General features: G+C 33.3%; 5 protein-coding genes across 6 annotated transcripts; 2 read left to right on the top strand and 3 right to left on the bottom strand.

Moving 5' to 3' along the window:
* The first annotated feature begins 740 nt into the window (after nucleotides 1-740).
* Nucleotides 741-4,541, top strand: LOC131621372 (uncharacterized). The gene is made up of 10 exons (XM_058892412.1): nucleotides 741-957; nucleotides 1,077-1,229; nucleotides 1,321-1,491; nucleotides 1,575-1,976; nucleotides 2,074-2,321; nucleotides 2,408-2,611; nucleotides 2,711-2,803; nucleotides 2,912-3,013; nucleotides 3,107-3,487; nucleotides 4,083-4,541. The coding sequence occupies exons 1-10, from the start codon at nucleotides 741-743 to the stop codon at nucleotides 4,335-4,337; spliced, it is 2,226 nt and encodes a 741-aa protein (XP_058748395.1). The 3' UTR covers nucleotides 4,338-4,541.
* A 12,254-nt stretch (nucleotides 4,542-16,795) lies between these two features.
* On the bottom strand, nucleotides 16,796-20,944 carry LOC131621415 (UDP-glucuronic acid decarboxylase 6). Of its 2 annotated transcripts, none has more exons than XM_058892457.1 (13): nucleotides 20,760-20,944; nucleotides 20,248-20,346; nucleotides 19,834-19,920; nucleotides 19,645-19,732; nucleotides 19,406-19,497; nucleotides 19,108-19,172; nucleotides 18,924-19,012; nucleotides 18,400-18,477; nucleotides 18,199-18,292; nucleotides 17,840-17,906; nucleotides 17,682-17,745; nucleotides 17,551-17,591; nucleotides 16,796-17,353 (listed from the first exon to the last, which is right to left on the bottom strand). In XM_058892457.1, exons 2-13 carry the CDS (start codon nucleotides 20,335-20,337, stop codon nucleotides 17,168-17,170), a joined length of 1,041 nt encoding a protein of 346 aa, XP_058748440.1. In that variant the 5' UTR covers nucleotides 20,338-20,346; nucleotides 20,760-20,944; the 3' UTR covers nucleotides 16,796-17,167. The 2 variants fall into 2 exon arrangements, with proteins under 2 accessions (XP_058748440.1, XP_058748441.1); XM_058892458.1 differs by lacking the exon at nucleotides 20,760-20,944 and adding an exon at nucleotides 20,486-20,678.
* A 6,566-nt stretch (nucleotides 20,945-27,510) lies between these two features.
* On the bottom strand, nucleotides 27,511-32,920 carry LOC131621414 (uncharacterized). The gene is made up of 3 exons (XM_058892456.1): nucleotides 32,222-32,920; nucleotides 29,651-29,818; nucleotides 27,511-29,445 (listed from the first exon to the last, which is right to left on the bottom strand). The coding sequence occupies exons 1-3, from the start codon at nucleotides 32,870-32,872 to the stop codon at nucleotides 27,784-27,786; spliced, it is 2,481 nt and encodes an 826-aa protein (XP_058748439.1). The 5' UTR covers nucleotides 32,873-32,920; the 3' UTR covers nucleotides 27,511-27,783.
* A 30,075-nt stretch (nucleotides 32,921-62,995) lies between these two features.
* On the top strand, nucleotides 62,996-63,963 carry LOC131621371 (uncharacterized). The gene is made up of 2 exons (XM_058892411.1): nucleotides 62,996-63,685; nucleotides 63,802-63,963. The coding sequence occupies exons 1-2, from the start codon at nucleotides 62,996-62,998 to the stop codon at nucleotides 63,961-63,963; spliced, it is 852 nt and encodes a 283-aa protein (XP_058748394.1).
* Nucleotides 63,964-66,861: 2,898 nt separating this feature from the next.
* On the bottom strand, nucleotides 66,862-71,693 carry LOC131621413 (ubiquitin-conjugating enzyme E2 7). Its single transcript, XM_058892455.1, has 6 exons — nucleotides 71,535-71,693; nucleotides 71,325-71,427; nucleotides 70,929-71,026; nucleotides 69,977-70,077; nucleotides 69,063-69,140; nucleotides 66,862-67,206 (listed from the first exon to the last, which is right to left on the bottom strand). Exons 1-6 carry the CDS (start codon nucleotides 71,575-71,577, stop codon nucleotides 67,129-67,131), a joined length of 501 nt encoding a protein of 166 aa, XP_058748438.1. The 5' UTR covers nucleotides 71,578-71,693; the 3' UTR covers nucleotides 66,862-67,128.
* Nucleotides 71,694-72,089: the final 396 nt, after the last annotated feature.

Here is a 72,089-nt window from a genome sequence, read left to right as displayed (position 1 = left end):
AGTTTATGCTAAAACTTCTCATCATTTAATCCTAAGGAATCATACCTTATCAATTTCCATCTATTTGATGTTTGTGAAGCCTTCACAATTTCACTTGATAAGATCAAATGCTTGTAGATATTATTAATTCAAAGTCTCAGCTGGTTAGACTTATTGGTAATTAAGGGCAAAACACATGAATCCAAGGAAAGTAATGAGTCAGCACAAAGTATGGGTGTAATTAAGTCAGCTAAGTACATTTGCAGTTTAAAATGATACTACAATACTTCGCTTCCTCTCATTTTTTTTCTTAGTGGCTGCATTATATTTAAGCAAACTATAAAATCAACATTAATTTTTCAACAAAGTAAACACACCATGGAATGGATATAGACAAAGACAACCTTAAACATTAATTGTGAAGTGGATTTGGTTAGGAAAGATGTGCCAGATGATATCTTTGAAATTCCTTTGTCAGAACTTCACAACCAAAAAGCAATAGAGAGTGATCATAGTGACACGAGTTATGAAAGTGACGATGAAACTGATTATGATTCTAATACTGATTAGGTAGTGTTCACAATGTGTTTTACCAATTTGTTAATGAATACTGATCAATGTGTCTTTCTATTAGTTTATATCATAGTTTACAAATATTTGTATTGAAATCTGCCCTTTTGTTAATATATTGTGTTTGAACATTAATTGTGTTGTATAACTATGTAATTTCCCCCCTTTGTAGTTCATAGTTGTTGGCCATAATGGACAATGTAAGAAGTGTAAAAGATGGTGGATTGCATAGGAAGAGTGGTCGAAGTCCTACTAAACGATTTGATTTCCCTCTTCAAGCAAGATCAAGTGCAGAATTGACAAAGAAAGTACTACAACAAGTTAAGAAGGAAAAAATTGACAAGTTGCATGAGATGCTGCAGGGAAACAATAGAGAAAGGGTTCAGGAAATTATTGAAGTTGTGGACGGTAAATTATTTTCTTGTTTCATATGATTTTATAAAATTACATATGTAAAATTTATGTTTTGGATTTCCTTTAGATATATTATTCATAATGTTTTTTTAATGAATTTTAACAAAAATTAGAAACACCAAAAAAAGGAACTCAACAAGAAAGAGTTCAAAAGGTTGATCAAAATTTGGACAAAGAGACTGCTACAAAGAAAATGGAGAAAGACAAACTCTCGCAACCAAAATTAATGAAAGATCATGCACATGGAGACAAAGAAGTTGTACACGGTAAGTAAGGAAAATTTTAAAGTTTTTTTATGGTGCATATATTACTTTAAATTACTCCTAATATCTTTTGATGAATTTTGACTAAAATTAGAAATACCAAAGAAAACAACTCATGGGAAAGCTACAATAAATAGAGAAAGAATTCAAAAGATTGATGGAAAATTGGACAACCACGTTGCTACGAAGAAAACCGAGAGACCTAAGCTTTTGAAACCACAAGCTAAGGAAGTTTTTGCACATGGAAACAAAGAAGTTTCACAAGGTAATTAATATCTTTGCATATACTTTAAATTTATATATTCTTTTTATGAAATTATTTTGATGAGGAAATTACATTGAAAACAGGAGTAATGAAAAAAAGAACTCATGAGAATCTCCTAGAGAACAATAGAGACAAAATTCAGAAGGTGGAAAAAACAGTTCAAAGGAAATTACTTATTCCTTCCAAAAATAAGAAACCAGAGAAATCTAATCAATCTTTGGACACAATGATGTCAAAAACTAAATGCTCTAAAAAGGAAAAGAGGGTGCCAAAATGCCCATCAATGTTGATTGATGATTATGTAGAACTTCACAAGTCAAAGGAAATGGATGCAACCAAGTCAAACAATGGAGAAAAACCGGGCAGCTACGTTATCCCTAGCTCTAGTCAAAATCAGCCAAAAAAAGGAGCTCAACAAGAAAGTGTTCAAAACCGGGCAGAAGTCAGTGAAGAAGAGGCAAACACAAATACAGGAAAAGAAAAAGGTAATTAGTTTCGTATTTCATAATAATTATTTCATGTATTATTTACATATTGGTAGAAAACATGTGATATCATGTTGTTGTTTTGATTACTTTATAGGAACATCCCAAAGAAAAACTCGTGGGAAAACTTTGTGCAAAAAGATTCATGCAAGAACTTTGGAAGAGCGAGTAGAAGTGACCTTTAATGAGGATGGTCAGCCAATTGGTCCTTGTGATAAAGTAGTAACTGACTTGAGCCTCTTCTTGGGAACATTGGCTAGGAACTCGACATTTTGTCCTCTACGTTACACCAATTGGTCAGGAATGCCAGATGATAATAAAACCCGTTTCTGGAGATATACTAATGTATGTGTGTATCTATGAATTTGAATGTCTAATTATTTAGAAAAAATATTTATTTCTTGATCTTGTCTTATCTTATAATTTTTTAGCGGAAGTTTATCTTGCCGGGTGAAGCACGAGATTGGGTTGAGACCACTGTTAGAGATGCATGGAGAAGATATAAGCACACTATTAAGAAGAATCATTTTTTGAAGTACTCCAACATGACTGAAAGACTCAAAAACCGTCCGCCAAAGGTGCCCATAGCTCAGTTTAAGAGTCTTTGTGATTATTGGAGTAAGGAAGCTATACAAGTAAGATTAATAAGTTATTTATGTATGTGTTTGATTTTGCACTTTTCTATGTATGTCATAATCAAGTTATTAGAATAATTCTGTCAAATTTAAATGTAGGCAATCAGTGACAATAACACTAGAAATAGAGCTCAGCTAAAGTGGATGCATCGAATGGGTCCCAAAAACTTTGCTTTGACTCGTGAAAAAGTGGTAACTTTCTTTCCATCTAGATAAAATATTCCTTGTATGAGTGGTTCTCTGGAATAGGCATTTTAATTCACAGGCTGTTTTGTTATGGAATTATTTTGATTTGTGCAGCGTGAAAAGGAAAAAAGAGAGCCCACTCAATCAGAAATGTTTGTTGAAACTCGAAAAGGAAATAAAGGAAAGGAACTGGATGTAGAAACTGGAAAAGTAATTGTATGTAACATTATTTATATAATATATTTACTTAATATAGTCGACTAACATTGTCTATACTAGTAGTTAATATTTTCTTGTAATTTATGCTAGGCCCAACTTCAAGAAATGGTTGAAAAGGAGGAAAGTGATACAGAAGCTTTTAAGGCTGTTTTTGGAAAGGAGTGTCCCGGCAGGGTACGCTGTTATGGGAGAAATGTAACTAAAAGTTCCTTAAAGCGAAAGGCGGAGATTAATGCTTTGAAACAAGCACACAGTGAAGAGGTCTCTACATTAAGGAACGAGTTTCAAGATCAGATTGATAGATTGCAAAATGCTTTTAAGACCGTAATACAACAATGCAATCCTCAAATTAATATGGAGTCAATCGAAGATTTGTTAGGATTATCTCATGGAGATGCTAACAGTTCCCCAAAGGATATGAGACAACAATTGCATTCCTCTACGTCAACTCATGCTCCATGTCATGGAAAGGTAACCATATATACCAATATTATTGATTTATATTATTCTAATTGAGTTATATTATCTAAATTTTGGTGGTTAACGTATGCAAATAGTGACAACACCTAGATTAATATAGGCAAGTAGCTGAAATTGTGTTATACTAGTATAAAATTACAAATATGGAACGGTATATATATATACTATCTACTACTGTTACAATTTTGTTAATATATATATATATACTTATACTGTATACAATTTTGTTAATATATATAACTTCTAAACTATATATACTATATACTGTTACAATTTTGTTAATATATATATATATATATATATATATATATATATATATATATATATATATATATATATATATAACTTCTATATATACTATCTACTACTGTTACAATTTTGTTAATATATATAAATTCTAAATTATATATACTAGCTGTTACAATTTTGTTAATATATATAAATTCTAAATTATATATACTAGCTACTGTTACAATTTTGCCACCATGTTTTTATAAACAGTTGAGTCACATACAAAAATAATTGATAAGGCTAGTATTAGTAGTAGTATTATGGTTGATGTATTTTCTTTTATTTTCTTATGCAGCATGGTATCAATGAAGATGTTGAAAAGGATGATATAAATGATGAAATTCAAGAGGACGACGTAAATGATGGATTTCAAGAGGAAGTCGTAGGTGACGAATTTCAAGAGGAAGACATAAATCTTGATGATGAATTTCAAGAGGACGATATAGATGGTGAATTTCAAGAGGACGATGTAGATGACGAATTTTTGGAGGACGATATATTTGATGAATTTCAAGAGGACGATTTGGATGATGAACTCCAAGAAGACTAACTTGGATGATGTCTTTTTTTTGTCTTGGAGTGGAAAGCATTAAACTTGAACTATGTTTTTTGTTCTTTTGTTGAACTATGTTTTTTGTTAGTTTACTAGGGTCATACTTCAAATTAAGGTATTATAAATAATGTTACGTTAGGCATTTTGTTTACTAGATACTATCTTGAATTAATGTTTGAAATTGATTTTATTATAATATTACAACTTTTGTGGATGTACGATTAAATTTGATATTGTTTAAGTTATAATCGACATTTTTTTGAAGCCAAACATCATAACCATATTATTTAAAAAATAATTGCAAAATTGTATATTTTATGGGGACATTGCGAAATAACAGACTATAAGCTATGGCTACATTTAAAATCGTTGCCTAAATGAATAGGGGACGTTTTCTGGGCATCTCCGGTGCGAGAGTTGCATATAGTCTACGGCAACGATTAACAATTGTAGCTACACACAACAACGCTTAAAAAACGTCGCCTTAGTTACCACAAATAATCGTCCCCTATTCCTTTTGTTTAGGCGACGTTTTTAGAAAGCGTGCCCAAAGAACACCAAAAAACGTCCCCTTAGACTATAGGCAACGCTCGAACAAGAGACGCTCAGAAAACGTCCCCTATTCTTTTAGGCAACGATTTTCAGAGTTATGACAACGTTTTTCAAGTGTTGCCAGAGACAACAAATGTTGTAGTGTATCTTTTTGAAAACTATTGGCTCGTCCATTAGTCATTTTAAAAACTCCAATATTATTTGGTTGATATCAATTGGATTCGAGCAGTAAATGAGTTCCTTTTAAAGAACGGAAATTCCGAAAATACAAAGTTTCAAAGAATTTATACTTTTAAAATTGTTCATAATTTTTTTCTCATATTTTATTTTAAGATACCCAAGCATTGTTATTTTTATATTTTAATTCAAAATTTAAAATTTAATAATAAATTTATTTAAATATGTGGTCTCATATGGTTAAATTAATTAATATGTAACTTGTTATTTTAAACTAAATAAATTTATAAAAAGTTTTTATATTTTTTATTTTATAAAAAAGTCCGACCAATATTGAGTTTATATAGTCTATTTGCATGTTTGGATTTACTTCTATAAGCTTCAAAAGCATTTCAAGTCTATTTCAATTTGAAAATTAATTCTTTTTCTTCTTGTTTGAACACTTTCTTAAAATCAATTCTCCTCTTACAAAAGCTATTCTAATAGAAGCTATAATTTCTAGCTTTTGAGTTTAGTAGAATCAATTATATATTATTTATTACAACTATTTAAAATTTTTGTTTTTTATCCTCTCTAATTTTCATCAATTATTTTTTTTTATTAGAATTTATGACCATTTTAGTAACTATACAATACAAAATTAATTTTGTTAAAACTATCCAAAGAACATTAATTGATAACAATCACTTTTATATCATTGTATTCAAACATAAATCAATTATTCTACACTTAATTCTATTAAAATCAATTCTACTAAACTCAATTCTTTCATATCAATTCTGTTCACAGTCATTTTTGTTATATTCAATTATGGTTAGTTACTTTTGTTATAAATTAGTTAATTTTGTTATATATTGTTATGATCAATTGTTTTACCTTCTCCTAGTCTTCATTGAACTGAGTTAAATTTGATTTAATCCCATAAACAATGAGATTTAAATAATACCCATAATGTTGTACACATTAACTTAGAATTGAATTCACATGCACATGGGATTGTGGCAACTACGTAACCAGAGCCTAGAGCAGTCGTTAAAATAGTAAACAATAGTATTATATAAATCAGTTTTTTTTTTTCTATTTTAAATTAAATCCGGCAGTTTTGTCTGAATTTAATATTTTGAACAGAACGGTTCTGCTGAACTTATCATGTGAAAGAATTGATTTATGTTTTTCTCTCTTCTTTTTATAATAATATAATATTAATATACTCTTAAATTTTAATTGAATTCACCCATAGTGTGTACTACTTGGGAATTAAAATATATAATATTAATATCATAGTATAAAACTTTTAAATCAATGTTAAGAGATATGAAATGCACATCGAGAAGGAATCTAATGATTTGAAAACAAACTTTTGTTTTTGAAGATTATTTGACTGGTCAAAATTAAACTTTGCAATCACATGCTTCTAACTAACATTATCATTGGTAAACAAAATTAGTGTAAATAGTACATTTGTGTTCACCAAGTTTTTTTGCTTGGTTGGGGACATTTATAGGATATTAATATGAGTCAATGTGAAAATGCATTCAAATGTGAAAATGTTCTATAGAGCTGTTGTAAGATTTTGAGGTGCCCAAAAATACAGTTAATTTAATAAAAGCTACTATGATAATATTCAGTCAAAGAAAAACATGATGTGCAATCAAAGTAGGTTTAGTCAAAAGATGACGTGGATGGTCATTGTCATGTCATGTGGTCTACTGTGGTTGATGTAAATCCCTATTTGTTTGTTTAAAAAGAGAAAAGTTATTTGATCTATATTTGAAAATTTGAATACCAGTTATATTGTGTCTTTTATGTACAATTAAATGTGCAATACACTAAACCGACATAACATTCAAAGTTTCACCATATTTAGGTAACATCTGAGGTTTTTTTTTTTTTTTTAAGGAATTAGAATTGTTTAAAATATAATTAACTGAATTGTATATTTAAATTGAACTGATTTGTATTATAAAAAATTAAATTATTTAAATAACTAATAAATTAAATTGTTTAATTTAAATTCAATTTTAAATGTATAAATTAGTTTCTCATAAAAAGAATAAAAAATTGAAAATAAAAAATAATGATTTTTTTTTTGAAATTTTAAAATATAATTGAAAAAAAACAATTTTTTTTAAAAAAAGTCTCAATTTTTTTTTATTTCCCTGAAAATAGAAATAAAATTTTTGAGAAAAAAATCTGTAAGTTAATTTTTTTTTATTTTTGAAAATAAAAATTGAAAATATTTTTTTTCCTGAAAAATAAAAAATATTTATTTTCTGAAAATAAATATTCTAAAAATATAGTTTTTTGATATAAAATTTTTTATAGAGAATATAACTTTGCCAATTCAAACAATTTGATCTCATGATCTTAGCAACCCATATCATCCACCTCAAAGACTCTTTATATCAATCTCTTTACCTTAATGTAGTATCAAGTGTATAAAATCAGGTCCCAAGTGTGGAGAATGAGAGCTTGAGCTGATCATAATTCTCATTGAAAGTCATGCACTTGAGCATGAAAACTTTGTACTCAGAAAGTTTCAATTTGGCTATTTTGGTACTTTTCATGATTTCTCTTGATCAATCTCAATCAAACCCCATATTATGATGGACAATGACTTGAAATGTTCATATTTGACCAACACGTCCAAAAGTCATACTTTGACCTTGAGTTCCAATTGACTTTTTACTAATTGGATCGATTATCTTCCTCCCATCTTTGGAAATCACTTGAGATGCTTTAAGAAGCTTAATGAGGCACACATGGAGGACCTGAATCATATATTGAACCATAGAACCAAGTTTTGCTCAAAAAGTCAACCTCAAGTTGCCTTTGATCAAAACCTTAATCTTGAGCCAGATGAATTGAAGCTTGTGATCAATCTTGCAACAATGAAACTCTAGCTCTCTTGATGAGCTTGAGAAGTCTTTTGAATGGGTGAGGATCTCAAGACTTGAGGATATGATCATGATGATGAGATCCACTTTGGCCTTATCTTGACTATGACACATTTCTCTTGGAGCGGGGAGAACCTCAAGTCACAAGACCTTTGATCTCTTGGCATTTAGAAGTCCAATGATATGTATGAATGCATTTGATCATGACCTATTGGGATAGCGTAATTGAGTTGTTTGTTAACTATGTGGTTAAAATGCATAAAAATAAACTTAAAAGTGTAGAAAATTCTAATGAGAAAAATGATTAGGTGCCCCCCTCTGAATCTTTTTCCCATCTCTATATGTTTAGTGTCTACATGAACCCATAATGATTCCCCAAATATCACGACTATTGTTTAAAAAATAGTGGTGCATAATTCTTACTACGAAACCCTCCTTGTTAGATTACAATCCTTCAATGTATTGGGAGAAGTCGTAACTCACGGAGGTTTCAAGGACTGCTAAAATACCTATATTGCAACTGAGTACAAAATATTTCTAACAATATAAACAGGATCCCAATAATATTATACATACTCATGTTATCTCACGTTATCTATAGTTAGTTATAAAAAAATTATCTATATAGATTCACTCATTTGTAAATGAAAAAAATCATTAAGAACAAATAATAAAATCAAATCATAAAAGATGTTTATCATTATAGTGAACACAACAAAGTGGATCACATGGTTCACATGAATATAAGTAAAAATCATTTAAAGGGCGGGGGGAAGGGGGATGACTAATATAATAAAACTAGTCATTCTTCATAAGAGGACTAATGGCCAAAAAGAAGAAAAGAAAGAAAAATAACATTACAATTGAAAGGAGATGAATCCCTTGATGATTTCTCCTCTTATCCCTTCTTCAAGATCTCAAAATATGCCTCTTATGTGATGAAATTTTGAACCCACACAACTGAACTCATTTGGGTATTTAAAAAATATTTTTAGATCTCACAAAAATTCATTGCACTGTCCTATGTGCATGCTACATTTTTGCAATTAAATCAACGTGGCTTTATGATGATTGTACAATGCGCTGTGTAGGCCTATCTTGTTGTTGCACACTGTAAAAAGCAAGTACAGTTGAAATGTAAAGCACCACAAAACAAAATTGAACTTTTAGTATTTTAACAGTGATAAAACTTTGATGGAGTTAGACTTCATTGACATGTACATATGTAGCATCTTTGAACAACAATATTCAACTCTAATCAGTTATTAATATTACTACCTGGGGCTCTCATTGCAGCTCATGTCTGAATCAACAACATGAGGTCAGCCATATTACATAAAAGACAATCTATCAACCTATTAACCAATACGATAACATTAAGTTTCAACGGTAAATGCAGATATTAATATTCACTTTCATCAATATCATCATTAAATGTGGATATTAAACCTAAATATATGTCTAGACTTTAGCATCCAATAGATGATAAATTTTATGCAGATATTAAACCTTTCGAATATCAAGTGAAAACATGTTTTAGGTAGCTAATATAAAACAAGCATTAAGAATGAAGAATCCATCAATATTAAAACTTAAGAAGAATTACATAGAACACCATGGTTAGGATCAAAACATAAGTAACTTGGCAAGTACAACTAACCCCAACAAAAGAGAAAATTAGCTACACTTACTCATTATAACTTTATAATTAAGCCTTTAAAGAAAGAAGTTAAAAAACACCTGTTGATGATTCCTCGGACAACACTTTGGCCCTCGATATTCCTCTCATATTCTCTCTTGGTTTGATCTATGGTGATAAACTAGTTTCTATGAGGAACCACCTTCAGTTCACTGACTTCTGATGTCCCCAAATGACTATTTGGCACCCCTATTTATATGGTTAGAAAAGGTAGGGTTGCTAAGCGCACTGCCCACTTTTGTTTAGCGCACATACTTTCTTCTATGTTAAGTAATGCCAGCTACCCTAGAACTAGCCTTACCGCCCATGCTTACTAAGCGCACCGCTCACGATTTCTTAGCCAACAAACCCTTCCTTCATCTCGGAGTAACTTAAATATGAATTTATTGAACCGCCTTTTCGTGCTAAGCGCGCATGTGTTTCTTAGCTTAGCGAGGATGCACCTTTGCTCGCTAATTGTACATGTATTTTTAGCTTAGCGAGCTTTGATTTGTTGAAAACGTTCTTGGCTTGGTTTCTTGTACTATTGTGATGATTTCTTGACCCTTTTTACTAGTTTTTAATAAATGCATAGTTAAAATGTCCAGACATGCGTTTGATCATTTTTCAATGATAAATTATGGGGTTTTTCACTTGATTTCTTGTAAAATAAGTTAATAAATGTCTACATATTTAGCAATTTTTTGGCATTTATCACCTGTGGAACAAATTTTTGCCAAGGAGTTACCCAAATTTTCAATTTCATGGAATTCACCAAATTGTTCTTTTTTTATTTCAATTCTTGTGTCCAGGTCTTATCCATTATTTTGTCATTGTAACTTCTGCAGTGAAAATAATACAAAATTTATTTGATTAAAGTAATTTTGATACGAATCGATCTTTTCCACAAGTTTTCAAAATCTTCATTAAAATCTTTAAAACTTAAATGATTAATAATAAAAACATTCAAAACTAATGTAAAATATACTTAAAAATAAGTGATAGTTAACTCTCATCAGTATAAATCAATAAAATTTATTGTTTAGAAGAATAACTTAGTTTTTCCCTCCCAACACATCAAATTTGAGATACAACTAAGAAATAGCACACAAGGTGTAGTGCTACAAGATTTACGTGACAAACGATACAATGTTGTGAGTGACGATACCTTATATAAATATAAAGAGCGTGAAGTAGCCTTTTAGAAATAGTACAAAGTTCACAACGACTATCAAAAGTATAACAAAGTGATGATGTATCATCAATGAACAAAACAAATCATGATCGAAAGACGACTTTGTTGATGAGTTTCATGTATGAACTTATATTTCTTAACTCTATTTCTATTTCTAGACTTTAAAGATGTCCTGTGTAACAATGATCTATTGCGATTAGGGGTGGCAAAGCGGGCGGTCCGTCCCGCCCCGTCCCGCTCTGTCATATGCCCGCAAGAAAAAGAGCGGAGTGGGCAAGCCCGCAAATTGAAATGGGCATAAAATCCTAGTCCGCCCCGCCAAGGTGGCGGGTTGGCGGGCGGCGGGCTTGCCCGCCTATTTATTTATTATTTTTAATAGTTTTTTTATTTATTATTTTTTAATAGATTTTTTTACATTTTAATTAGATTTTTCACATAGTTTTTAGAATATTTTTTATAAAGCATTTTTTAACAAATTTTACTTAAAAATATTACATATATTCACAAATAAATGTATAAAATAAAACCATCAAGAATTAGAATTAGCAGAATTAACTTTAAAAATAGCGGATTTTGACGGAGCGATGGGTTTTGGCGGGCGGCGGGCTTTGGCAGGGCAAGCTATGGCGGGCGGCGGGTTTTGGCGGGACGGGCTATGGCGGACAGCAAACCTAAAATGTCAACTCAACCCACCATTTTATGGCGGGTGCGTGGGCCGGCCTGACGGGTAGGGGTGGGAATAGGCCAGACCGACTAACAGGGGCCTACGGCCCAGCCTAAATAGGCCTAGGTCAGGCCAGGCTTTTTAGATAAATAGAAAAGGCCTAGGCTTTTTTATAAGCCTATTTAGCTAAAAAGGCTAGGCCACAGGCCACATAAAAAGCCTTTTAAGCCTAAGAGGCCGACCTATTTAAATAAATATGAATAATTTTATTATTATTATATTATATTTTTTACTTTGAATTCAAAATATAAAAATAAATGTTAGTTATCTTGAAGAAATTATGAAAATAAGATGAAAAGAATCTTATGAACAATGTCATAAGTTGTTTCGATAAGTTCTCTCAAACAAATAATATCACAAATTTTATGCTACTAGGTAAACTCAAATAAACTAATGCAAACAAACATTTAATCTCACTGATCTTTTAATTTGTTAGTTTATATAAAGACGAGTTGAATGACTTATTTACAAATGTTCAAATGAAATAGGCTTTTAAGTAGGCTAATAGGCCAATCAGGCTTTCAAAAAGGCCAGGCCCAGGCCAAAAAAATAAGCCTATGATAGGCTACAGGCCAGGCTTAGGCTTTGAATATTATAGCAGGCCAGGCTCAGGCTTGGCAAAGCCTAACTCGGCCCAGCCTATTCCCACCCCTACTGACGGGTCAGTACCCGTTTTGCCACTCTAATTGCGATTTTTATGACTATAATTAGAATATCAAGAGTGGAAGTCTAAGTAAATACATCAAAATTAAATAATTAGCCATAAAAAACATTTTCAAGAAAATGAAGTGGTAGTTACACACGTTAGTACAAGACGAATAATTTTGACCCTTTAGAATTTTAAGAATCATGTAGTACACATGAAATTTTCTTTTCTCCACCCATCGGTCAACTAATTAAGATAGAACACAGAGTTTATAAATAGCTAAACACTTCAGAATTAAGTTAGATCACTTGCCAAAAGGAGAAAAACAATAAGATCTAGTAGACCTTATTAGCATGTTATCACATTTTTAATGTTTGTCACACACTTAATTTATTTCCTAATATGAAACATAATCACATTACTATTGTCTTAGCTTGATGGTGGCAATGGGTTAGTTTGAATTAACTTTAGCTCATGAGTGGTTTTCAATTGAGGTAAGCATTTAATACTTAACAGGACATAAAGAAAACTTTAATTAACATAAAGTTAGATGAGAGGGCTTCTAAATATGTTGAGGTACATTACTTATTTTGAATAGAAATAAAAAATATTAGCCAAATATTTATTGAATTAGTTTATATAGTTAAGATTGTGATGTTTCCACAAGTTACAAAGTTTATTAAATAAGGTTGTCTCAAATGCAAAACTGTCGACATTTGGCATGTTGCATGATAGAAGAAGACGTGGAAAGAGAAAAGAGATAAATAATAAAACAGTCCAAAAATTATTAGAATGCTTAAAACTTAAAGGTGGGGGCTTAGTCCTTAAATAGCCCAAATAGACAAAAGGTTAGATGATGATAATGGTCTAACAAATTCTATTAAACTCTAACTAACTTATGTTTAATTCTATTATTATCTAATAGATTAATTAAATGTATAAAAGAAAAAATAAAAGGAAAATTACCTCCCTCAAATTAAAATGGAAGTTGATAGTCTTAATTTGGTAACAAGAGTGGTGAAATGTCACAGATTCAAAGACTTAGTAAAAATGTTAGCAATTTGGTTGAGATAGTCAATTGGCATAAAATGAATGGTATCGCCTTGCAATTTGTCAAACATATAAGTCGATTTTTAAGTGTTTTGTGCGCTCATGAAAGATTGGGTTATTGGCAATGTAGATGGCGATGTTGGGTCATAAGTAGAGTATTGACATCAGGTCAAGAGCAACACATAAGTAAGAGAGACATTACATATTCACCCAAAACCTTAAGGTAGTGGATGTATGAGTTCTCTCACTTATAAAGTACTCAACTTTAATTTTTCAAGCAATATGGAACTTCCTACTCACACTAGTGCACAATAACCTTAAGTGTGAGTACATCCACTATGCTCCCCTCAAGTCGAAAGTTTTTTCATCTACTTACACTTGTACCGTTGTTGCAGGCAAAACAGGACACGCCACCTGACCACCAACTTGTATGGAAGACTTTTGATACAAGGAGAGACGATCCCTTAATTGAATCAGACTTTGATACCACTATTGGATCATGAGGGCAACATCCACATCGGATCATGAGCAACACACAAGAGAGAGTGATTACCCAACACGCGCTTTAGTTATCACAAAAGATGGTGATTGGTTTGTGATAAGGGATGGCAAAATTCTTGAGAAGAAATAGTAGCCATTATGCCTCACACGAAGAGTTGTCCAAGGCTATATATTCATCCTCCGATGAAGAGCGGGAAACTGCAACTTGTTTCTTAATTTTCCAATAGATGAGTGATTATCCAAGGTAGAAACAAAATTTTGAGGTGGAATATCTTATGATGGCGCAAGCACCCTAATCAGAGTATACAAAACCATGTGAGTGTCATGTCTGAGTTTTTCTTGAAGAATAGTCCAAGGGCTAGTTTATTTTTGATGCAACATATAATTCTGGTTGCAGCTTGCATATGGATCTATGTGGGGTTGGAAAGGTATTGATTGAGCTTGCATACAAAAAATATAATGTCAGGGCGGGAATGTGTTAAGTAAATTAGCTTACCAATGAGACTTTTGTATTGTGTTGGGTCAACAAGAGGTATGGTATTGTCAGAAGCTAGGTTGTAACCTAGATCCATGGTTGTCGAGGTTAACTTTGTTGCAAGGAGGCCTGATTCTTGTAAAAGTTCCAAATTGTACTTGTGTTTGCACAAGGGGATTCCATGATAAGATCTAGCAACCTCAAAATCTAAGAAAATTTTGAAAATTTCACGGTATTGAAGTTCCTTGAAAATTGGTGATTTGGATTGGCTTCACTTTACAAAACAACAACATGAAGAAGTGTTCAAGTGTTCGAGTTTATCTAGCTTGCTTAAGCTATATGGAACTCTAGAAGGAACACATATTGGACACAATGTCTCAGCATGTGGTACGACATCTGGGCCTTTGCTCAACAGGCCAGACTGATGCGTTTAGGAGTATTTTCTGCAGAAAATTTGTTAAAGATTTTTTTTTTTGCTTTTATTGAGCAATACGAGTATATGATTTGTTGGACCATTATACCGATCAAATCATATTTAAATGGAAATTTGAATTTGAAACAAACCAAATCATATCTTTTTGTTTGAGATATTTGTGGACTATATTATATCCAACAAAATATACATAATTTCTGGATGAAATCCAAGCTGAAATTCATAAAGAAAAGTCCAAAATAATTATGTTATATAAGTAGTTTTTTCTTATCTTTGAAATCACAGATCATGAAAATCAATAGAGTTTAGGGTTCAAAAGAGTCCTTGTTTTATATACACCACACTATGTTTCAGTAACTTGACATAGTTATAAGTTTGTCTAGTTGAATTGTAAGATTCAACATCAATCATTTAAAGTGTGTTTGGATGAAGCATTTTAATGAAGTAATGTAATGTTTTGAGGGAATTTAAAATGATTTGCACAAAATTTATGGTTTTGATACATAAATGAAGAATTATTAAAATGATGGAAATTTACGGAGTATTTTATCTAAGTTAAATTTAATCATTTTGAAATGACACAAAAAACCAAAAAATTTGAAATATCTCTCATACTCCATAGAATGTATTTGTTATTATTATTTCTTCAAATTTTACAAATTGGTCCTCATATTTTTCAAAATTACAAATTTGACCCCAAAAATTTCCAAAAAATTACAAATTAGCCCTTAATAATTTTTAAATTTTACAATTTGGTCCTTCAAATTTTTAAAAATTGCATATTAGATCCTACTTTTCAATTTTTTATTTGGTCAAAAAAATTTAAATTTTATAAAAAAATATTTCCAAAATTCTAACAATAAATTATCTTAATACTTCATCCAAACAAAATAATTTAAAAATGAATGAATTTCAATTGAATCATTTAAATTGCTTTGAATTTTAAATTCCTTTAAAATTTCCAATTACCTCATCCAAACACTCTTAGATTAAATAGATCACCAGGACTTAGTGGTTAGAGTCTAATCACTTAAGTTAGTGTTTGAGAGAAAGTGAGAGGGTGCAATGAATTGGTATATATATATATATATATATATATATATATATATATATATATATATATATATATATATATATATATATATATATATATATATATATATATATATATATATATATATATATATATGATAATGCTAACGAGTGCCTCCAAGGCACTCGTTAAGAGATTAAAAAGGTAAGTTAAGCTTTATTTAATAAAGTAAAAAGACATGTTTTAACCCAAAATATATGTATTCAATGCATTATAAACATAAATACTTAGCTTTTTAAAGCATATTGTGTGTGTTCAAATGCAATAAATTTATGATATTTTTTTTATTTGGAATGCTTAACCAGTGCTCCGGGGACACTCGTTAACATGATCCATATATATATATATATATATATATATATATATATATATATATATATATATATATATATATATATATATATATATATATATATATATATATATATATATATATATATATATATATATATTCAATATTTTTCACTTTATATTATAATAAAGATGAATGCGGTAAAAAAAAATCTTTTTTTTTATATACAATTCTTTAATGAATTGGTCTACCAACTAGTAGGGATGGCAACGGGTGCCCGCGGGTGCGGGTTTTATACTACCCAAACCCGCACCCGAAGTTATCACCCGAACCCAAAAGCTATTCGGGTGACAAAATAACACCCACGCCCAAACCCGTTGGGTTCGGGTTTTTTCATCCAAACCCAAACCCGCAATAAAATACATAAAATATATTTTTCCTACAATTTTATTAGAACTTTCCATAATATATATATATATATATATATATATATATATATATATATATATATATATATATATATATATATATATATATATATATATATATATATATATATATATATATATTCAGGTGTGATTTCGGGTTTCGGGCGCAGGTTTCACACTACCCAAACCCGCACCCGAACCCAAACCCAGTCAACTCGGGTTTTTACCCGTTGACTCGGATTTGGGTGCGGGTGGGCCCCGCGGGTTTGGGTCTGTTTGCCATCCCTACCAACTAGTACTTATTTTGGAACAGATTAAATAATAAGTTTGACTCAATAGTACATTTCCTGCTAGAGAAATTTTCTTGAACTGTAAGAAAATTTTCCAATTATACATTTCCAACAAGAGAAATTTGGATTAAAGAAAAAAAAGAGCAATCATACTGTCTCAATTACAGAATATAACAAATTGGCCCTTCCTGGTCCTACACATTTTCTATCCTTTGCTCTCAGCCAATACATGATCAATAACAAAACAAAAGGAAAGAGAAAAGGGACAGAGTAAAAATAATACAACAAAAATTTCAAGCAACCTCCAACATTCCTCACCATAATGCTCAATTTAACGGCAACAAACTCATTCCAAGTATTATCAAAATATTCATCAAAGGGCAACACCAAGTTCATTTAGGTCTTTTTGGTAACCCCGAGTCTCAGACGGAAATCCTCTTCCATAAGAGGAAGGCCATCGCGCAACTTGACCTTTGGTTCCCATCCAAGCAATTCCGTTGCTTTTGTTATGTCTGGTTTTCTTTGTCGAGGATCGTCCGGAGTGTTCTCCACCATCTTTATCTCCACATCTGGATTAATAAGCTGCAAAACCATGTATCCATTAACTAACTTCAATTGTTTCCTCAAAGTCTAGAGACATCCGACTGCAGGGGCTCGGGTTCAAATCCGTGACACCCCACTTATTTACTTTTAAAGGGTGAAATTTCAACCCTTAGGCTATTAGACCAAAAAAAGAGTAATGTGACGATCCAAAAGAATTGAAACGGTTCGTAACTAACCTCCTTCACATTCTCAGCAAGCTCAGTCATAGTAAATTCACCTGAAAGAATAAGGTATAATCAAATCAAATTAGAGCAAAAGAAGAACCAGTGCAAAGTGTACATAGGCGTTACTGGTATTGTGAAGTAACCTGGGTTCCCAATGTTGATTGGACCAGTGTTTTCTCCTTCCATGAGACGAATAAGGCCATCAACCTAATAGATATCAAACATATAATAGCCACAGATTGGTATTTTTGATACGAAAAACCAAGAAAACAAGGCACGGTGAGTAACAGTTCATATATACCATGTCAGAGACATAGCAGAAACTGCGAGTTTGTGTTCCTGGAAGTTGGACAGTTAGGGGTTCGCCGCTGCAACATACGAGATTACATGAGATACAACATATAAGAATTCAGTTTCAAAAAGAACTTGTTACTATACGAGAAATCAAGATAATCAAATAAATGATTCATAAATTTAACTACAAAACAAACAGGTAGCTATTCGAGCACGAAAATTGTGCTTTTTATAAAGACTGGTTTGCAATATAACTAATAGGTAGTTTTCTCATGGAAGCCCGTTTGTTTGTCGTTGAATATAAACAAGCCATGAGAAATTATTATAGTCAACTAGATCATAACACAACATTATTTAAGAACTCACCGAATTGCTTGAGCAATAAAGTTGCTGACAACACGTCCATCGTCGATATTCATGCGTGGACCATATGTGTTGAAGATTCTGGCAATGCGAATTTCTGTAAAAATATGGAAATATTTAGTTAACAGAAGATGAAAAAATGAATTGTTAAATATACTCCATCAATGATGGGTTACTAGTTTGGTGAAGAAAACATGACATTACCTATTCCATGCTGCCTATGATAATCAAACATCAAAGTTTCTGCCACACGCTTTCCCTCATCATAGCAACTCCGAACTCCTGTTATGAAAAATTCTTCATATTACGCGAAATCTTCAAGGCCGTAAGGTATCAGCGAAACATATTCTTTTGCTTTAAGGAATTTGTTAATATAAAATAACCCAAAGCAAAGCAAGTGACTGACGAGTCAATCTCACTCGTTAAGAATCAAGATGCTAAAACTTGAAAAGAAATGATATTTTAAAGAATGAATGTTCTCAGCTACAGTTTGGAAAAATATGGATGCCGTGGCCGATATTGAAACATGATTCAAAGATAACGCATATTCAAATGTTTAGCTTTGTATTAGTTGAAAAAATGGCTTGTTCATTATAAATGTTTTTGAAAATGACATATTGCTTTAAAGTATAAAAACTAAAAGAAATGTAAATCCATTTAATCAGTTAATAGAAAAAACCGTCAAATTAGATTATCCAATTTGGAATGCCATATGAATAAGTATGTACCAATAGGATTGACATTTCCCCAATAGCTTTCTGGCTGTGGATGCACTAGAGGGTCTCCATATACTTCAGAAGTAGATGTAAGCAAAATCCTGAGAAAATTACAATTTCGTAATATCAGCTGACACTAGCAGTTTGATTAACAACAAAAGATTCAAAAAAAGAACAGAAAAAAAAACTTCCTAACCTTGCTCCAACTCGCTTTGCAAGGCCAAGCATGTTCAGTGTTCCGATTACATTTGTCTTTATTGTCTGTAAAGTTATTCCATTAAATGTTAGATCATTTTTAAGGTTCACTAGATCGATATATCAATTTACAAATGTACACAATCTGAATTACTGGACGTGATAATGACGATGATAAAATTCGTACATATATTTAACGAGGGAGACAAAGAAGGGGTTTCGTAGTAGGATGCAAGCAATAAGCATTTTAGATAGTTCACATGATCATGTATAGTATATACAGACTATATTAACCCTACCTTTACAGGATTGTATTTGTAGAAAATCGGAGAAGCAGGGCATGCAAGATGGTAGATCCGATCAACCTCAACCAACAGTTGTTCTGTCACGTCTACTCAGGACAAAAAATGTAATGAATGTTAAGGTCTATAGTTTACTAAAAAACTAAGGAAATTGAAAAACACAGATTTTAGTGCTCGTGTAGATGCGTCATTCATGTTGTGAAGATGATTGAGATAGGAAAAAGATGAAAATATACCATGACGAATTAGCTCAAATCGAGGATGACCAATCCATTTTCTAAGGTTTTCTTTAGATCCAGTGAAGTAGTTATCAGCTACAATTACCTGAGCAGAAAAACATAGAGTTAATGATGTACCAAAACATTGTCACACTAGTAAACTGTAATACTATATACTGGAAGTAAAGAGCCGTTTAAAGTGCAAACCTCGTTTTTTTCATTTTCCATCAGTTTGTCAACTAGGTGAGAACCAATAAAACCAGCGCCTCCAGTGACCAAAATTCTCATATTGGACTGATAAGAATGACATAAGAAAAGCCACGGTTAAGAATCCATGAATAAAAAAAAGAACTAATATATTGAATGATCATGGCCACAGCATCGGTCTGGCAATCACAAACTTCTCGATTTGTGAGATAATGTGATGTTATAACATATGCATGGGAATGGATCCGCTCACTAAATTATATTTCTCACAAGTCACAAGCACAAATAAATAATCTGCTAATGAGCAATTTAACCTTTACATATCAAATCAAGTTCAACATTATCAGTGTCAAAATAAAACAATGCACAAAGAAACAACAACAAAATAACATGAATTTGCATAAAATGATTCACCTGAAAGAATTTGGAAAAACGCAGCGGTGATGGCGGGGGAGGTTGCTTTGTAGTCAATTGGTGATCTCCATTAGAAGAGTTCGTCGCCATTGTCAAAACCTCCGAAATTCAACACCAGAACAAATTTTCAAAATTAATCAAATTTCACACTAACATGCATACACTAACTAAACTAGTTACCAAAATGTCATAAAACAAAATCACAGAACTTCAAATCTAATGCATAAAGAACAAAGACCTGAAAATAAAAACCTAACCAAAGACCAATTCCAAACCCTTAATCCCAATTATGATACAAATGATCTGTGATCAACACTGATCAGAGAATCATTATATATAGAAGAAAAAAAAACTTTAAAAATTGAAACTTTTCCTACCAAACACTAACTAATTTGATAGAAAACGTAAATTGATTAAGTCTTAAAACTCACGGAAAGTGAAATTGAACAAACATCATGATGGGTCCGAAAATGAAATCATAACAAACATTTTAAAAATTGAAGCTTGATTACCTAGAGTGTAATGGGTGAGAAGGGTTTAGTGAAAAGGGGATTTGAGGGTGAAGATTATTGTGGATCTGATCTGAGAGTTGGTGGTAATGTGAATGGAGAATGCAAAAAATGGAAAGATTGTTTTGTAATTGAGTTTGCGTATTGAATGTGATGTCGTGTCTTCGTGTCCCTCACTTCAACAAGTGTTCAAAAATAGTCACAGTTACAGCTTGTTTTGTTTTCTTATTTATCTTCAAATTTTATCTTGACTTGGATTTTTTTTTATTTGAAAAGATCCAAATCTCCTATAGTTTAATTAAAAAGTTACTATTCTAATTGGCATTTGAGATGGGTTAAAATTGCATGCTTTAGATCATGTTATTATCCCAAATATTTTTAAATTTTATTTTGTATTTTTATTATGAGATTTAAATTTTAAACATCTTTATCTTTTATTTACAGACAAAAAATATTAAATAGAACTTTCCACTATAGTAAATTTATCTTTTGACAAACATTAAAAAAAAAATCAATTTGAAAGAACATTATTCGATTCATTCGATACAGAAAATAAGAAAAATAAATTTTAAGGAAAATCAATTTAAAGAAATAAAAGTTTCAATACTTATTTTTTGTGCAAGATCTGGGTTCATCTTTATATTATGATTTTTATTTGGGATTTGTATAAGAGATGGAAAAGAGTAGTTTTATGTAAGGTTGTCAGAATCAAGTTTTTACCTTGACTCTTTTTTATTAGGTAAAATCGAAACATAAAATCATAGAGTTTACTTCATATTAAAATTATATTAAATTTATATATATATATATATATATATATATATATATATATATATATATATATATATATAATATTTTAAATGCATTAATTATTTAAAATTTAACTTAATTATAAAGTAAAAATATATTATATCATCATGATAAAGTGTAATATTCACAAACTTGTATCAAACTATATAAATTGTCCACTAAATCATAACATATAACTTCCTAAAGATTATACAAAAATAATAGTTTCATAAGTTTTTCAAGTTCAAAAAAACAAATCTTTTCATCATCTTCTTCAACTTAATCAAAATTCAATCCTTCTACAACATCATTTTCAAATATAAAAGATTCTTTAATATTATAACCAAGATATGAATGTGAATAAAATTAAAAATCTATAGAGAAAATTTTATGGGTCGATATATAAAATGTGATTTAAAAATTTTGACAAAAAAAGTAAAATCAGGTCAAAGAGTAAAATCCAACGATTTTACATGATTTTACACGATTTCACCGATTTTAGAGAGATTTAAATCATTTAAAATCGTTCCGGAATACGATTTTACATAAAAAGGTTTTTACCAGCGATTTAACATGAAATGTTGACCTAGAAACATGAAATCTATAGAGTTTATGTTTTAAATCGAGATTTTAACAATCTTGCTTTTATGATTGATTTTGATGGATTTCGGGATGATGTTTTTGAGGGGTATGAGTGCTCTTGTGAGATAATGATTTTCTATGATGGTGGTTGAATTTTTGGGTTACCTGATGAAGATGTTGTTGATGAGTATGAATGTTCATGAGGGATGATGAAGATTTTTTGGGTTTGTGATTGATTTTATGGGTTTCTTGATAAAGATGTTTTTTATGGTTATGTGTGTTTTTAAGAGATGAAAAATTTCTGGATTTATAATTGAATTTATAGATTTTGTGCTTAAAATTGCTAAAGTTTCTGAGTTAAGATCCCCTTCATTTCTCAAATGAAATGGAGAAAGCAATTACTAAAGTATTGGTGTATGAATATATATATTCTTGAAATGTGTGACATATAAATTATATAATTTGACTTATATTTATTGAAAACATTGGTAATGGTAGTCTCCATTTCTTTTGAGAAATGGAGAGAATCTCAACCCCTAGATTTAAGGTATTGGAGTGTTTTTGAAATACATGTATGTTATGGGTTTTGGGGTGAGATTGATGAGAGGATTGAAGATAGTGTTTAACTAAGAAGAAAATAGAGAGAATAGAAAAAGAGAATTTGAAAGAAAAACGTGACAAAAAAAGAAAGAGAAGCTGATACGATACACTTGTGAGAGGGGGGTAAGAAAGAGGAATGAGAAGATTAATGATGATAGTTGATACCATATTGAATTTCTCAAAAGATTAATGTTGATACCAGTAAATGAAAGAAAAATAAAGAAGTACTCCCTCCGTTTTTTATTATAAGTCGTTTTGGAAAAAAATTGTATTTTAATATAAGTCGTTTTACAATTTCAATGAATAATTAATGCTATTTTTTCTATTATATCCTTAAATATTTATTATTCTCTCTCCCTTCCATTATATAAATTTATCTTCCACATATCATTAATGAAGGACAATTTTGTAAAAACGTTCATAATTCCTCATTTTCATACAACAATTATTATTTTTCTTAATCTATGTGAAAAGTCTAAAACGACTTATAATAAAAAACGGAGGGAGTAATTTTTTATGACAATTTTTTTAAATTTTATTTATCACACTAATTTAAGAATCAAAGATAAAAATTAAAATAATAATATTTTAACATTTTAAACAAAAACAATTGACACTCAACTACAAATTGTTACCATGGAAAATGGAAAATGTTAGAGATCTTTTTTAATTACGGCTACAATGCCCGGTAAATCATATTTGCTTGACAAATTTTCTTTTATATGTTAAAGGATTATGATTATTAATTTCTAATGTTGTGGGTGATAATAAAAAAAACAAAGATACTTACTCTATTGAACACTAATGATCCATTCCGCACTAAATTAACATACGAATGGAGCAATTTTTGTGAATCCAATCTGTTTAAATCTGATGACAGAATTCGATTTAGATTTGATGTTACTCCCGCAAACAACAAGTGTCATGTATATAAAGTTAAGTATTTCTAATTAGTTGATGTATTGTTCGTAACCATAGAGATCCTTAATCGATCTTCGTTATCCTTACCATTTTTTTCGTCTATTCACTACAACATCGCAAATAGTTGGCCACAAATTTAATTTGTTTACTTATTCATTACCATTTTTCTTTACATTTTCTCCATTCTATTTTATCTTGATTTGGATTTTTTTTATTTAAAAATTATCTGAATCCCCTATAGTTTAATAAAAAGTTACTATTCTAATTAGCATTTGAGTTTGGTTAAAATTACATGCTTTAGATCATGTGGTAATTTCACTTAGGCTCGTTTTGAGAGATGTATTTTTGAAATTTTCTAAAAATTTAAAATACAATATAATATAATAGTTTATAAAATCATATTATTTTTTAAAATATTAAAAACATCCCAAAATATAGATGCTATCCTTCAATTTTTTTTCTCTAAAATCAACTTTTAAAAGACCCTAAAATTTGTGTGTACGAGTATATATAGACCTAGAATGTTCGATCTTAAATATAAGGATGTGATTATTTTAATTTGTAAAATTGAAATTAAAATCTATTTGATTACTATTAAACAACTCAATTTATTAGAGAGTGAAACACATTAAAATGTTAGAGTAGAGAATATATGTCTGACGGGATTGAATTGTTTGGCAAGTTTTTTATTGACTTTTGTATTATTAAGATCTCATCCTTTAATTTTTTTTTTTTATAAATTTGTGTTGTTAATTATGTGATTTGGGTTGAAAAATATATATTGTTGCTTTCAATCATTTCTTTTCATCCTCTCTCCTTTTTTCTCTTATTGAAATTTTTTTTTTATTGAGATTAATCTACTTCATTGTTGTCGACACTTTCCTCCGATAAGTTACTTATATCTTTCTTTTTCTTTAACATGGATTTAATTTTGTCTTTTGATATACTTCAATTCTAAAAGGAAAGGATGGTTCCTTTAGCTATTTTTGTAGTCCTTGTTCAAAATGTGATATCAATATTAAGGATTTCTTACTGTTGCATGACTTTGTCATCTAGTTTTATTTTCTCTTAACTCATTCATGCTTAATATATTTTTTCGGCGTTTCATCCAGCAATAATTGTTATGGAAAATTGTGTACAAGAGACTTGATATGAAAGTATTAATTGACATCTTTCTTTTCTTTGAACATGTAATCATGAATGATTCTCTATAGTTCCCTCCTGGTGGCTACATCATCCCCCAATTAATTATGTCATTTAGAGGGTAGCGTGAGTAGAATGTACCCATGATGTAAAATTAATTTATTCAATTCTAGGGGGTCATAATATTTTGATTCTCTTACCTCGTTTGGAGAGGTCGAGGAAATGGGGCATGGCTTTTCCCAGCCTAAATGATCAGATATGTGGGAATTCCTCATTGTGTTGATTCTCCATGTATGTAAAAACCTTTAAGAATTATGGTTTTTGCTTGCCCTCTTCATAATTTAAACATCATCGATTTTCAAGTTTGAGGTTAGCCCCTTGATGACTTGTCTTCCTTCTTGGAGTTATATATGATCTTTCCATGACCATCTTCACTAAAGCCTCGGGTTTCATCATTCTGCGCCATCTTCCATGTTGTTTGGGAATTCCCTCAAATTATTCATAATTTGGTGACTTTCGAACCTATTTTCCCTTTTTTAAATCATTTTCTTTTCCCGTGGAAGATTTTTGTTGTCGATTTGTAGTACATTACCTTTTGTCTCGTCTTGCCCACGAGTCCATGTTTATTATTGGTGATCTTTTTCGTCCGTATTTCTTACATTTGTTATTTGTATTATTCCTTTTTGAACTAGGGATGAGTGGTGTAAGAGATCGTGAAATTACTCCTCAGAGTTTCTAGGCCGCCTCTAGACAGTTGATTTATCCTTCTACTGCTCATGAAGTTGGGGGACGTCAATCAAATTTTAAAACTGAAATCAAATTTTTTAAAAAGCAACCTTGGACCAATGGTTCTTCGATAACATAGAAATATTTAACAATTGTTCCTCATGAAGATCAATTGATTTATTTCTTTCCCACTATGCTTAACATTACCTTCTCTTTGGACCTAGTGACCATACATGCCATTATTCCTTGGGTGGATTCATTGTGGATTGTAGGTTTGAGTCCCATTGGGCATCACTCTATGTTTTTGGTGTGTCTCCCATATCTAGTCAAACAAATGACTTTGATTTATAATTTTCTTTCCTCAAATGATACCAAGGCGCTGAGGGAGGAGAAACTCTCTAGGGAATTGGAATATAGTAGGTATGAGGAAAAGTCGGTGAGTTAAAGAAGAAGTGGAAATAAGTGATTCATGTCCTCCAAGAATATAAGAAGAGATTCATTGAAAGGCATCAATTGACTCAAGATTATTTTAAAGAGTGGATCCAATTATTAGATGCAAAAAATAATCAACCTGGCATTCTTTTGGCCATATGTTTAAAGGGGGAATTAAAGGAGAAAAAGATAATGGAAGCACAAATTTTGGATTTTGATAAGAATGTTGTTGTGCTTCATCGTGAAAATGAGATTCTGAAAAGTGTCCAGGTCAATACAAATTTGAGGGGTCCAAAGATAAAGAGGTTTATTTAGCCTTAGCCAATGTAAAACTAAAGAGGGTCTACCGAGAGGCGTGTCCTCTCCTTGAAAATAGGGTTCTTGATTTGAGTTTTGAAGTCTTCCATCTTGCCAGGGAATTTTCAAAATTTGAAATGTAGGAGGTTATCACAAGTGCATGAAGTTTTGAAAATGCGATAACTCATATTTGTGTTTAGAACCCCTCAGTTTCTTTCGTGACTTCTAGCCTTGATCCTAGTTAGGTGGTCTGGGAAGGTCGGTTGGATAAAAATAGTTTTTTGTAATTTGTCTAGGGGAAATTTTCTTTTGTATTTGATTATGGACTAATATGGTTATATATGACTTTTTAAGCAATTTTGTTTCCCTGCATTTTAACTATTTTTTTCTTCGTGGTTTCGTTAGATTTTCTCTATCATGTGACTTCAAAAAGATTTCTTGTTTTGTAAAGATCCTAACTCTAGTGTTTGTCCATATTTTTTCTAGTAGTAACCAAATTTTCTTCATTAGCTTAACCTTTGGGTAGCCTTCAACTCACTAAAAAGACACATCTTATTTTGGCATTTCCTTTGTCAAAACTAGCATTTATTTTCAATGATTGGATGATTTTAACTTTAGAAAATTCCCATCTTTGGTAACGAATGGGTAATAATATTGTCTACTTATGACTTATGTCCTGAGCAATTCTCGGCCCCTAGTAAATATGGGTGTTCTCAGTTCATAGTAAATTTTTCCTCTATGGGCCTTTCTCAGTCAAAATCGATGTTTCTTTATGATTCCTTAAATTAAATAGGGATGTTCCTATTTTATAGGAACTTTTTCCTCTTTGGATCTTACTCGATTAAAATCGATACTTCTTTATGATTCCTTAAATAGGGATGTTCCTGATTTTTAGGATTTTTTTTCTCTTTGAATTTTACTCGATTAAAATCGATATTTGTTGTCACTCTATAATAGAGACATTCCCGATGTAGAAATACCCTTTGTTTTTCCCCTTCTTTGGTTTTTTAAACTCTAGAATAAAAATGGAGCGATATTTTTCAAATAGCCTTTCTTCTCTCCGGTGGCAAACTAGATTAAAAAAAACTAGATTTTAAATTTTTTTTGTTATTAGGAAAGTAAGGTTTGAAGCTTAAAGAAAAACTAGTTAACAATTTAATGAAATGAATTTGTAAGAAACACTTGTTAAAAAATTTAAGATTCGAATGAAGTGAAACTCATAATTAACATGTTTATTCATATTAAATACTTAGCAAATATCTTAGTGTAACTCTTAAAATTTGCAAACAATTACAAATATGTATCTTTTGTTCAATCGAGTTAGAAATTATATAATTCACTACTATTCACCATCTTCATGTTCAATACTTAATAATCTTATCATTTAACAACTCACAACAATTTAGAATACTTACTCTAATTACTATCAATTTTTTTTATATACGTGGTAAACTTTTTCAATTACTTTTTTTTTTGTTTTGTTGTCAATACAAGGTCAATTTCATTTGTTTGCAGCAAGTAGCTTATCTCACACAAACTAAACATTGCTTGATGAATTCTCCCATTGAACAAGTTCCCTCATTGCCTCCTCAATCTCTATTGTCCCTTGCATGCACACACTCAAGCAAAACCCAACAACACTCAAGCTCAAAACAACTTCACTTTTCACCTCATTCTCACCTTCACCATAATACAAATTATCAACAACCTCTCTTGACCTTTGAAGAAAAGACTCAACAATTTCTCTTATTCCATCTTCTCCTAAACTTGAAAGCCAATCACAATCCACTTTAGACTTTCCCATTTCAACATCCCAAGACATGTTCTTCTTTTCTTTCTCAACAAACTTGAATGACTTCATTTTGGAAATTTCTTCAAGGCCTTTGATGGAAGAACAAATTACTTCCTTAACATGTAGAAGTTCACTTTGTAACATGTTCACTTCTTCATTGACAAAATTATTATCACTTCTTTGAAACTCTTGTTGAAGTGATTTTAATGCAAGTGCTCCAAAATGCAAAACATCCACCAACTTTGACAATGAGCCCAAAAGCCTATTATAGCAACCACTATGAAATGGTACAAACCAAAAATTGGGCTCAGCTTCAGCTTCTATCACAAATTTCTTAAGCTCATTAACTTGCACTTTTAATTTTCTTTGATTCTCTTTCAATTGTAAATCGGTTTTGTCAACTAGGCTCAATGTCTCAATTGAATCAATGAGAATGGACAAACATTGAGAAAGTTCAAATTTGGCACATGTTGAAGCCCTTTTGGGCCAAAAAAGAAGATCCACAAAAATAGAACAAGAAAGCCCAATAAAAGTTTCAATGATTCTCTCTATCGCGAACTCGCTTGGCGGGCCAAAGTTTTTCCGGCCCAAAATTAAAACAGCCCCAATAATTGCCGATATACCACCAGCAGGCCCATACATTCGACTTCGTTGAAGGAAACTTGTGAAAATAAACCATGGAAGTAGAGACAAGAATCTCATCGGCATTAATCGATTAAACACGAAACATCCCAACACACCGTACACGGTACCAATAACAGTTCCTTGGGCTTTTACATTTGCGGCCCGAAATGTAGCTTCTCTACCTGAAACGTAACTTACAGCCACAGGAAGCCCAGACCAGAATCCACTTTCCTTGCTATACAATAAACCCATGTAAATGGATAGGCCCAATGAGAAAGAGTACTTAATCGCCGGGAGAAAATTTGAGTTTTTTAATGTTGTGGCCCAATAGGCCCATTTATCATTGCCTTCAGAATGATTTTCTTTTTCCTTAATGGGCTGGGCATGAGAATTAGTTGGGCCTTCGGTTGATGGTTTCATGTGAAGGAGTTTGGCACAAAATAGGAAGAAAAAGATTGGTAATTCTTGTTGAGATGTTGGAATGGTATGAAGGGATTGGAGAAAATGTGTGATGTTTTTTGAATTGGATTCTGGGACAGTAAGTGAACCACCACCTAGGTAGTTGTGTTTAGCATTTTTTATGGTTAGGTTAACATGTTCCTCAAGTGTGTTTAGACCATGTGTTAGGTCTTGGTTAAGAATGTTTATTGGGAATGTTTTGGTGGAACTTAAAGCTAATTCCATTCCTATAAGACTAGTATCTACCTCTTGAAGTTTCTTTCCCAAGTTATTGTAATGTGGTTTGAAAAAATTGATTGGAAGCCTCTCCCACTTCATGCCATCCTATTCAAAAAGAAGTTAAATTAATACACAAATATCACTTAAAGTATTTAATAAATATCACTTCACGCAGTCAATACATCGAAAGTTATTAGATTTAGATCATACACCCTATTTCAAATTCAATATATTTTGGTTATGTAATCTCGAATTTGTATATTATAAAATTAAATTAATTGATTTTATGAAAGGAGTTTGTTGAACTTACTAGATAGCGTAAGATGGTTGAAAAGATCTTGGTTCGTTTGGTCGTCAAAATCTTAGCACGAGAGATTAGTCCTAATGCAGAAGTGTTCTCCTTCTCACTAATTACCTTTACAAGAAGCTTCAATCTCTTCAAGATATTATTTGTTAATAGTTTGTAGTTTTTGTTCACCTGCATTAAACACAAAACAAACTTAGATTGTATTGTTGTTTTTTAAAGAAATCTTACATTTATTCTACTAAAAGCAACACCAATATTTAAAAAATTAAAGACACAATTAAAAAGTTTGTAGCAAGTCATTTTGAATTTTTGTTAGTTGCAGTATTATATCATATAAACTAAAATATTGAGAATACTCCAACATTTGGTAGTTTAGATTCTCAATAGTGTTGGATATCAACGTGGGACAAGAATGTAGATTATTGAATAATCCACTAATAATAAATTAACCCTACTATGAAATTAGTTAAGAAATGTCGAGCACTTGTTGACAATATACAGAATTGAGTGAGGGGCCACTAGAATCTACATTGAAGATCATCACCTTTATTTAAAATTCATTAAAACACACGAATGTTTAAAATCTTAAATCGACCTATTACTTAGACGATTTAAACGAGTTAGATAGATCTAAATCGTTGTAAGATTCAAACAATTTAAATATATGGACCTGAAAGATCTAGATCGTTGTAACACTAAGACGGTTTATATAGATGACTCAAATACATCTAGATTTTTGTAACAAACTTCCTTACAATATATATTATAAATTTTATGAATATATCTGTAATGTTTAAGCTTGTACAGGATAAGAAAGGATATTTAAAATCTTGATTTATTCCGCAGAATCTAATACATTAAAGAGGTGGAAACTTGTCATCCCTATATTTTTTTGAATGTTTAATTTTATTATTATTTTCCTAAAGTGGTTTGGACCTATGAAGCCATATTTATAAAGTCCAAATTGCAAAGAATTAAAGCATATATAACGTCACCCATTTAAATAATCCTAATGATTTACGTATCATATTCCATTCCATTGAACTAATTGTTAGTACTGAGAACCCAATTTACCTGCCTACCTCTCTATCCTATTATATCTAAGATTCATGGCTCCAAAGGGTAATTAATCCTATTTACAAAACCTTTTTTAATCAATCAACCAACATTTTCACTGTAAGTACAATTTATGGATGACGTGAAGATTCCACTTAAATGGTACTAGTAAATGTTGGGAATAAAGAATTTTAGAAAATGTAGTATCCTATTCAAATAATAGTATTTCTGTACGAATTTATAGTGCTAATTTGATAAGCAACTATTTCATTGGTGCAACTTTTGAACAACACTCATATTTGTCCAATATTAACAAGTTGTAATTTTGATTTGTCACCAATGCACTCAAAATACTATGGAGTTTTATTTATTAAAAGCTTATTATTACTAACAATATTTATAATAACAAACAAAACATATGACCAAGTTAATGACAGAACAACTTAACATCAATAGTTTTAATAAGACTGTATTAAGACTACATAGCTGATTTTAAACCAGTACATCTCTTTTTTATATATACATGCATGATACTAACACAATCATGTAAAAATGTTATTAATTTAATAAAATAAATTAACAGTATTAAATAATTTTGAATTTTACATAAAGAAATTAAATGTGATCTGTTCGATATTTTTAAAAAAAAAAAAACAAGAAATTAAATTTCACAACTAAATTGATAAAATTCAATATTTTGTTTAAACAGCCAATATTAACATTCTAATTGCTAAAATTTATATTCAACTATTAAGCATGGTAACTTAGTTTTATGTTCAGATTTCATATCTATTTGCAATAAAAATAATTTTGAGTTTTACATTAAGAAATTAAATGCGATCTATTCAATAAAAAAATTATTTTTTAAAAGAATAAGAAATTAAATTTCACAACTAAATTGATAAAATTCAATATTTTGTTTAAAACACTCAATATTAACATGCTAATTACTAAAATTTATAATAATTTATTAAGCAGGCTAACTTTATTTTATGTCCAAAATTCATATCTATTTGTAATAAAAATAATTACATCCATACATTTTTAATAAACATTTAAAAAAAAATAGTTTCATATTAATCATATTCATAACTACCAAGAGATATTTATAAAGACAAAACATGATATCTTGCACTCTAAGAAAAAAAACAACAAAAAAGCTTGTCTGATTTTTTATTGCCACTCATAACATAACAGTCAAAATCACAATGATGAAATGGAACACATAAGTCACAACAACAACAAAAAAAATCTAATTAATATTCAATATTATGCATTAAAAAATCTAATTAAAACTCAATAATATGTTCAATATTATACATTAAAAAATCTAATTAAAACTCAATATTATATTCAATATTATGCATTAAAAATCTAATTAAAACTTAATATTATGTTCAATATTATGCATTAAAAAATCTAATTAAAACTCAATATTATATTCAATATTATGCATTAAAAAATCTAATTAATAATGTTTTGAACATAGCATGAAGAAAAATGATAAAAATTAATTACCTGGTAGCAAGCAAAACGTGGAAAAGGAAGAAGCAATGCAAGCACACAAGCAATTACACCCAAACAAGTACTAGCAGCCAAATGAATAGGATGCATAATAGCATCAACATGAACACCATTTGAGTAAGCCAAAACATACACCAACACAATCTGTCCCAATGAAATTCTCTTAGCTATCACATGTGTCGATTGAGCTGATGGCAAAACCACAACAAATGCAGCCAAAGCCACAGCAATAGAAACTGTTCCTTCAGAGAATCTATTTGGGCCTATAGCCCACAAACTCAACATAGCCGGGCCTAAGCTTTGAATCGTAGCGTAAAGCCCGAGCCAACAACCGCGTAGCGCGTCTCCTAACGTCGCGTCGTTTATGATAATCAGAATCACGACGACGTAAGAAAACGCGGGAAATGTTATGAGACTTGTGATAGAAGTTGGTCCATAGAGTGTTACACTTGCAACTATGGTGCAAGCTAAGGCTGCTCTGAATGCTGAAGAGAGACACTCTTTCCATAATAAAGGAACGTTGAAGAAGTTCATAATTAGGTTAATTAGTGGTAATCTCTCCATTTGGTGTTTTTTTTTTGTGTTAGTGAGTGTTGCATGGGGTTTGGTTTTATAAGGAGATGTATAAGAAGAAATGAAGAGCATGTGTGATAAGTTGATAAGTGGTACTAATTAATTTCAATTTGAGAATTAATTAGTTATTTTTGAGGTAATGGATGTGATGTGATGGATTAATTAGGTTTGAGTATTTCATGTGGTAGTAGTACTATATGAGTATATGAATAATAATATTTTATTCTTTTGTAAGAGATGATGGAATGGAAGTGATGTATACGTAGGACCATATAGGCTGCACTATAAATGTTTGGTGTCAAACTATTCCTAATTTTTGTTCTAACAATATGGAGGTACGGAATGAAATTGATAAAGACACACGTCAAACATGTACATGGTCTATATATATATATATATATATATATATATATATATATATATATATATATATATATATATATATATATATATATATATATATATATATATATATATATATATATATATATATATATATATATATATATATATATATATATATATATATATATATATATACTCCATATATATATATATATATATATATATATATATATATATATATATATATATATATATATATATATATATAACTTCTCATTTATTAGACATATCTTTAATTCTTACAAATGAGGTTGAGAAGTGTGTCTAAGATATGTTAAAGAAAAGAAATAAATTAAAAGAGTTGTTTTGTATGAATCTATACATGTGTTTGACGCAAAGACATTTTGAATTTTATGTTGTTGTATTACTGGTGTTAATTATCTGTTTTTGGGACAAAATAGGACTAATAATTTAGATTTCGACCAATAAATAAATAAGTCAATTAAATATAAATAAGAAATCAAATTCAAATTGTATCGAAGAGTTTGTCTTATACAACTTTAATCATATAACTATTTCTAATTTGCCAAAAAAAAACAGTTGAATACTTTAAAATTTTAAATATTAATATATGTTTTGAGTTTAATAATTATGGATGGATGGATGAGGTAAAAAAAGTTACTCACATATTATAATATTATTTTTTGAAATATATGTAAAGTTAGGTTTAAAAAATGACCTAAAAGTAGATTTTTAGAATTTAGAATTTAAAGGTATTGCATAGACACACTATGTTAAAATCAATATTATATATATAATTAGTTAAAATATTTAAATTTATCATATTATATCAGTATTTTAAAATTAAAAATATATATTTTAAATATATATTTCTTATTAATTTATCGTATAAAATATTTTTTATTGTTGGTGCATATTCTTTTTCCTCAGTTATTTATAATGAATAGAAAATAAATAATATTTTACTAAAATATTAAGGTCTAGCTTTAAATAACATCTATATTAGACTCTTAAATATTTACATGCTGCTAAAATTGATTATGTCCAAGAAAAATCGACGTATAGTTATTTTTCAAAGTCAAATTTTTTTTTAATGAAACTTCATCTATTTATTTTCCCTTTTCAAACTAGAACCGCCTAGAGTAAATTAAAGCAAACAAAGGAAGAAAAAGAAGACTTGAACACAAAAAGAAAGCAGAAATCATACAGAAACGTCACAAGAAGGCTCTAGAGAAATACACTGATTTTCGAAATATTGATTTACTTTGACGCCGAATTTCTAGAACGTTGAAGAAGATAAAAACTTATGGCTATGTTGGATGGAATAAATTTATGATTCTCTCGGGATGAGATTTGAATTTCGCTACTTGTAAATAATTTTGAAAAATATTAAATTCACTTTTTGAATCTCTTACTTATCTCAGGAAATTTTAAATATGTCTTTGTTTTTATAGGTGAATATTTCGAAAGTATATTATTTTTAAAAAATATTTGATTTTTCCATGCGTGTATCTATATAGGTGTATCTATGTAAGCTTTCTAAGCTAGTGTACATTGACAGAAAATACAAATAAATTCAGTTTAGGAATTGTTTCATAGGTACATCTACGGAATGACTTAGCGTCAAAATATTCCGTAGATATACCTACGGAAGCATCTGATATAGTTTAAAACAGCATGATCACTTCTCCATTAATACATTTTTTCTTCAACACTCACTTTCACCACCCTAAAAAATCTTACTTCATCAATATCATTTTCTACTCCAGAGATCCAACCTTTTGGTGCAACAAATCAAATGGAGCAAGAGAAAACTGAATTTCAGGTAAATAGTCATCTTTATCCATTGCACTGCTCACTTTATGCATCAATTTTCTGCACAAAAAAAAAAAGAAGTTATGTTACTTCCGTAGGTACATCTACGGAACGTGTTGAAGATGAACATGTTTCGGAAGTGCATCTACAGAACGTGTATGTGTTGTTTTTTCCAGCAGTCTTGTGATTTTGTGTTATTTGTGTTATTGTTTACAAATAGGTATGGTGCACCCCGATAATATCTCAATAGAATTAGTTCCTTCAATCGATGTTTCACCGAAGGTTAAAGGGGTAGTCGTAAATGTGGCCGATGTCGGCGGTGACTTTAATAACAAGCAAGAGTTTGATGATCGGGAAAGCATGCTCACATGGATTTGTAGGAATGCAACTAACCTTGGTTTTGGTGCGGTAATAGGAAGATCAGATAATGGTACGACAAGAAGAAACGCTTTCGTAACAATGTTGTGGGAAAGAAACGGGAAATACCATCCTCCTCTAAGAAAATTTAAAAGAGACGACACGGATACTAGAAAATGCGAGTGTCCATTTAAAATTCGTGGTTACATGGTGGCTAGCAAGAAGTGGAGATTTAGTGTTATTTGTGGTTTGCATAACTATGACATATGCGCAAAATTACAAGGTCATCCTAGTGTATGTTCGCTCAATCTGGAAGAGAAGACATGTATTAATGACATGTCCTTAAATTTTGTCCAACCGAAAAATATACTTGCTACATTGAAACGGAAGGAACCCGACAACGTATCAAATATAAGGCAAGTGTATAACATCTGGTATCGCAATAATAAGGCGATTAGGAGAGATAGAAGTGAGATGCAACACCTGTTGAAATTGTTGGATGATAAAAAATATGTGTCGCGGTATAGAGCTTGCGACGATGGGGTTACTCTCCGAGATATTTTTTGGACTCGTCCTGATTCAATAAAGTTGTTCAACATTTTCCCGACAATGCTCCTTCTCGATTCTAACTACAAGACCAACAAGTATCGACTTCCATTATTTGAGATGGTCGGTGTTACATCCACCGAGAACATATATGTCGTTAGTTTTTCTTTTTTGGAGTGTGAAAAAAAGGATAATTTTATGTGGGCATTAGAGGTGTGTCGGTCATTTTTTAAGAAACAAGTTGAGATGCCTAAGGCGATTGTTACGGACCGCGATACCTCTTTGATGATTGTGGTGGCAAAGGTATTTCCTTCTTATAATACATTATTTTGTCGATATCAAATAACAAGTAATGTGAGAAGTAAGGTTAAACCCGCCGTAGGAAAGAAACAAGTAGAGACCGAAGGTGGAAAATCGGTGAAGCCCGGTGTGATTGTTGAACAAATAATGGATGCATGGACTCGTATTACAAATTCTTCGACAAAAGAATTATACACCGATTCCGTCATTCAATTTCGAAAAGTGTGTGAAAAGTATCAGGATTTATTGAAATATGTTGAAAGCACCATTCTTGATAAGGTGAAGGAGAAGTTTGTATGTGTGTGGCCTGATAATGTCTGACACCTTGGAAATACAACCACAAACAGAGTTGAATCGGCACATGCTAGTTTGAAAAATTGGTTGACTAATAGCAAGGGTGACTTGTGTCAAGATTGGGACACCGTAAATCTCATGATCAAAAACCAACACAATGAGATACAAACCACACTTGGTTAGAGCATTACGGTGTTGGAACATCGATTTAGGGATAACATACTTTATTCTCAATTTTTCGACAATGTGTCTTGGTATTATAAAGAAACTTTTTATAAAAGCTTCAAATGAAACTTTATAAAGAAACTTTTTATAAAAACTTCAAATGAAAATTTTGTTTGAATAGTTATTCTTAAAATGTAATTTTAGGTATTTCATCTATTTATGGAGAAAAAAAATTGTATGTCAAATTTACAAAAAACCACTTAATTTTGAAGCTATTTCAAATAGATTTTCATAAAAATTATTTTTGAAATACAATTTTTTTAAAAAATTGCGATTTTGCCTAAGTTTTGGTCTTCAATAATGTGTATTTATGTCATAGGATGTCAAAATTAGTGTTTCATTTAGAAAAAACGAATATAAAAAAACTTATAATATTTTTAAAAATGATTTTAGAAAATCTATATTCAAAAATACAAAGAAAAAATCTATTTTTTTAGATTATGTATATAAATGTTAAAGGAATGATGCTATTTTTTAAAAAGCGTAGTGAATAATGAACAATTTAAGGAGCAAATATATTCTTCTTGTAAGTGATTTTTGGGTAAGTTAAATCTCCTTGTAATTTCTACCGTTGGATATTACTTGTTACAAGGGTTTTCCATCTTCACGTGCCAAAATCTCATTTTTGATATGTTGAGAATTTTTTTTATAAGAATTTCTTTTATATGATAAGAAATTTACATTTTTATATATGATAAAAAATTTTATTATAAGGTGTAACGTGAAATGATGATTTTGAGTCAATTATTTAAATGCATTCATTATATAAAACATTTAAGTAATTTTTATCTGATTCGTTATATGAAGTTATTGCAGCTGTAGTCTATGAAATTCCTTTTCTATTTCAAGAATTGACACTCTGACTTTTTATAGTTAAATTTACAACAATAATAATAATTGAATCTAGTGCAAGACTTGGATCTATTTTAGAATTTTTCATGAACATTTTTATTTTTTCTTGATTCTTACCCTTTTCTAGACACTGGCTTCAAACTGATTGTTTAAATCGTTTTTTTTTCCTAACATCTTCGTTTAACAAGCAGTCGTTAACACAATTCATGTTAAGTTTTCCTTCTCAAATTGAATTGCAGAGAGTTACAAATTACAACAAAAGTGTTTGACTTTCATGCAGTGAACTAAGGAGAAGAAGTATATGTAACACGACATATATCTTCATTCCATTTTTCTTCAATGAATTTACAGTACCTTTTAAAATATTTAGATGTTCGATCATGTTTTAACAATGTGAATACTTCAACTTCATTAGTCGTTTAACAAGGTGGACTTTATTTTTGCGTGTCTTCTTTAGAGTTAATGATTCAAGCTTTGTTCACAACTCGTGCACGATAGTATTAGCTAATACATGCTCGAACAAGCTTAAACCAATGTACTTTTGAATCAAAGCTACTAATTTTTCGATTCTCTATCTTTCAAACTTTATCAATTTTCCCTCCAGATTTATCATTTTGCATGATTGGAATGTGCATGTCTTTGCCATATAAGTGATTTTTCATCAGTGGCTTCTAATATACATAATTGTCTGACATTAGTTTAAAAATATCTCCTTCATGAGTGATAAGAACTCTCCTTCTTTAATTACACATGACACAACTTTATTTAAGAAATGTGGCTAGAGTTGTATACTAGGATAAAAAAATGAGTTTGTGAATGTAGTGCACCAGGTAAGTTCTCAAGAAAGTGACGGGAATCAGTACAAACCCATAAATACCAAGTTTTTCTTCAGTCAGAACTTTCCTAGTCATGCATCAAAAACACTAACACGTTATTTTCAACAATAAAAATATTTGTTTTTTTTTTTAATGTGGAAGATCAAACGTTGCAACCATATATACCGAAAAAAATTCTTAATCTCAAAGCTCCAATAACTTTGATACCGTTGTTGAGAAATGTTTGAATAATTTTTTTTATGTGAACTCAAAATTGACACTAAGCGAAAGAAAAAGTAAAGAAAAATAGTGGTAAAATCATATAAAAAACTTTTAATGCAAAAAATCCTCTCTCAAGAAAAGAAAAAATCATGTGATCTACTCCAGTAAAATATCTTTATTATAGAAAAGTATAATTGCAAAATCTCTTGATACATAAAGATCTCTCTCAATCTCACTCGTCTCGGATTATATACAATATAGTTCAATTTTATTTTTTTGGCTTATCACCACCGGTATAGTCCGGTTCAGGGGTCAGTCTGGCATCAAGTGGGTTCAGTCCCCTCCCGATCGCAGTTATGAGGGATCGAACGGTGGTTCTCCCTACCAAGTTCAGTGTCAATCACCACTGAACCAACCAACGATTGGTTCATTCAACTTTCACTAAACAATATTGAAAGCTAGATTATCTCTTAAACATACTAGAACTTTATTTCTCACTATCACTCTTGAATTAGATGGTGAAATTTTTTACGAAATCTGCTATTTATAAGAGAATAATGTGATTTTGAAATTTTAAAAAAGATCCAACCATTAATGTTTAGATTTTGTTCACTGCTACTGTATGGCATGAAACCATAGAGCATGAAACTATCCAACCATTCTGATTGTAGTATCCCAACAACACCAGCAAGAATTTTTAAGTTTGAATGCTTTGGATCATAATATTCGCACCTATTTTACTCATACTTGGGATATTAATGATAAATATTATTCCATTCTAGAACTAGAAATAGAGAGAGACATGGAAGCTACGATGGAGGTGAGCTTCTGATGTGGTTGAGCGAGGGCGTATCTGCAAGGTTAACACTTCGACGCTTAAATCAGTATGTGAAAAAGTGGAGAGTATTCAAATTATATTTGAAACTTGTTATCGGAAATGACGACATTCTCTATATATATGGTAGGGGACTAATGGCCTCGCTATCTTTCAATCGTGTAATGTCGAGGACCGTTGGATGTGCTTGAGGCATAAATCTCCTGTAGTAGGATGTAGGATAGTTCTATGGTAAGGAGAAGATTCTAGAGACATAACGGTGGAGCAGGCCCAAAATATATGACTTAGAATGTACTATCTCATAATGGTTGGTTCTATAGGGGTATGGCCGGCCCAAAACAGTTACTCCCGTAACTTACTAGGTACCAGGGAGTCTTTAGTGACTGCGGTCGACTTTCAACCCTCTGACTAGTACCCAGATGGCTGCCTCCGAATGCCCATTAGTTTGGGGGTGATTTTTGTCGCCATGATTTTTGGTAAAGCTTCTGCTTCAATCTATTTGATAAAATAATCAGCGGCTACAATCAAGTATCTGAGTTGGCAGGGCGCCAAAAGGACCAAGAAGGTCCAATCCACATTGCATGAACGACCATGGTGAGGTTAGAATGTGTAGTCCGATGGATGGGGCATTGAAGACGACTTAGTGCCCCTGATATTAGTTGCATTTCTTTATATAATCTTGAGCGTCTCGGGCCATGGTCCATCAAACGTATCCCGCTATTAGAAGTTTTCTGGACAAGGCAGCTTATCCTAGTTATCCCCATGTGGACCTCTATGAGAGCGTAGCTAGCCTATTCCTTTTCTAGGCATCTTAGCAGGAGGGTGGGGAGACCTCTCTTGTATAAGTTTCCCCCAATTATTGTGTATCCAATATTCCTCATATTTACGAAGGTTTCTTCTGATGGATTTGGGGGAATATTCTCATGCTCAATGTACTATTTGATTGGAGTGATCCAAGAAGGAAGGGTTCGTACACCTATGGTCATCAAAGTTTTCTCCACTTGTCTAATACTTAGCATTTTCTTTGTTTCCTAGACGATTGAATGATTGATTATGGGATTTTGCATGCTGGTTAACCGAGATAGTACATTGGCACAAGTGTTTTCTTTGCGGGGGACATTGGTGATTTCTTATTACCTGAAATTTGATGATTTTTTAGTATCTCACTAAAGGTACTTTTTTTTAATAAAGGGTATTTAGCTTGAGCTTCACCCCGGATTTGAGAGCGACTAACTGGGAATCTGTTCACTTGAGGCATTCCCCTACCTATTCGGCTTAAGTTATCCCTTCCATTATTGCCTTGTATTTAGCTTGATTGTTGGTGGTTGGGAATTTGAACTTCAACAAGACTTCTATCATGAGTCCACAACTGATTTCTAGAATAACTTTTGCTCTTCTTCCACGGCTCTTGGATGATCCATCTATGAGTACCACTCAGGTGCGGTCTGGTGTAGATGGCACAACAGCCATCTTCTCTTAGAAGTTAGAGAGCAATTGTGTTTTTAGTACCTTCCTTGCTTCAAATGAGATTTCAAAGTTGGATAACTCTATTGCCCATTTCGTTAGTATCCCAGCCAGGTCTGGCCAATAAAGCACTTTCCTCAAGGGTAAATCTGCCCAAACTACTCTATAGTGTGTCACGAAATATCATATGAGCTTTCGAGATGCCACCACCATTTCTAGGGAAGCTTTCTCAATTATTTGATACTGAGTTTGTGCTTCGGCTAGGGCCTTCGATACAAAACATATCGGACTTTGCCTGCCATTCATTTCTCTTATGAGTATGACACTCACCTCCTTTTCGACAACTGCTAGGTAAATATGCATAACCTCCACTGTCGTCCGTTATATGAGTACTAGTGGAGTATCCAAGATTCTTTTCAAGGTTTTGAATGCATCATTGTATTTGGTAGTCCATTAGAACTCTGTTTGTTTCCTCAACAACCTGTAGAAAGGTAGCGCCTATTGAGCGGATCTGGAGATGAACCTATACAAAGGAGTCTACATCCCATTTAGTCTTTGATTATCCTTCTTTGAAGTTGGTGCCTTCATCAGACAACCGCTTCACATTGATCAAGGTTTCCCTCAATTTCTCGCTTTGTCAAATAGAAAGCTGAAAAATTGTTGGCCCTCACAGTAAAAGTGCCCTTTTCAAGGTTGAGCCCCATATTGTATAGTCGGACCCTTTTAAACACCCATTGAAGATGTTGTGTGTGAAGTGTTTTCTCACTAAACTTCACTATCATGTCTTCCATATGTACTTCCAACATTTCCCATATTTCTTCTTATAAGATCTTGTTTATTATTTATTGGTAGGTTGCTATGGAATTTTTAAATCCGAAAGGCATGACATTGTACTAATAATTGGCTTGCTCTGTCATTAATGCAGTTTCCACTTGGTCGGGGTCCAAACATTAGTATCTAGTTGTATCAAGAATATGCGTCCATGAAGGATAAAAACTAGTAGTCGTTCTAATTATCAATAAGTTAGTCAATGTTGGGAAGTAGATGCGAATCTTTTTAGACATGCTTGATTAGGTCGGTGTAGTCAACACACATCCTCCATTTTCCCGAAGCCTTTTTGACTAGAACCATGTTAAATAACCATTCAGTATAATTTGCTTTTGAAATGAACTTGGCATCTGGTAGTAACAACATCACATTATATATATATATATATATATATATATATATATATATATATATATATATATATATATATATATATATATATATATAAAATATATATATATATATATATATATATATATATATATATATATATTATCTACAAGGTTAACTCGTATAGATATTAGAGAAATACTTTTTACCGTATATACATATTCATCATTTTTTTATCTTGCATTGATATATATATATATGCAACACTAAAACAATTTAGGGTCGGTCCTGACTTGTTAGAGGCCCTGAGCCAATAATAAAAGTTAAGCCCTAATAAGAAACTAAGCAACTAACCTTGAATTTCTATTTTCCTTTTTTGGGTTATTATATAAATTTAATAATAAATAGATTTACTACATGGTGAATCTTTAAGTATAAATTTAAATATAATTTTTATATATTATTATTCAAAGCTCATTCTTAAAATAATTGAAAAGTTATGCATATATGTTTTTTAGTTATATTAATATAAGTTGTATTTTTAATTATATGCTAGTAAGAGACTCATACATTCGCACGGCTCGTGCAGAATAGTTAAAAATGTTGAATAAATATAATATAGTGATGTATTTGAGTGTTGTATACGAAATATAAAAAAATAATTATAATTGAAATGATGTTATTAATCAAAGTTCTCGAGTGGACTTAACAGAAGAAGAAGATTTTTAAAATGAAAGTTCTCAAGTGAAAATGAAATTGTAAAATATGCTTAATCCAAGACTTGAACCGACTATCATTCAAGCAGTAAATCATGCATATAACCACTCGGCAACCATTCGAGTAGTGAATCTTGCATATAACCACTCGAGTATCTTCTAATTCTGAGGTTCTAAATCGTGGGTCTGATTAGCCTGACCTAAAACCGACCTTGAAACAATTGATACATACAGTGTAATTTCTATAAGTGGTACCAAAATAAGTGTATGCATAGCACTAGCACAACTCTAGATATTATCATCTCTAATGTATAATCTCGTATAGAGAGGAAGATGCACTACTTTCTTTTCTTAGCTAAGATCCCACTATGCCGTATATCTCGTAGGCTGCTTCCTAGTTTAGTTTGGAACAAAATCTTTTTGAATTCTCTTGAGCGTCACGCTAAGAAAGATTTAGTGGGAGTAATCTTTCCTTTTATTTATGTTTTCGGTCCAATATAAAATACGGAAAAGAAATCATACACGCCTCCTTATTACTTTTAGCACTGCCAAATTACTTAAATTGTTCAAGAATCTTAGAATTTAGATTTTAGATTGTAAGGTGGCTTCTACTTATAAATATTTATTAAGTTGGTACAAAATGAATTTATACTTTAAAATAACAAGTTTTAATAACAGAAAAGTCTCAAAATTTAGAGCTGACTTTATGTAGAATGACACATTTCATCTTATAAGTTGGTTGTATAGTGGTGAGTTAGGTCAAATTTTTAATTTTAATATGATATTAGAGTTTATCGAACGAACATGATTTGTCCCCCATTAATATTTACATACCAAACTTAATAGTACCGAATGTGATGAGGTGTATTTGAAAATTCTTAAACGCTAAATTGATAAGAAATAGTGATTTTATATAGAATGACATTTTTTATCTTATAAATTAGTTTGCTAAGAACCAACTAGGTCAAACTTTAATTCTAAATATCAACCTATGAAGTATACATAGACTCCGACATGGATATCGTGATACGACATGGACACTTCGACATTAATAATGTCAAAAATATAGAAACATTGACACCGCTACACATAAGATAATATTGTGCTTCATTTATCCATATATTACTAAAAGCGTTAAAAATATTCTAATCAAAATTAATGTTAATTTTTATTGATAAGATTGTTTTAATACATATTTAAACTTTTTAGATGTGTGTGAGATTTATAAAAAAAAAAAAAAACATATAAATGTGTGTTGAAAAAAAACAATTTTCTGTTTGAAGTATTTGGCGGAGTTATTTAATTTGTGATATGAATGTCATACAAGTGTCGGATATTGATTAAAAGAGTGTCGAAGCAATGAAAAATCAATTTTTAAAGAATATTTGTCTAACTTTTTCGACAATTATTTAACTTTTTTAACACGTGTCATACGAGTGTCATATAAATAGATACTGACGCATGTCAATGACGCATGTCAAATATCGTGTGACACTTGATGTTCGTGATTCATAAATATAAATATGAACTTATGGTTTTCTTAGAATATAATTTGGTTGATGTTTAATTTTGAAGTATCTCTATCAATTATTTTTTAGCCTCAAGACTTGTAGACATGTATAAGATATTTGAATCTTATGAAGTTTATATTATTCCAAACAAATTATATATATTAATCTGCTGCTCAGCTTTAACGAACTAGTTATAAGACTGTGATCACCATGATAAGTGCACTATTGTTCCCCACTTGACCTTTCCTAGCTCTCAAGGGAAACGTTTTAAAAAATTTGGAATGGAAATAAGCTAAGTGGAAATCTAGGTAGATCCCATTTTAATTTAATCGTGCATGGCAGAATTCTTTTATTTCAATGTCTGGTTCTGAGTTTCACGTTGAAACCAATGCCACTAACTACCAGCACAAGCACACACCTATGAAGACTTGTGAATTTTTTTAATAGTTTTCTGATTACGACTTAGTTAGGTAAGAGTTTGAGGAACTTTTAATGATATAAGAGTTTTTATGGAAAAAGTTAATATAGGAATATTGTCTTTATTTGTGGAAAAAAGAAAGTATATTGTCTTTACATACTACTACCTCCGGTCTCATTTATAAGAAAAAAATTTCTTTTTAAATACATTGAATAAATAATAGAAAATTTCTTTACCCACCTCCCTATGGGGGGTCACCCCCAGCGAAATTCTCAAACTACCCCTGCTTCGGAAATGAACTTCCGAAGCGCTTTTTTTTTAAAAAATTTCCTTGATTCGGAAGTTCATCTCCGAAAACACCTCATGGGGGGTGTGTTCGGAGATGAACATCCGAAAACACCTCATGGGGGGTGAATTCGGAAGTTCGTTTCCGAATTATGCAGAAACTGTGTTTTTTTTTTATGTTTTTTCTTAAACGCAACCGCATTTTAATTAAACGTTACCGGCAAATAAAATAAACAATAGATAGACTGAAAACACTAATATGATAAATAAACAAAAAAAATACTAATATGAAAATATTATATACAAACCGAAATAAATAAAAATAGTGTGCTAAATATACAATCCAAAATCAAAAAATGAATAAACCCCACCACTACTGGGTGTGCCTAACCCGCTCACCCTGGGCCCTCCTCTGCCGCCTGTACCCCGCCGCACGGCCCGCATCAGTGACGATCATCTCCATCACGGCGACTGCCTCTGGTCCGCCCTGATGAATGACACCTCGATGCAACGCGTCCCGCCCAAGCATCTCTATCCGCTGGCAGATCGGAAGGAGATCAATGGCGTGGTCATCCTCCGCCTGCCGGTTCTCCAGGATCTCCTCGTGTGCTGGCCTAGGAGCGCCGGGAACGTCGGGTCTCAAGAGAGGATGGGACACCCGGTAGAACCATGTGACGTACCCCTCCACACTGTGCCAGTCCTGGGTGACCCGCATGCGACGGTACTCCTCCGGTACCACATGATGCTGCCACTCCTCCCATATGGCAGTGAGCTGCACTCTGGTCACTGTGTCAGGAGCAGCCTCGAAGGGTGACCTGGGTATGATCTGCACGAACCCAAACTGCCGCATGCACCGCTCCGGGAGATACCGGACCATGATGCCGGTCCCGCATGCCAACCAGCCTGAATATAGAGCAACCCCGTCGAATGGGACAACCTGAGCATAGTCGGCGAACGGCCTCCAGGTGACATCGTCGTGCATCGTGCGGTCCAGGTACAGGCGGTATGGTCCCACCGCATCGTTCCCCCTCTGGAGGGCGTATCTGGCGGCCCTGGGCATGGCGTCAACGTACGCAGGATCGATGTGGAAGTCGTGGATGCGGGAGAAGTAGGAGATGATCCAGCTCTGAAACACAAATACGATAATGTATTAAAAATAAATACGAAACATAAATAAATAAATAAATAAATACGAGAATGTGTTAAAATCAAACGTACCGTAAGCAGAGTGCAGGATCCGACCAGCTGCCTCGTCCTCCAGTTGGAGGCCTCATTCAGCTTCTGGTAGAGATATGCCAGAGTAGCTGCCCCCCAGTTCCACTGGTGAACGGTATCCAGGTCCATGAAATAGCGGAGGTAGGCCACGTCGACGTACCTGGCGCTCTTGTCCACAAAGCATGCAGCTCCTACCAAATGCATGTACCAGCACCGAAGAGCGCAGCCGCGGTGGTACTCCCTGAATAGGTCGTTACCCTCCTGCTCAGCCTCGACCGCCGCGTCCAGGTGGAACTCAAAATAGAGGCTCAGTGTGTTGAACCGGACATGAGGCCCAGAAGTCGAGACGCACTTCAGGTGAGCAACCTCGTGCGGCAGGCCCAAATAGTGCATCATCCACTCAATGGCCTCGACCCTCTGGATCCTGGAGTGGTCCAACAGCGGCCCCCTAATAGGCAGGTGGAGAAGACACTGGACGTCATGCAAGGTGATCGTCAACTCCCCCACCGGCAAGTGGAAAGAAGACGTCTCCTTGTGCCAGCGCTCCACAAATGCCCCCTGCATGCCGGTGCTGATGGTGGTGTACCCGGTCATGCAGAGCCCACAAAGCCCTGAACCTCGCACATGGTCGTTAAACCACTGAGCTGCTGGTTTAAACAGACCGAAAATCTTCCTGGAGTGGTTCACCATTTTCAATGGCTCTCTCTCCTGTTACAAAAAAAAACAAATAAGCGAGAAATAAACGGTAAAATTATAAAAAATGGTGACAAATAAACGGCTAAGTTAAAAAAAATACCTCTCCCTCCCAGATCCGCCGAGCGACGTGATCCTGGTAGTGAATCAGCAGGGAAGTGTCAAAAGGCCCTCCCGGAAAGCTATCCACCTCCTGCTCCTCCTGCTCCTCCTCCTCCCCGACTGGAGGGTCAACATCCGGTATGACCTCCTCCTCCTCCTCATCCTCATCCTCCTCCTCTCGTTGGCGGGAAGAAGATACCCGAGCCAGCCTACTCCTAGATCCTGAAGCAGATGAACTCTCCACCAAGTCCTGTGGAACGCGGACACGGTGTCCCCGTCCCTGCCCCCGTCCCTGGGTCGACGCCAGATGCGCCGCCGCCCGCTCGCGTCTAGCCGACGCAGTCTGGGACTCTCTCCCCTGTCTGATGCGTGCTGGCTGGTCTGACATGATCCTGTAAACAATCGAAATCGATTAATATGCGAGACAAATGAAAAAACAAAAAAAAATGAACTTCTGGTACAGTTCGGAAGTTCATTTCCGAAAACTGGGATGGAGGTGTTTTCGGAAATGAACTTCCGAAACACCCCCACGCAGAGCTTCTCTGCAACCTCCAATGGCAGACCCAAAAACCTAAACCAAATCCATTTTTTTGCCTACTAAACATCCTAATATCAACACTAAGCTATCTTAATGTCATTTTTTCAGATTCTAAACACCCTAATATAGTTTAATCAAATAGATCTAAAACTTGAAAAAACAATGATAAACTTACCAATTAGTGTTTAATGATGAGTTTGGTTGAGTTTGGAAGAAGAGTTTGTCTACTTCACACTTGCTTCTGCAGAAATTTCGCCTATGGAAGTGTTTGATGATGATTAGGGTAAATGATTTGGGGGAGGGGGAGAGTTCTGCTTAATCTGCAGAACGCGTTTTATTTCGGAAATTCATTTCCGAAATTGTAGTTTCGGAAATGAACTTCCGAAATAAGACATTTTTTTCAAAAAAAAAGGCGCTTTCGGAGATGAACTTCCGAAAACACCTTTTTCATGCATTTCGGAAGTTCATTTCCGAAGTCAGGGGTATAATGGGGTTTTCACCAGAGGTGGACTAGAAGATAGGGAGGTGGCCAAAGAATTTCTCAAATAATATATCTAGACAGTATGTGGTCTAGATATATTATTTATTTAATGTATTTTAAAAAAGAATCTTTTCTTATAAATAGGACCCGAGGGAGTATTGCATAGGATGAAGCCCGTGTTTGATGTCAATATTTAGTGTGTGAAAAATTAGAATTGGGATCCTCTCCATTTCTTTTGAGAAATGGAGAGTTCCATTACCAAAGTATTAGTGTATAATTGTTAGCTGAAGATTTCGTTTTGTAATATTTGTCCTTCGAAGAAGTGGAAAATCGAAGGAAAGATGGTTACTGATGGTCATGCTTCGAGAATAAAGATTTCTAAGTTCATTAAGAAGATAGTGAATACTAAAAGCTAGTGAAAGTATGTGTCTTCGGGGACTTAGACAAAATTTATAAAATATATTCAAGTATTATTACTTAGCGTGTTTTCGTAGTGTTTTTAATACACTGCCACGCGTCGAAGACGGACTCAGGCGGGAAGATTTGAAATTCGAAGACGGTTTCGTAACTGTCCAAGTAACAGATGGCGTCGCTAGAAGTTCTTATGAGAGACGTGGCAGCAGATTAGTGTAGGACCGTTAAGGTCGAGACTAGTATAAATAGGAGTCTTAATGTTAGGATTCTGTGTGTTCATTTTGTACAAATCACTCACATATTTACTCAAGTATCAAGCGTTAAGAGAAAGAGTTTGCTGAGAAAATGTACGTATGACACCACCACTTTAATACATGTGTATTATCTTTCGTTTTCAAATATCTTCCAGAATTACTGCATTTCGTTTACTTCTCGCCATTTACATTTCTGTATCTTTACTTTAATGTCATTTAATTTCGAATTACTTTCATGTTATTTACCTTCAAAGTCTTTAACGTTTCTGCATTTTAAGATTCCTTACGTTTTAATAGTCCTTTTAATTTCATATGTTATGTTGCTTATCTTTGCGTTGAAATCACACTTACATATAACAAAGTGATTATCAAGATCATTTGTTCTTTAATCGAACAACGCTTATTTAAGAAGACAAATCATGAATATGGTTCAAATGAACATTGATAACAATCCTTTTGACTATGCGTCCTATGATCAATCTAGTCGATCCTGCGAGTAATCAAATCATATTTATTATAGTTTGGAAGACTAGCGGTTGTTTACCGGAAATCACCGTAAACAAATTGGCACGCCCAGTGGGACATGTGTCAAGCGGATTGTTTTAATCAATTGCTTTATTTTTGTCTAGACAATATCAAGATCTTGTATGAACCTTAGGAACGGTAAATTAAAGAACAGTGCACAACCGATTCCCAAACGAAGGTACAACAAGAAAATGGCCGCTACGGCCAGTGCAGGGGGTGATCGAGATCCCCCACAAGGTTCAGGATCAGGAGCGGCAAATTCGACTTCCACTCAAGGAACACGGGATGCAACGGGTCCGAATGGATCGAGACCTGCAGATAATTCCCAGGCTATGCCTGAAACTAATACAGGACCCTCAGGGACTACTCCAGTTTCAGTGTCGACAACCGCACCCTCATCCACAAGTCCAGAAGACGTATTGTTTTCATCGACAAATGCTGCAAATAATTTGTCTGGTCAAGGCACGAATTCTACTTTCGAATGGAGACCAAATAGTTCATATGGAATGCCATACCCATATGGAACAGGCGTACGAGGGGCAGGACCTATATATGCCCCAACTAACAATGCGACATTTTCACCGAATGTTAGTTCAGTGGGTCGAAGTGCATACAACACTAGTTTTTCTACCCAGGTGCCCCACTTTACCACAAATAACCAAGCAGCATTTCGACAAGAAATGGATGCAAGCAACCATGATATGGTAGGGGTTTTGGCCAGAGAATTAACTTCAGTTTTAAGCCCACTAATGGCAAATGTTACTACTACAAATAGGGAAAACATGGAGACTTTCCAAAAGATATCATCTCAGATGAATCGAATGGCAGAATTCATGGGAGTAACACCACCTAAAAGGAAAGACAAACAGCCTTCGAATCAAGAAGAGAGGCCCATTTTGGAACGCGTACAAGATATAGTTCCGTCATCTAGGACAGCCACTAGGGATGTAGGCCCCTCACGAAGAGCAGAGATGTTCGAAGGGACTCCAGTAATTAACTTAGAAGCTTCAAATCAAAGAGCCGTCCCCGTTCGACAGGAAACAGAGGAGGAGCGACCCAGATTAAGGATTGTGGGCAGGAACGAACACCCAGATGAGGTTGTCCAAAGAGTCAGAAGAGAGAATCTGGCTACAGAAAATAACTTAACTGCCATGATAGAGAGGGTTATGGCCAATAATGGCCTTAGTACTGGACTTAGACGTCCAAATTATACATCCCCTATATCAGATTATATCATGCAGGCAGAATTGCCTAGGGGCACTAAGGTACCCAAATTTACAAAATTTTCAGGCGAAACTAATGAGTCAACGGTGGAACATATTGCTAGATATTTGACAGAAGCAGGAGACTTAGCAGGAAACGAGGATTTAAGGATCAAATATTTCCCTAGTTCGCTGACAAAGAATGCCTTCATTTGGTTTACCACTTTGCCACCAAATTCGATAGATGCATGGGCATACTTAGAAAGGCTTTTCCATGAGCAATTCTATATGGGTCAAACTAAGATAAGTTTGAAAGAATTGGCCAGTGTTAAAAGAAAATTCACAGAAACAATTGATGACTATTTGAATAGGTCCCGTCTGTTGAAATCAAGGTGTTTTACAACAGTCCCAGAGCATGAACTTGTCGAAATGGCTGCAGGTGGTCTAGATTATTCAATAAGAAAGAAACTAGATACCCAATACCTTAGGGACATGGCCCAACTAGCAGACAGGGTTCGACAAGTCGAACGCCTGAAGGCAGAAAAAGTTAGGGAGAATAAAAGTTATAAGAAGGAAAGAGTAGCGTACGTCGAAGCCGAGGACGCTGATGATGAGTCTTTCAACAACTCATATAGTCCTGAAGAAGTCGAAATAGACTTGGCTGAGTTGAAAGAAGCGCCACCTTATGCCTGTAAATTGCTAAATCCCGCGAATGGAAAAAACCCAGTAGAAAACGATAAGAATGATAGGTTCCCTAAGAAAACTTATACATTCGACATTACCAAGTGTGATGAAATATTTGATTTATTGGTAAAAGATGGCCAAATGATACTACCTCCAAATTCCAAAATTCCCCCGTTGGAACAACGGAAGAAAAGAGGTTTTTGTAAATATCATGGGTTTTTAGGCCATAAAACTTCTCAATGTTTCCTTTTCAGGGATCTAATTCAAAATGCTCTCAATGATGGAAGGTTGAAGTTTGCTGACAAGACCAAGAGTCATATGAGGGTCGATACCAATCCCCTGAACATTGCTAACGCCAGCCTCTGTGAGGTAGAAGATATCAACATGGTGGAGGCATCTGAAGTTGAAGTTGTGGAAACTAAAACAATGTTCAATGGAAAGCAGGCTACTGAAAGCCTAAATGGTGACATAGTCTTCAACACTGACGTTGAAGAATCTTCCAAGACAGAAATAACTGAAGCATCGAAGGAAGAAAACAGTGAGGCCACTGAAGACCTCAGGATGAAACTCCAGAAAATCCAGATCTCTGAAGTTCCTCCAGCAGCGGTAAACATGGTCAGCGCCAGACGCCCAGTGTCTGAATTTGGCGAACTAGAGACATGGCTGACGAGGCAAAATGGAGGCATCGAAGGTATCTTATATATCTTTGTAAGATTTAGCTCCTTTAAGACTCCTCTAAGGAGTAGTTAAAGGCAAGCCATAAAATAGCCCCCTATGACCCTGGCACCTGGATAAGAGGTGTTCCTTGTCATTCAATTATTATAAACCAATCTAAGCATGCAAGGATGTGGACCTCCGATTTTTTTAATACCGGGCCATACCTCTGATCTGTAGAGATACGTGAACTGACTCTTTTTTGTCGCTTAATGCTTTCGCATTTTTTTGAAAATTCACAGAGTCGCCACCGACCTTTTATTTTATCCAATTAAGGAAAGGTTTATAAAAGAAACAGAAAAAAGACCTTTAAGAAATTCTGGGTAAGGGGGTAGGTTATACAAAGGGAAGGTGTTAGCACCCTTTGTATCTATGGTTATCCATGGGCTCTTAAGTTTGCTTAGCTCACTTGTTTTTCGATCACTTTTCAATTGCTCTGAAATTGCTCATATGTGGTTTCAAATACTTTTGTAAATTGAATTTTGTAATGATCCGTGTGTGGATGTATACAAAATGCTTGTTTATCTTTCGAAAGATGTTTTGAAAAGAACGTTAACTTTGTAATAACCCGTGTTTGGATGTATACAAAGTATTGTCTTTTTTTGAAAGTTTTGAAAAATCAACAGTGTATGAGAATTTTGTTTGTTTTGATTTGAGCAAGCAAACTAGGAGGTCTACCCTGAGTTGTAAGGTCTTTATCCTATTTTCCTTTAAAAATCTATCCTTTCACCGGATGTAAAAGCAAGGTTCGATTTTGTACTCAAAACAGTGGAATTTTGACTTTGATTTTGAAAGGAATGAGAAGGGATTACCTTAAGAGGTGCAAGTGTGATTGTGATTGGATTCAGATATTTATCTTTGAAGTTAGTGATCTAACGGTTCAATTTTATCTTTGACATACACGCAGTTTATATGTGCTGGAAATTAAAATGCGGAAATGTAAAGTGCGGAAAGTAAATCTACGCTATTACATCGATTGTGCAGGAAACGTAAACTAGCCTATTTACATGAATTTGACATCCTATACATTTATCTAGGAATTTTAAATTGCAAGAAAAATAAAAGGCATGTTTTTGGAATTTTTATGATTGGTTTTAATTATAATTAATGCATGATTAATTAAATTAAAATGAAGAAAAAGGATGAAAATAGATTTAAACCTAGAAATTAAGTTTAAAATATGTACAAAATATTTGTTAATTAATTTTAAAACAAAACTAATTTTTTTGGAATTTTTGAAATTGATTGGAAATTGATTAAGCTAATTAATACATAATTATACAAATAATTATACAAATAATTAAAACTTAAAAAGAAAATTATTCAAAATATGTACAAAATTAGTTTATAATATATAAACAATATTTAACACAAAGAACAATTTTTTTTATGATTTTTTGATTGGTTAGAATAATTAAAAAGCCAATATATAAATATATACTAATTAATTATGTAAAATATTGAAATTTTGAAGAAAAATAAAATATTTTTATTTCAGAAAATAATATATTATTTTAGAAGTATAAAAATATTTTTTGTGTATTTTTTGGATTTTTAAAACTATTTTTAATTTAACAAAGAAATTAAAACAAAATAGAAAATAAAATAGAAAATAAAAGGATACTGATCCTGTATGGAAATTAAATGAGGGAGTATGATATGCGTGCGTGTTCTGAGGCGTTGGATGAGTTGATGGATGGATCAGAAGGCCCAGATGGTGAGGGACCATAGCACGTGGAACACCTGCAAAACACTGAATTCCAAGTCAGTTTAAAAAAACACGCGCGCGCCTCCCAGCGAATCAGAGGGCGCCACGCATCATCTTCAACCTTCAGATGGGTTTTTACACCGTTCATTTGCAGGTGGTGTAAAAAACCCAATTTTTTACACCTGGTAATAATAGCGAATACAAGCAAACGTGAGTATAAATTGGCGCGATGGTATGGTTGAGTTCGTATTGTTCATGCGAACTCAATGGTACTATTCAGAACCTGTAATTTTGCCTAATTTAGAAAACCCTAATTTTGGGATGAAGAACCCTAAAATGGTGGTTTCGTGTATACGCATCTAAAACTTAATTAAAGCTCCAGAAATGATCTACACCTCAAACCAAACTCAATAGTATGTCTACATCTTGTTAAACATGTGTGAATAGCCAGATACGAATTGATTTTAGTTTGAACAATTTTTGACCTGTGTAGCTCGATTCAGTGAGCTTCAAGGCTTGTAATTGATTGAGATAGTTTCAGTGATGTTCAAGGAAGGTGTATGAATGCTTAGTTTGTATTGAAATGAGCAGAAATTACAAATTCGAATTTGAGTTTTCTTTGAATTTTTTCAAGTGATTACAAAGGTGTTATGCTTAGCTTTGCTTCTGAACTTGTCTCTCTCTTGTTGCTGAACTAAGATAGCTTATTTATAAGCCATGTGTGCTTAGAATTGAAGCTAATATGTAGCTAGTTGCCTTTGTTGAAATCTTGCATTCTTTAATATTAAAAAAGCTTGAATTCTTGACCAAGTCACCTTGCCTTCAATGCACCTGCCTTGCCCTTTACTTCTCTGCAGAAAGATGAAGATTCTTTGGGGTGAGTCATGCTTGAATTGTAAGCTACCATTTATCCATGCATTTTCCTTTTAATTTTAATCTTAAAATAAGATAAAATCATGCAAAAATGGATAAAAAAAGGTATGGGCTTAGTCTTGGTCGTGGGAGGCCCATATCATCATGGAAATGATGTTTGAATGCTGAAAACTTGGCCCCATTTGGAAAAAATGCCATTTTGATCAATGTTGATTTCATGTATTTTCCCAAAATTTAGCCAACTTCAACAAGGTGTAAATCCTTCAATTTTTGTCATATGAAGGAGATCTTGCACTTTTTGGAAACCTCAAAGAGTCCTCTAACCAATGCCTTTGGTCTCATGTCAAAATGATTTTTGAAGCTCCTTGTGTGTCCTTTTGAAAAAAGTGTCTTTTTGTTGACTTTGAAAATGACCTGTAATGTCTTTGATCATATTTTTCAAATGGTGAATCCAATGACCATGGGATCAATGGCATTTGAAAGATAATTGAATTTCCTTCAAAACAAGCTTTGGTTTGAATTTTTTGGATGAAGGATGAGAGAGTTATGATCAGTCAAAGTTGAGTTGACTTTTCAGGCAAAAACCCTAATTTTGAATCTTAGGGTTTTGTTGATTTTTGATCTTTCCTTGATGAATTATGATCATCCAATGATCAAATGATGAATCCTTTGACAAAATATGGACTTTGACAAAAAATTTCATTTTTGACTGTCTGTTGACTTTTTTGGTCAAACGGGTCGTTTGTTGACTGTTTGAGCTGCTGACGGTGCGTCTGAGTGAATTGAAGTTTGAAATTTTGTATGATGGTACTTTGAGATATATGGATGTGTATGAAATCCATTTGAGCTCTCAAAAACTTGTTGCTCCTGTAAAAACAAGAAAAAACCCTAGTCAGGGACTGTTTATGTAGGAGACAGTTAAGCGTACCTGATTTTTGCGCAGTGTTGAGTCTCTGCTAATCGCGTGATATTCAGAAGACTTCTAGAACAAAAATCTTGGAATTTTGAATTGTGAAAGATTGATTTGATTGATGGTACAAAACACTGAGAATTGTACCGCCAGCAGTTTGGCTGTCAACTGACTGTTCAGGTATTGATGTAGCAGTTAGAGTGAAAAATCAACAGTCAAAGTTAATTTTCTTTTTTGTTGTTTTTTGTTTTTGTTTTATGTAAAAAATGAAAGTTTATTTACATGACTTGTTAGAAAAACACAGACATAATAAATAACTAATATTTACGGTATGCGGCAAAATTACCGATAATAACCCTGAAAATCATTTAATGCACAGAAATAGGAATATTTGACTGGCAGAAAACACACAAAATATTATCTTAGTAATTAAGCAATATTATGACAAATAGTACAACATTTAATACTGACAGTACAAATATCACATACTATATTGAACAGTACGACGAATAAACGGTACATTTAAGAAATAAGAAATACGGCAAATTTTAAGAATGACGATTAATGACCCATGCTATGAACAATAACATGTAGATGATTGGGAGTGCAACCATTGCAGGTCCACACTCTTCAGGACTATGCAGGCAGAAGAAAGTCATGATCACCGTAGCAATGGTGATGACTGTAAGAAACAGTGTCTCTATCCACTTTGCCATTCTTGTCAGGGAAGAAGAGAAAATAGATATGAGATAGGAATTTGAAAGATGAGTTGGAATTTGATGTGATATTTTATGGAAGAAAATGAGAGGTATTTATAGAATGGAAAGAAGGAAAGAGACGTTGGGGAATGATGTGATTCCGTACAAAAGGAAAATTTGAGTAGAGGTAAGATTTGAAAGAAAGTGTATGATAGTGTTGGAAAAAGGAGAGATTTGATTTTTGAAAAAGAGATTTGAAAAGATTTTTGCAAATAATGGAATATAGTACAAAAATTAGTGGGAAACAAAAGATAATAATAATCTACTTGTTACCAGTACAGTCTGAGTTTCCTGATTCTGCGCCTGCAAAAAGATTTAACTCTGTACCAATTGTGTCAGTACTATTTATCTGTAAATAAATAGCATGTGTGAAGTAATACACAGTATTTGGTGTTTGCGTAAGAATAAATTCAACTGCAAGCCAAATTACTGTATAAGAAAAATTCTAAAAACTAAGTATTTCATATGTCAGGATATTTGTTGAAATAAAAATCCATGATTATATGAGACCCTTAATTTTCAGATTGGAGTTTTCTTGAAAAATATGTGGGCAAATTTTGGGGTATAACAAAGGAGTAGATAACTTATTGCATAACATGTACAAATTGGTCCATCGGTAGAATTCTCTAGTCCTAGTTGTTAGGATCTTGAGAATTCCAAACTATATTGATTATAATTGACGTGTTTACTGATATGGCGCAAGCGCACAATATATATTAGAATAATAAAAAGATTTTTATTCCACTAGGACTAATTGAGTACCGAGATATTGTTCAATAATGATTAGCTAAAAAGATATATTTTAGATGAGTTGATAATTTTTTTATAGAAATTAATAAAAGACTAGACTTAGGATCTTGATTTTAATCTTTCACACAGACCATATAATATAACGCAATGCCAAATTATTCTATTTTAGAAAATTTTGATTTTCAAAGAATTAATCAAAATCATAAAATGTATCTTCTTTTAAAGTATACAATTGTATCCTAAGTTGTTGAACCCACCTATTTTCATGGTCTTGTTAAGCAACAAGACTCGTTAAACTATTTTCATAGGTCTAAACTATTTTTCACATGTCGACCTACTTGTCGGGATTTTAGGTTAGGATATAAACTTTCACCTTTCAGTCCATCGATTGATATCTGAAGTTGCCTCTATTTTCGTAGAAGCATTCACTAAGCGCCTAAAAAATAGATTATAAAACAGAGTTTTATAAATAGAGTTTTGAGACTAATTGCTTAACATGATGCCCGTCTTTTGGACAATTCTCATGACCATAAATCTAAGTGAAACTACTCACTCATGGATATAGAAAACACAAGCATAATCATGAATATAAACATTTTCGTAAATTAAAGTAAGTATAAATAAGCTAATAGAAAAATAACACAAATAGAATTTGAATTAACTAAAGAAAGTAAGATACCTCAATGCTTGCCTGTTTTTCCAATTAAAAAAAAATGTAGAGAAATAAAAAATGTGCATAATGTAGTAGTCTAAGAGAGTTTCAACTCAAGTTTATATGTGATTGTATAGCCTTATATCTTGGTTTTTTCTTTGGCCACCTCCCTATGGGGGTCACCCCAGCGAAAATCCCAAAATACCCCTGCTTCGGAAATGAACTTCCGAAGCGCTTTTTTATTTTAAAAAATTTCCTTAATTCGGAAGTGCATCTCCGAAAACACCCCATGGGGGGTGTCTTCGGAGATGAACTTCCGAAAACACCTCATGGGGGGTGTCTTCGGAAATGAACTTCCGAATTATGCAGAAACTGTGTTTTTTTTTATGTTTTTTCATAACAGTCTCGCATTTTAATTAAACGCAAACGCCAAATAAAATAAGCAATAGATAAACTGAAAATACTAATATGATAAATAAACAAAAAAAAATACTAATCCGATGAAAATAATATATACAAACCGAAAAAAATAAAAATAGTGTGCTAAAGATACAATCCGATAACAAAAAATATATAAACCCGACCACTACTGGGTGTGCCTAAACCTCTCGCCCTGAGACCTCCTCTGCCGCGTGTATGTCGCCGCACGGTCCGCATCAAGGACGATCATCTCCATCACCGCGACTGCCTCTGGACCGCCCCGCTCCACGATACCTCGATCCAATGCGTCCCGCCCAATCATCGATATCCGCTGGCAGATCGGCATGAGATCAATGGCGTGATCATCCTCGGCCTGCTGGTTCTCCAGGATCTCCTCGTGTGCTGGCCTAGGAGCGCCGGGAATGTCGGGTCTCAGAAGAGGATGTGACACCCGGTAGAACCATGTGACGTATCCCTCCTCACTGTGCCAGTCCTGGGTGACCCGAGTGAGACGGTACTCCAGCGGTACCACATGATCCTCCCAATGCTCCCATATGGCAGTGAGCTGCACTCGGGTCACAGTGTCGGGAGCAGCCTCAAAGGGTGACCTGGGTATCCGCTGCACGAGTCCGAACTGACGCATGCACCGCTCAGGGAGATAACGAACCATGATGTCGGTCCCGCATGCCAACCAGCCTGAATATAGAGCAATGCCGTCAAAGGGGACAGTCTGAGCGTAGTCGACGAACGGCCTCCAGGTGACGTCGTCGTGCATCGTGCGGTCCAAGTACAGACGGTATGGTCCCACCGCATCGTTCCCCCTCTGGAGAGCGTATCTGGCGGCCCTGGCATGGCGTCCACGTACGCAGGATCGATGTGAAAGCCGTGGATGCGGGAGAAGTAGGAGATGATCCAGCTCTGAAACAGAAACAAGATAATGTATTAAAATTAAATACGAAACATATATAAATAAATAAATACGATAATGTATTAAAATAAAACGTACCGTAAGCAGTGTGCAGGATCTGACCAACTGCCTCGTTCTCCAGTTGGAGGCCTCATTCAGCTTCTGGTAGAGATATGCCAGAGTAGCTGACTCCCAGTTCCACTGGTGAACGGTATCCAGGTCCATGAAATAGCGGAGGTAGGCCACGTCGACGTACCTGGCACTCTTGTCCACAAAGCATGCAGCGCCTACCACATGCATGTACCAGCACCGGAGAGCGCAGCCGCGGTGGTACTCCCTGAATAGGTCGTTATCCTCCTGCTCGGCCTCGGCCGCCGCGTCCAGGTGGAACTCAAAATAGATGCTCAGTGTAGTGAACCGGACATGAGGCCCACAAGTCGTGACGCACTCAAAGTGAGCAACCTCGTGCGGCAGGCCCAAATAGTGCATCATCCACTCAATGGCCTCGACCCTCTGGATCCTGGAGTGGTGCAACAGCGGCCCCCTAATAGGCAGGTGGAGAAGACACTGGACGTCATGCAAGGTGATCGTCAACTCCCCCACCGGCAAGTGGAAAGAAGACGTCTCCTTGTGCCAGCGCTCCACAAATGCCCCCTGCATGCCGGTGTTGATGGTGGTGTACCCGGTCATGCAGAGCCCGCTAAGCCCTGAACCTCGCACATGGTCGTTAAACCACTGAGCTGCTGGTTTAAACAGACCGAAAATCTTCCTGGAGTGGTTCACCATTTTCAATGGCTCTCTCTCCTGTTACAAAAAAAACAAATAAGCAAGAAATAAACGGTAAAATTATAAAAAAGGGGGACAAATAAACGGATAAGTTAAAAAAAATATCTCTCCCTCCCAGATCCGCCGAGCGACGTGATCCTGGTAGTGAATCAGCAGGGAAGTGTCAAAAGGCCCTCCCGGATAGCTATCCACCTCCTGCTCCTCCTGCTCCTCCTCCTCCCCGACTGGAGGGTCAACATCCGGTATGACCTCCTCCTCCTCCTCATCCTCATCCTCCTCCTCTCGCTGGCGGGAAGAAGATACCCGAGCCAGCCTACTCCTAGAGTCTGAAGTAGATGAACTCTCCACCAAGTCCTGTGGAACGTCCACACGGCGTCCCCGGCCCCGCCCGCGTGTCGACGCCAGCTGCGCCGCCGCCCGCTCGCTTCTAGCCGACGCAGTCTGGGACTCCCTGCCCTGTCTGATGCGTGCTGGCTGGTTGCCTGACATGTTCCTGTAAACAATCGAAATCGATTAATATGCGAGACAAATGAAAAAACAAAAAAAATGCACTTCTGATACAGTTCGGAAGTTCATTTCCGAAACTGGGATGGAGGTGTTTTCGGAAATGAACTTCCGAAACACCCCTGCGCAGAGCTTTTCTGCAACCTACAATGGCAGACCCCAAAATCAAACTTTAAACCTATGTCTACACATTCTAAACATCCTAAATACCAGTACCAACCTAACCTAATACATATTTTCCTATTTGTAAACACCCTAATATCAATTTTAAGCATAGATCTAAAACTCAAAATGCTTACCGCTTGAAGAGGTTGGAGTGCTTTTTAATGTAGTATAGGAAGCTTGTTGGAGCCTTTGATGTTGCCTTGGAAGTCTTTTAACAAAATTTCGCCTTTGGTGTTGTTTGATGTTGGATTAGGGTAAATGAATGGGGGAGGGGGGTGTTCTGCTTAATCTGCAGAACGTGTCTTATTTCGGATGTTCATTTCCGAAATTGTGGTTTCGGAAATGAACTTCCGAAATAAGACAATTTTTTTAAAAAAAAGGCGCTTTCGGAGATGAACTTCCGAAAACACCTTTTTCATGCAGTTCGGAAGTTCATTTCCGAAGTCAGGGGTAGTTTGGGTTTTTCACCAGAGGTGAACTAGAAGGTTGGGAGGTTGGCAAAGAAATTTTCTATATCTTTATGATGGACAATAATTCGTGTTTAGACTATGACTTATCCATGTGTAACAAACAAAATCTAGAAAAGCCAAAAAAATGAAACAGCAGAAATGCGAAAACCTAAGAGCCACTAGAGTCATTATGATTGTAATGTCCACTACGAGTTGGTCATGGTCATAATAGTCACTGCTTTGTGCCAAATTTGCAAACTAAGAAATTATATATATATATATATATATATATATATATATATATATATATATATATATATATATATATATATATATATATATATATATATATATATATATATATATATATATATATATATATATATATATAAGGTCATATCGACTGTAATGCCTATTATGGACTGACCGTAATACCTATCATGAGCTGATTATAATGTCTTCTGTCTCATGTCAAACTCTATGTTTTCTTGCTCAAACTTCCCGAGACGTCCAGGCATTGTTCTAGTTTAACTTTTCTTTTACTTGTATGTGTCCTTGATCCTTTAGTCCTCTTCTAAATCTTGAAACATAATAAAAAAAAAAGAAAATTGAGTAAAACGGTCCTCTTCTAAATCTTGAAACATAATAAAAAAAAAAGAAAATTGAGTAAAACGGAAATAACACGAAACAAAAGTCTAAATAAAACGATAGTATTAAACAACTAAAAATGATAAAAACATGACTTATCATTTACACTTGATTGCCTCAAGATAAAAGAGTTAGTTGCTTCAAATCCATATATTGAGTTGAAATATAGAGTTAGTTGCTTCAAATACATATATTGAGTTGAAATATATGCAATGTAGTTTAGAAGATTGCTCGAGAATATTCTTCTTCAGTAGCTAATATTCATTTTGATTAGAGATATATTTTCAAGCACAATTTACATTATAGGAGCTATATGATATTCACACATAAATTATACTTTTTTTTATATTGGATAAAATGTCGTTTGCTATATTTATTGCATATTCTATATTATTTAATGAGTGAATATGATATGGACTAAGATACTTCCGCATAGAGGTGTCATGGTTCATGAAATATACTGAATCAAACTATCTATATTTATAGTTCGATTTAGTTTGTATTAACCATTTCAATAGAAATTCAATTAATTATTAAAATAGTTTCAATTCAGTTTAAAATTAGTTTATAATTAATTTATATTTATAAACTAGTTTATAATCAATTTGCAATTTTAAATCAATTTTATATTTGAACTGTTTTAAAACCAATTTTTTATTTTCATAAAAAAAATTATATCAGAAAAAAATATTTTCAAAAAATATATATTTTCTGAAGAAAAAAATATTTTTTATAATTTTTTTATTTTCAGGAAAACAAGTTTTCAATTTTGATATTTTCTAGAAAAAATATTATTTTTTCCAAAATTTTTATTTTTAATATGAAAAAAATTATTTTTGAGAATTTTTTTCTTTTTAATTTTCAAAAATAATAATAATTTTTTATTTTTAAAATTTTCTCTTTACTCTCAATTGATTTTTTATTTTTTATGAGAAACTAATTTATATAATTAAATCAGTTTATAAAAGGAAATTAGGTCTGAAGTGGTTTTAAATTGAATTTAAATATCAGTTCATTAATTATTTAAGTGGTTTAGTTTTTTATGATGTAATGGAGTTTGGTTTAAATATAAAATTCAGTTAATTATATTTTTAAACACTCATACTTCAACATATAATGAAGATCTAATCAAATATTTTTTTCTAAAAAACTACACATTAAAGGGGAAAAAATATAGATGAGGTTAAGAAGATGAAGAAGATAAAATATTTAATTATCAAAATAAAATATTTAAACAAAATTATTACACACCAAATCAAAATAAAATATTTAATTATCTTTTCCATACTTTTGATTGCTCCCGGTTACGATGCTTTATATTTTGAGTGTTGTTTCTTCATTGAAGGAAACTACACTAATGAAGGAAAATTCTATAAAACCTCTAAAAAACTCTTCCCTACTCAATCCATTTTTTCACTCTAAATCTTCTTTTTGTGGTTCATCATATCAAAAGGAGCTCAAGGAAGTGGAATTTAAGGTAAAGTTTATTCTATTCAATTCTTATTCCATACATTATGTTGTTTTTGAATTTAAAAACAGGTCACGCGGTAACCGGAGTTATATTTTCGGTTTGTAGTTGAACAAAACTGGAAGTACATTTTCAGTTTTCTGTCTTTGTTTATTTTCCAACAGAAGTGATGATTATATAGTTTATTACATTAGGTATGGTGTATCCCGATAACATTCTCAAACTTAATGTGTCTCAAGTTGTTTCACCTCTCGTATCTCCTATATTAACTAAGGTGGTAGATATTCGTGAGCATTTTGAAAATGGAGAAGAGTTTGAATTTCATGACGACATGTTGCATTGGATTCGAACAGAGACAATGAAACTAGGATTTGGTGTTGTGATTGGAAGGTCCGATAATAGTACGTCTAGAAGAAATGCATTTGTGACTTTGACATGCGAAAGGAATGGGAAATATATTTGTCGTATCCAAAAATTGAAACTCGACGATAACGATTCAAGAAAATGTAAATGCTCGTTTAAGTTGTGTGGTTATCATTTGGCAAATAACAAATGGAGATTTAATGTGATATGTGGTTTACACAACCATGATCTAAGTCAAAAGTTGGTCGGTCATCCAATTGCATGTTGGCTTCTTCCGGATGAGAAGATATGTGTATTTGACATGAATTTGAGCTTAGTACCGCCCAAGAACAATCTTGCAACCTTGAAGCGCAAAAGATCCGGAAATACATCAAATATTAAACAAGTTTACAATAGGCGCTATCAAGAGAAAGTTGAAGAAATATATAACGCTCTTGTACCAAGCGTGAGTGAATTTGCACCGGAGGAAAAGTGGATGTGTTTCTCTGAACTGGGTCATCTAATAGCAGGTGCGTATGAGAGGGTGTGTATTAATCTTACGAGATACAGTTTCTCGGAGATTTTTTCCCTCTGCGCACTGCTCCAACTGCAAACCTCAATGATTATATCATATGTGTTGGGTGTGTTTCAAATTCGCAGCATTTTGTTCAAGTGTATTTGAAATTGGGATGCCCTATACCACCTACATCACTGGAATGGGCGATTCATTTCACAATGTCATCTGAGACTTGGCCGGACCAATTTATTGAAAGGATGCAAGACTACAACAAGTTGAACAAAATGGAAATAGAAAAAAAATAAAGAAAAGTCAAAAGGGGTGCCTCTGGTGGATTTGTTTTTCGGATCATTTTCGTGGTTAGATCTCATTTTATCGTAAATGTCATCTTGTTCATGTATTATGCTGTGGAAATATAACCATTTTTGTAGTTTGGTCAAAATACAATATTTCAATACATGAATTTTATTTTCTAATGTTGTTGTTTCTGTTCTGTTTCTGTTTTATCAGCTTCAGGGCACTAACCGAAAATATATTTCTGGTATAGAATCGGAGTTACACTTCTGATTTTCCCTATGACAAAAGTAGATAGGATTTGTATGGTTCATGTTTGCATCCACCTATTATAAATAACCTCATTTTTCATATTTCTTCTTAAACAACACCAAAAACCAAAAATGAACATCGAATGGCATGTTGGAGTTATCCACTTTACAGGCACCACACCATCATGGGAACTTAAGATCGCCATGTACACCTCAATTGTACCTTATGGCGACAATCGCAAAGTTGAAAAGATCGAGTACCGCTCGCCATCTGTTGACACAGAGGGGAAGCTTGTGTTCATCAGCGGGGCTATGTGGAATACTTATACCAGTTTCGAGGAGAAAGTTCTGATCGAACTAGATGCGACTATTTCAAGATCGGTCGATGATATTATCATGATGTTGCAACGTCCACGCGAACGTTGATCTATAATGTTTGTTTGTTGTTAAAATCCTTATTTTCTATGTTTATGTTATAATTCTTTATGTAATGTTTGTTTGTTGTGATAATGGTGTTATTTACTGATGTTATTTTGGTTTTTGACTAGAACAAAATCGTAGTTATATCTCTGGTACAAAACCCGAAATATATTTCCGGTTCCAATGTAGAGTTTTTCAATTTTTGGTGCACACCAAAAATATACTTCTGGTTTTGAGGAACATTTATGGAATTTCACGTGGTGGGCTAGAAAAACATGGGATGGAATAAGAATCTCCATAATGTTTAACTTAGAATTAGTTTATCCTTCTCATCTAAAGAGAGACTCGTTTGAAAGCTCACTGCAACTTGCAGCTGTACATGATTTTGGCTTTCAAGCAAGGAAGTGTAATCCTTCTCTTTTCATACTTATCACACCCACCTACCCCATATTCATGTTAATCTATGTATTTGACATTATTGTAGCTGGAAACTTCCAATCTCGCATTCAACAATTGGTTTTAAACATGAATGCTCACTTCTCCTCACTAAAACAACTAGGAAACCTAGTAATTGAGGTATCTCTCCAATGGCAGCATATTCTATTCTCAAACAAAGTGCATTAGAGATATTCTGGCTAAGACAAACATGAGTGATGTTAAATACTTACTCACCCCTATGGTTGCTAATTTCAAACTCTCAAAAGTGAGACCTGATTATCTTAGTAACCCAACCTACCATAGGTGTGTTGTTGGTGCCTTCAAATATGTCATCATATCGAGACCAGAAATCAGTTTATCCATGTAAATTTTTATCTCAACCTCTTGAAATCCATCAGAATGCATTCAAAAGAATTTTGAGATGCCTTAGAAGTGCTCTTCATCATCGATTGTTGTTCAATTCAGCTACACACTCAAAACCACTATTCATCACGCATTCTTTGATGTTGATTGGGGAACTGATCCAAATGATAGGAAGGCACATCAGGGTTTTGTATCTATCTTAGATCAAATATTGTTTCTTGTTGATTTTATAAACAAATATAATGGCTAGGTCTAGCACTAAAACTGAGTACATATGTTTTAGCTGACATAACAACAAAGGTTCTTTGGATGCAATCTCTTCTACTAAAACTCAGAGTTCCTCTTACTACTCATATCATATTTTGTGACAATTTTAACATGGTGCATCTGTGCCACAATCCATTTTTATTTGCCAAAACAAACTATATGGAACTGGATATCTTTTTTCTTTGAGAGAGAATGATTGATAAGACCCTAATAGTTCAACACATCTAGCTACAAATCAATATGTAGATGTGACGAAACCTCTTTCTTTTCTCAGATCCTAAGTCTACTCTCAGATTCCTAACTTTAGGAGACAAACTTAGAGTTGTTAGCAAGAGTACTCTCTCATAGAGAGATTCTCCTAGATTTGAATGGGAGATATTAGAGTAAATACACAGAGTATTAGCACTACATGTAATTGCTTTGTTTATTGCTTTGTTTATGTTGGGCAAAATAGATTAGAATGCAATTATAACAAACTCTATATTGAGTCAGCATAAGTTGTACATAATCATTATAAATAGCAGTGAGTTATTTCCTTTAATCACATAATCCTTTTCTATCAGTTCTACAATAGATTAATAACAAAATTCTCTCTTTCTTGCTTCTAGATTGTTCTAGATGAAGAACACTTCACTCTATTTTTTTAATACTTTCAAGCATATAACTATGAGAAAACCTAAACACACTAGAGAGGTTTTAAAATAGATTTTAGACTACATTACCTGGGAATTCCTTCAAAGAGATGAGGGAAACCTAGCTCCTTGACTTCATCTATAAATAGGAAGGAGGTACTTGGGTTGTTTTTCCCACTAGTAAACTAACAAGGGACTGAACAATAAATATCTCACCAAGTGATATCAATGTATCCAATCTAACTTTTTAAACTAGATCAAGCTCATTTAATGCATTTATTACTATTTACACAAATATTTTACTACACATTATTAGATTTGATAGAGAAAAGCACAATAAGTGATGTCTCCTCAATAACCAACTTGTTTGAGATCTCTCCTACAAACTGCATGATTAAAAGCAAATAATATGCAACCGAAAATGGCAATAATACATGTAAAGAAGGGAAAATGGTAAAATCTGAATGCAATATCCATATCACAATATTATATAAGCAAAAAGCAAAACTTGGCGCCTAATATCAAATTTTAGCAAAGGTTATGCAAATGAACAAACTAAATTTCCAATGAACTACGAGTCCCCGGAACACTAGCCAAAAACACTTAGAATACAGTTTGTTTTTCAAAGTTGTTACAAATGACCATGTAGATAAGAAAACAATAACACGCAACTGAAGAAAGAAGCATGCTGTCAACTTCCAGTAGCAAGTCTACACAGATCAATGGTAACAGGCGAACCAATCCTTACATTTAAGTTGTATGTTCTTCACTTCACAAAAGCAAGATATGAGAAGCCAGATATGAATCACAACATTTCCTGTGACTTCCGCACACATCGGCTAACCTTTTTCTTGAAATCGTCCCTCCTGTCTCTCCACTCCTTCTGCAAATATGAATACAACACGAGTCTAAGAAAAACTTCGGAACACTACTCCAAACTGTCAAGATTGAAGCAATTTAAAACGCATCGATCAAAATATTAGTAAAAGCAATGTGTATCTCTAGCAGTGTTTTTCCAGAATAAAAAAATTATAGGATAATATGTTATATCCTCTAGTACTCAAACAAATGACAGTGTACTGTAGAATATGTTCAATCCTTGAGCAGCAGTGTCGTCAAATTTCACCCTTGGAGTTATAGCCTGGCAGACTTTGTGCCACGGTGCCACCATCCATAGGCCGCAGTACCTATTATGTCACACAACGTTTCTGCCAAAGGCTGCGGCACCGTGTTTATATGGCAGATTTTTGGCTGGCTGCCATAATCCGCCATTCTTCATTGATAACACCAGGTAGTAGGACAAACCATATTTTTATTTTGGCTCAAATGGGGCATCAAAAAGGTCATCTGGTCAGATTGAGGTAGAACAGAAACAGTGCACAATGAAGACTGACATCCTAAAACTAATGTTTATCATGTCAGATAATGCCAACATGCAGGCATGTCAACCACATCATACACATTAATATTCAGCATGCTGCAACCTGCTCGTGAAGATTTAAAGCTTCCCTTACAATGAGACTGTGTAGAGCTGCAGGTCGGAGTGCATTCACCGGTCTCGCTGCTATAATTGAGACCTTTGTAGCACCACCAACACCTCTGAGCAAAGAAGTGTATGGTGTTCGACAATGACACGACACCGACAAATGTGATTGCGCTCAATTTATTCATTTTTCAAATTATTACCGATGTTGACGTGTCAGTGTCAGTGTCCGTGTCATATCTTTGCTTCATAGTGACAATTGGACTTCTAACCTAATGCTACAAATCCCTAGCCAAGGGTAGCAAGGGATCCCAGTACATATACCTGCCCAGAAGGAATCTTAAGACAAGAAATATCTCTCAGCAGAAATTAAATTTTAAGGAAACTATAAAAAATAGGCAAAGGAAGTGTGTTTTTATTCGGTCAACTAGTAGTGACCCACTGACCCTAGTAGCCAAGATTACGCCTAGTCTTTTTTAGTTTAATACATATTTTAAACATGTCCTATAAATTATGAAATGATGGATTAGTTATAAGATTATGGTTTATATAAATATATTTAAAACATCCGTATTTCTTTTTATAAAAAGTATTCGTGATGTGAATTAGTTAGGGTGAGCAGGGTGTGGTTTTAATATTATCTTGTGGGACTAGGTTGGATTCTCATCCCGGAACTTGTGGGGAAGATAGGAGTGTTAAGTGTTTTCTTGAAGTGTAAGGCAGAGTTGTGTTAAGCAAAACCCTGTCTCTACTTGCTTCATTGCCAAGCCATCTGACAGGCCTAAGAGAAAAACATTCTCATATTTTTCTTCTGTGCTTTATAACTCCAATTACAAAAATTGGGTTTCATTTAAATCTAATGTAGCATGTGTAGTGTCTAAACAACGATATTGATATTATTTTTCAGTTGTATTTAACACGAAAATCCATCTTTTCTAAAGATAGAATTTATCTCACTTTGTTATCTAGTCAATTATGCAATTCCACATTTCACTCGTATTAAATACTCAATCTTAAGAAAATGTCTACGAAAATATTTGGAGTATATGCAGCAAGAAACCAATCTAAAGGACAAAAGTTTGTTTTACTACTATATATAAAATAACAAAGTTGGTAAAGCCAAGAGCTGGCGAAATTGGCAAGATAAATATCGGTTTGCCATTACTTTTCTAGGATGCATATATAAGTATATAGAGATAAGTGTGCCGGAGATTGCAATAAAAAATCATGTAAATAAGGAAAAAGGTCAAACTTACCGCAGCTTCAACATTTGCAGGAGATTCATCATTGGGACCAGAAAGCATCGATATGATACTCAACACTATACTCTCTACCTGCAAGACAGCACACAAAAAATATTTATAAGAGGGACCTAAAAGATTTACAAGTAGCAAGTATGTCAAATCACTTATGATCGACAAGAAGTGCCATACCATTTCCAAAGGACATTCAACAAGTTATCATTAATGCCTGACCGACATTGAAATTATTAATGTTTAAATTAGCTTTACGACATTAAATTTTATTTGTTCTCTTTATGTCGGCTCTCCTTCAACTTATATCAGATCTAGGTTATACCAGACTCGGTTTGCTAAATAACCTAAGCCATGGCTTTTTATAGTATTTAGCTAAAAAAAACCAGACAGAAACCAATCCAATAACCTTTAAGGCCTAACAAATCAATCTATTTAAAATTTTAAGCCTGTCAACTTACTTATGAGGTTGAGCCTATAAGTTTATTTAGTGATAACTTTATGACTTATTAAAAGGAAATAATACAGAATAGGTTTTCAAAGAGGCTTTCAAGTCGAGCGAGGCTTTTACAAAGGCAAAGCCAGGTTTGAAACAACAAATTTATAGAGGGTAAACATATCAGAGGCTCATGCATTAGAAAAAATGACCCAAGTGTTTTTAATTGCAGATGGCAAGCAAATAGTGGTTTGTTCAAATTATTCTACGCAATGCAACAGTGCTACAGTGCCGCTAATTCATAATATTTTATACTTAATAGCATATCACTGAGAAATAGTGTTATAGCGTTTTGCAGAAATAGCAGTATTTGATAATACAAACCATTTATCAATGCAGAATTACCAATTAAGTAATAAAAAGCAGAATTCTCATTATTGAAATAAATAAAATGAATTTATGGTTTTATGTTTTCACATACAGTATGAACAGGTGTCCAGCGCTCACTTGCAAGCTCATAACCATTTGGGTCATCACCAGGAGGATGAAGAATGGATATGCAAACCCGCCCATCAGGATATACTGCAAATAGAAACAACATCATTCAACTTCACGTTTTAACCACTGCAACATCAAAAATGAGAAAAACTATGATGCACGGACACAGTGATACACTATTCCTTAAAAAATATAGGAAGTAAATGCGGTATCAGTGTTGTCGATGGTGAATGGCGATCCATGGCAGAGAGCCAAAATTCCGCCATATCGGCCGCCTATGTTATCAATCTCGGATAGCGGCACCACGCGGCTATCTCTAAAAATGGAATAGAACGGGAGCGGGAAGCAGAACGGCCGACATTTAAGTGACGCAGATACTAATATAGTTAATATTAGTAAACACATAATTATCAAAAACTAAAATAAATTCATCAAAATTCATGCTTGAGCAAAACATATTTGCAAATGCCAATGAAATTCAATGAAATAACCTTGCTATCCTTAAAAATTTAAGGGTAATATCATTTACGACTGACGTAGCCAGAGCGGCCGCTTTGACGTGGCGTCATTCTCAATCCAATCCCATTATTGGGCTCGTTCCAGCCGAGTCACCCATATGTGACGGAACGGCACGGTCCGACACAGTTTTCTTCATTTTTCTGTTCCGTGCCGAGATTACGGCCGGAACGGCCGAATTCAATAACAGAGCCGGCCGCTTTGCGGTGCCGTTATAGCTAATTATGGCGGAAAACCCGATATTCGGCCAATATTTACCATTTTGGCGAGCCCAAAAACCGCCATGTATATCCACCATTGCAGGCATGGCGCCGCTATTTGATAACACTGTGCCGTATGAGTATTGGATACGAGATGTATATAGTACGCTACACACAAGATTTTCACATATTTGTGCATCAGAGAGAAAAAAAACCAACCATTAGGATGCCATATCTCTGAGGTGAACTTCACAGACGGTGGACTGTTAGGGTAGTTCTGCGGAAAGCTCATAATGGCATTGAAAAATCCTCCCTCACTGCAAGTAAATTTAAAGAATCCACAAACAAATAAGCCGAGTGATCACAGTAAGTAAACAAAATTAAAACTCTTAAAACACTAAACTCTAAAAGCAATCTAATAAGAGGAATTAAATCAAAGATCAGAGCATTCAGTTCAATCCTCATGAAACTATATCATCAACACAAAAAATAAAAAACAAATTAAGAATCACAAAAACCGAAACCACGACACAGAGAATCGAATAAATCATAACTAAAAACCTAGTAACAATAGAAAATCATATCAATTAACCTATTGATAATAAAAGAGCTTACTAAAGAGTATCCGGTGGTCCAATTATGGTTACACTCCATTCAAAAATGTTGGTTTCGTCGACCAAACCAGCAGAAAAGCCATCGACAGGGTGTTTGCAAAGATCTGCAACAAAAGTAAGGTTAATCAGAACAAAGCGGAAAATCCACGCGAATACAAAAACTCAATAAAATCAAAAAAACAAACGGTGAAAAGAAAGTGGAATTGATTACCTTTGAGCTGTTTTTGAAGGAGGAGGCTTGCTTGAGAGGCCATGGAAACGAAAAAGGAAGAGAGTTTTGAGAGTTGGAGGAGGGTTTGCTTGAGATTGTGAACAAACAAACAAACCAGAAAGAGAAGTTCTAAAGCCCACACTTTGATTATTTGTATCATTCAATTATTATTATTATAAAAGAGTTTAATTATATGGTTTTTAATTCAATGTACAAGTTAAATTAAGTGAATATCTTTTTAGGCTAGAGATCAATTGTGGAGTTAGTTTCTAGAAAATATTTTGTTACATTATTAAATTACTATACCCCATCAATATCTACTTATAAGACTTTTTTTTTATGTGTAGTATGTTAACTTAATGTAATACTTTCTTCAAATTTCAATGTACATGAATGGATGATTCTTTTACGAAACTATCCTATTAAATTTGTTAGTGAAAAAAGTAAATCTGTTTTTTTTTTCTATTATATTATATTATTAAATATAAGGATAATGGTGTAAAACTAAAACATTATTTATAAATTATTTATAAATTTATTGTTACAATCAATTTT

The sequence above is a fragment of the Vicia villosa genome, unplaced genomic scaffold, assembly GCF_029867415.1.
Source record: "Vicia villosa cultivar HV-30 ecotype Madison, WI unplaced genomic scaffold, Vvil1.0 ctg.000004F_1_1_1, whole genome shotgun sequence".
Classification (NCBI taxonomy): domain Eukaryota; kingdom Viridiplantae; phylum Streptophyta; class Magnoliopsida; order Fabales; family Fabaceae; genus Vicia; species Vicia villosa.
The sequence above is the reverse complement of the archived record's forward strand: the minus strand, read 5'-3'. Positions and strand labels throughout refer to the sequence as shown.

Excerpts from the sequence above, each read along its gene's own strand:
- LOC131621372 (XM_058892412.1), top strand. The coding sequence starts at position 741 with ATGGACAATGTAAGAAGTGTAAAAGATGGTGGATTGCATAGGAAGAGT. Across the intron at positions 958-1,076 it reads AATTATTGAAGTTGTGGACG|AAACACCAAAAAAAGGAACT; the intron begins GTAAATTATTTT and ends AACAAAAATTAG. Across the intron at positions 2,804-2,911 it reads CTTTGACTCGTGAAAAAGTG|CGTGAAAAGGAAAAAAGAGA; the intron begins GTAACTTTCTTT and ends TGATTTGTGCAG.
- LOC131621415 (XM_058892457.1), bottom strand. The coding sequence starts at position 20,337 with ATGGCGACGAACTCTTCTAATGGAGATCACCAATTGACTACAAAGCAA. Across the intron at positions 18,293-18,399 it reads TCATAGGCAGCATGGAATAG|AAATTCGCATTGCCAGAATC; the intron begins GTAATGTCATGT and ends ATATTTTTACAG. Across the intron at positions 17,354-17,550 it reads TTGCTGAGAATGTGAAGGAG|CTTATTAATCCAGATGTGGA; the intron begins GTTAGTTACGAA and ends ATGGTTTTGCAG.
- LOC131621413 (XM_058892455.1), bottom strand. The coding sequence starts at position 71,577 with ATGGCCTCTCAAGCAAGCCTCCTCCTTCAAAAACAGCTCAAAG. Across the intron at positions 71,428-71,534 it reads CCTTCAAAAACAGCTCAAAG|ATCTTTGCAAACACCCTGTC; the intron begins GTAATCAATTCC and ends CTTTTGTTGCAG. Across the intron at positions 71,027-71,324 it reads GGACCACCGGATACTCTTTA|TGAGGGAGGATTTTTCAATG; the intron begins GTAAGCTCTTTT and ends ATTTACTTGCAG.
- LOC131621371 (XM_058892411.1), top strand. The coding sequence starts at position 62,996 with ATGGTGTATCCCGATAACATTCTCAAACTTAATGTGTCTCAAGTTGTT. Across the intron at positions 63,686-63,801 it reads TAGCAGGTGCGTATGAGAGG|CATTTTGTTCAAGTGTATTT; the intron begins GTGTGTATTAAT and ends TCAAATTCGCAG.
- LOC131621414 (XM_058892456.1), bottom strand. The coding sequence starts at position 32,872 with ATGCTCTTCATTTCTTCTTATACATCTCCTTATAAAACCAAACCCCAT. Across the intron at positions 29,819-32,221 it reads CACGTTTTGCTTGCTACCAG|GTGAACAAAAACTACAAACT; the intron begins GTAATTAATTTT and ends TGTTTAATGCAG. Across the intron at positions 29,446-29,650 it reads CAACCATCTTACGCTATCTA|GATGGCATGAAGTGGGAGAG; the intron begins GTAAGTTCAACA and ends CTTTTTGAATAG.